Source organism: Aplidium turbinatum, chromosome 2 (assembly GCF_918807975.1).
Source record: "Aplidium turbinatum chromosome 2, kaAplTurb1.1, whole genome shotgun sequence".
In the NCBI taxonomy this organism is placed as follows: domain Eukaryota; kingdom Metazoa; phylum Chordata; class Ascidiacea; order Aplousobranchia; family Polyclinidae; genus Aplidium; species Aplidium turbinatum.
The window spans coordinates 17,957,033-18,029,121 of NC_137473.1; the positions used below are offsets into that span (position 1 = coordinate 17,957,033).

Below are 72,089 nucleotides of genomic sequence, written 5' to 3' on the forward strand. Positions count from 1 at the left end.
TTTAGTTGTAAGATAAAACATATAAATCCTAACTATAATCTATCAAACGTTTGGTATAAAAATCGGTTAGTAACTGAGCAAAAACGCTCGTAGGCTAATCTTTTCGTCTTTTTTAAATATAGATTATTTCCTTTCTTACGTGGTAAATGGATAGACTTTCGGCCCAAAGGCTCAAACCGAGACCACGTCGAAAACGACAGCGAATAAATTATTATTTATTTTCTTTTACAATATTATCCAGCAGAAGCAATACTGAAGTCATCATTCGAATATTATTGCGTTCAAGCTACTACAAGTCAAATGCCTCTGCTGCCATGTTACAGGGAACAGGCAAATGGGTTACGTCAATTAAGGTAGCATGCACCTGCCTGCGGGCTTATTACCCAACGAGCATTCGTTGACTATTTTACATCGTTTTGATCTGGCTAAACGTTAAAGTAATGTTATACGAAAAATTTAATTAGCTGTAAAGCGTGTGAACTAATCATTCAGGCAAAGATTGGCTCCATTCTCTCATCAATGACGTTGCGGAAGTCCGGTATGCAGACGTTCACATGTCAAAGACTTTCACACGCTACGTAGGCCTACAACAGGACGTGCTCAATCTACGAAAACTAGGAGGTTTTAATATAACATTTCAGACAAAATTTCAAGCTTAAAAATGTAAAATAACCCTTTTTTAACTCGGAAGGATGCTGAAAGCAATCCAACAATGACGTAACAATGTGCCAAGCATGTCTTGTAACTAATTCAAAGATTGATAAGGGCAAAATGAATGAAAAGGCTTGAAAAATGATTTTATGCATAAGAATAAAAAGAGTTGCCAAATACAGAACAAGACTGCTAGTGCTCGATAAGTGTGCGAAATGATGACGGCATAAAGCCAACAAGGTAATAGACTATTTGTGGTAAAAACACTTTCATTTTGAAAGCAAACCTTCATTAACAACTAGAGTAGGTTAATAACATCATTACCTCTTTTTGAACTTGATAAGAAAGTGGTATAAAAATAGTTTTAAGTGCTTCAATGATTTCATCTCAGTGATGTACTTTACAGCGTGAGAAATTTATGGAGCATGCGTAGGAAGCATCACGCTGAGTGTTTGATTTAGCTTGATAATAACAAACTTAGTTTAATAAAAACTTGCATAAAGAAAGGAAACTGGCAGACGCAATCCAAACTTCAGTAACTTAGGCTACACTTACAGTTAGAGAAAACCTGACACATACAAACGGGACTACTAATGTCACTTTTGGATTTATTGCAATATTCATATGTTCCGACGCCCTCTTAATGAAGGATGAGCAATCTTTTTTAGACTGAGATAATTTTGATATTTCTGTGAGACAATGAGGCGTTCGGTAGCCACACAAAGTGGTGACTGCAGAAAGCGACAAAGAACTCAAAGAATTGTCCTAGCGACAAGCTCCTCATAATTTATGAAATAAACTCTTTCAGGGTTTCCGATTTTTAACTTGTTGAGTGCATCGACATTTTGTAAAAAAAAATATGTGCTACGAAAAAAGCAATTACAGCAAAAACAAGAAAGGAAATTTTCTCGGATACATTTGAATGAAAATTTAGAGACTAAATTTAAATAAACTAATTTTTGAAAAGTTGAAATAATTCGAGTTTAACACTTTTTAAAACCAAATACCGGTAGGCCTACCCAAAATTCTTAACTTGCTATTCTACTGTGTAAAGTCATAAAAAGCTGTAAGTAGGCTATAAAGGACTATGGAGTTGGAGTGGTGGAGTCGAAAGGGTTTTGGCATGTTCGGAGTCGGAGTCGTTAAACAAAAAGACCGACTCCGACTGGATACAAAACGATAAACAATAAAATATTGTCGGCAATGCTTTTTCAAAATATTATTTCTTGTTTTGCGTATTGAGTTCTACAACTTTACCGAAAAATAGAAGTGTTTGTTTTTGGTCGTTATTACAAAAATCACCGTTTCAATTTCGATGACAGCTTAAAGTGAAATTAAATTTTAAAAAATGAAAAAGCAACAATTAAAAAAACTGGCAACAATTAAAAAGAAACTGGCAACACTGAAGCCGAAGTTGACGTCGGCCAGTTGTAAAACGAGGAGTTGTACCCGTACATTTTTGCCACATTCCACAGCCCTGTATTAATACACTGTAACACCCCCATGCTCCTCAATTCTCGAGAAAGTCTATCAACTGTTTTTGATTTCCATTGTTACGTCACACGAAGGTGTGCCTGCAATTTACAATAGATCTCTGCAAGCATTTTGATGACAGTGACTCATTTTTAAAATAAACTTATTTTATGGGTAATGCTCAGGACAATACCACTCAAATACCTATTTTTGAACATTTTAACTCTCCAAGGTTTTGCCTCATTTTTCTATACATCCGTAGATCATTTTTTGCAACTAGTTAAATGGTTTATTTTTTTGTCGTGGACACCTTACTGTCAAATAGTAAATCATTGAACTACCATGAAAAACATAAATATCCCATAGGTCAGCTCGTTGCCGTAGAAAGATTGTGAACATCAAAATCTCTTTTTGAGACGTGTGTGACTCCATGAAAATTGTACCAATAGCAATACTACTTCATTTATTATTTTTTGATTCAAGCTTCGTGACGTCACACAGCCCTAAAAAGGGATAGAGTTTACTCCCTTTCTGACTACGCTACCGCAAAGGATCCAGTTGCAACATTTAACCTGTTACTAGGTATTTTTCGATCCCTGTCAATTACTTCCTTAAATGCTTTCATAATTAAACTTATTTTGTTTGACCTTATGACCTACCACAAAGTTTGTTTATTCCATACATTGGAACTGACAGCTAAATTAAAAAAAATTAACTTACGTAACTTCGATCAATCACTTGCTATTGCATGTTTTCTTTTTCGAACAGGAAAAACATTTTTATGTTATTAAGACGTCTTGCCAACTCTTACGCGTTGTATTTAATACAGGTATTTAGAGATAATAGGCTACACTATTCACAATCAATTTTTAACCAAGCTCTAACCTTGATACAAGTTCTTCTCAGTGACGTGTCTAATTACGCAATGTTTGACGAGTGACACAAATACTTGTACCTTATTATAGACGTTCAGTTTATATTTAAACCGGATTAAACCTACATTAGGCCTCAAACTGGTGTTTGTCTTCAGCTGCAGATACTCTGCAAAGGAAAAAACTCCTCATGCAAAACGTCTCATATTGTTATTGCAGAACTTGTGCAAAGCGATTTCTGTTGTTTCATTCTGTGCTTGGCACGTTGTAAAATCATCTTATCTCCACCGGTACCGCGTCTACAACCAGAGGAGCCGCCCAATCATACAACAGCAGGCTATTTACTTTAAAAACTCTTTAACCTATCCTTAAATCGGTCTCAATTTCCTCGATGCTACGATTTTGAGGTTTATGCTGCGCCAGGACACTATTTAAATTGATTAATGGTTTGGTTTGGAAAGTTTTATGTAAACTATTCATACGTAGTATAACTTTTTCAAAAGGAAAATTATTACTTAGGTGAAGTACCACAGCTTAACAGATATCAATTCAAAGTGGTTTACAACATACTGCGTACAATAACTACCAAAACAGTTAATTTACACTTTGCCACGAGTGAAATAAGAAATTATAAACTAATTAGTCGACTTCTTGCTACTTCTTCGACTGTTCCTTTACCCATTAATAAATTACAGTAGGCTAATTCAATTACTCGGTAATCTGTTATCGAGTTTAAAACCATCTAATTAATGTTTACAATGAAGATAACAAAGTTTGTACTATTTTATATAAATAATAACAAATGATTTGCTTTTAAAGTTTAACCAATTTTATTCCTTTTAACTTTCTTTCGTTTTGGGAAGTCTTTTGCCTCATTTCTTTTCATCATATGAGGCTAAATCCCTAATGGTGCAACATTGCAACATTTGGTTGATTTGAAAAAATCAAAACATATAACCCAACCTGTGTCTTTCATTTGTTTCTTTTGTAAAGTATTTGGAAAGCTGCATCCATAACATATTTGCATTGAATATGCATTAACAAACATGGTGCTTGTTGGCTTATTATTAGAAGGCTCAAAGGGCAGTGTTCAACATATTGGTTATTGGCCTTGGGTTTGGTTTGTTTTTCCGCTTTGATTTACAGCGTGTGATGATAACATATAGGCTAGTTATGTTGTTTGAAGTCTCTAAAGTCTAAGTGATCAAACTTGCTGAAGTTAGTTGTTAGTCTCTAAAGTTGAAGTCTCTAAAGTCTAAGTGATCAAACTATGCAGAAGTTATGGAGAATACAAGGCAGGCAGAACTAATGCTGTTGCAGTGCTGCAATGCTCATTTTCCCATAACCTGCAGACCACTCGTGTCAAAACATCCCAACAAATCTAAGAGTCTTGTAGCCTTTTAAGTTGGCTATGTGCTTTGAAGTAAAGGACTTAGATAATAACATCTGATTAGAATTAGCTGAGTCAAATAAACACTTGAAACTTTCAAAACACCTTTCCCACGTTGGCATCTTTTGCACAGTTGCACTTGCATGGAAAGCTACAACACTGGTTCTAGTAGTCGACTTGGCTGGTAGGTTACTTGAGCCGTAAATTAGCTTGTTTGTCTCAAACTAAATGCATAACCTCCGCTATTTAATAGCTTACTTTCGTTTCTCTTTTTTTTTTAAATATCTGCGGCGGAGAACCTTTCTTTAAATTTTGCCCGCTGGAGAGAGCAGTTTACATTTTTGTTTCTTTCGTAGATATTTTTTCCTCCGAGCTCTATATTAGACAGAAGACAAGCATAAATTATTATCAAGGTTAAAAATCATATGTCCCAGAAAAAAACAAAAAAACAGTTTCATGAAATTTAAACCTGTGATAAGGAAAACTTAATTTTTCTCACTAGCTCACCTCACTGAAAAACGAACATTCAAATTTTCTTATGAATATTTTTTAAGCTGACCTGAGCAGTGAGCACTACCTATCGTATTCTAATTTACAAATATTCCTGTAGGTTACTCCATAAAATTACCTGATAGGCTACTTGAAAAAATGCAATAAAATGACTTCAGCGACAGCATTCTGCTCAGAAAGCAGGAAAATATTTACTTAGTGTTTATTCAGAAAATTATCTATCTCAAAGGTGGGAAAACTACGGCCCGCGGGCCGCATGCTGCCCTAGACAATTTTCTGTGCGGTCCGCGAAAGCCTGAATCAATTATAAAAAAAATAATGAAATTGCTTGAAAGTTTTAATTACTACAATGACTTTATTAAACTTTTTATTCATATATTTCATCTTGATAAAGATCAACTAGTATTTTTATCGCATTGTAATGGCTTGTTCCCCCAGCCACATTGTGTTCTTTAATAATGTGCAGTTTTAGCAATATATAGGATGTTTTAAAAAATTTGACATCATTGTACAGTCTTGTAACTTTGCCCATTATCGTTCATAGCCTACTATCTCAGATTTTCACAGCATGTACAGACGCAACATAAAATTTTATCTTTTCATTTTCAGGCGTTTTTCTTTTTAGATATAGAAATGCCATACGATAGCGTAGAACAGCATTTTGTGCACTTAAGTACGCTAGAACACAGTCGAATAAGAATGTGCAGCGTGCATTTGCGCAACAATGTGAAAAAAAGGGCCGGATAGAAAGCAGATTTGGACAATGGACAATTATGGCATAAAAAGTTCGAACAAGAAGGTTGCTATTGTAAAGTAAAAGGATCTGGCCCCTTTTCTTATTGAAATTAAAAATATTATGTAAAAAAATATTATATTGTATTGCATTATAGGCAGAGATGGGCGTGATCTTGATCTTGAAGATCACAAGTGATCTTGAAGATCAAGATCGTGATCTTGATCTTGATCTTCAAGATCACTTTTTTTTGGTGATCTTGATCTTGATCTAAGATCACTTTTTTTGTGTGATCTTGATCTTGAAGAACAATAAGATCAAGATCACTTTAAAATTGAATTTTACTTCCTAAATAAAGGCATTTTTTTAGAACTCGTACTGTACAAAGCAGTTAGTGGCAACTACTAACATTAAGCCACTGTTAATATAATATGTGTCCAACAAAAGACGATAGTCTCCGTCTAATCTGGTCAGTGTTGCCATTTCAAAATTGAAAAAGTTTTCTGTGTTGGTCATAATAAAGAAGTCAACTTCCGTGTACTTTATGTTGACGCATAATAAAAAATGATTTAATTTTGTTCACAATTTCCATGTGTGAATTTTAAAGAAATGTTTTCTTTCTTTGACTCAATTTTAGATGTTTCAAAACTCTAGAATGGCGGCATTAAAAAATCTGGACTCTAGGACGCCGACTTTGGTCATATAAAGTGGTGTATTGCAGCAAATCAACCAGACCAAGACTTGTTTAAGGTCTGAGTATAGAGCGGTTTGTCTGACCTCAGGCCTCTGAACTTTTTTGATAGCAGACAACAGCATCAAGGTTGCCAGATAGGTAAATGGTGCAATAAACATTGACATAACACAGTAAAAGTTAAAACTGCTTAGTAACACGAATAAAAACTCCCACGAACCAGACAAAAATTTGGTAAAAAATGATGCAGTTCAAAGTTTATTTTTATTTATTTATTATAAATAAAACGTATAAAACTAATTGCAAATTTTGCGACTTTTTCAGAACAACTGTAAGTAACCTCGGCCTTGGGTGTGACGTTGCGATTCTACGCAAGCTACATCAACAATTGATAGGCCTAATAGCAACAGTCACTAACTTATCACAATTCTTAGGCCAGCGATCGAGTAGTTAAAAGTAAAAGTTAGCAATACCAACTATATACCTTTACCCAGGTTGCTTATAGTAATTATTTTTTGCAACATCACTGATCAAAAACTTCATTTTTTTTTCAAGTACACAAAAAGTGATCTTGAAAGTGAACTTGATCTTCAAGATCACGATCTTGATCTTGATCTTCAAAATCACATAGTTTGGTGATCTTGATCTTGATCTTCAAGATCACCTATTCTTGGTGATCTTGATCTTGATCTTCAAGATCACCAATACTGGTGATCTTGCCCATCTCTGATTATAGGCTATATATTGCCATTCATTTTGAAAACACAGCAAGTCTCATTCGTACCATATTATGATGGTCTCTGAAAGATTTTCTCTTAGGCTAATATTTTGATGGTTATAGTCATAAATTGAAGGTAAGATAGCCTTAAAAATGCTGAAAAAGTACTATACGTTATATAGACTACTAGAAGATAGGTTTTAGAATTGTTTGGAAGTTGGATTTTCTCACTAACCTACCTCACTTAAAAAGAATAATTTTACTGTAATTTTCCTCAATGGACAAGCGGCTGATACAGTAAGTTATCCTAGTGTAGTTTTCTTGTTAATAGCCTCCTTGTTGTTGACTTGTTGTACGTCACGGTATTAACTGATGCTTGAAGTGATGCAAGGAAATGACCTCAGAATTACGTTCAGGATGAGAAAAAATGTTACATAACAATTTTCATGCATAGGTTTGCTCAGAAAACTGTAGATCTGATAATTAAAAGATAAAAAAAAATCATAATTTTTATTTTTAAAATACATTATAATGTGAACTTCATTTAGGCTGCACAAAATAAGTAGATCGAGTCAGGGAGGAACGAGTAAACGTTCAGACCTTGAAGTTGAATGTCTGTTTCTCGTTTTGCGTATAACCTCAAGAGTCAAGACTGATGACTAAAATGCCCCACACAAGTTGTAGTCTAACTACAATGATAAATCAAACTAGCATGATCCATGGCCACCTAACGATACGGCCTGATTTGTCACATTTTGCATAAATTTCCTGGTTTTTCTCACTTTGGGCAAACGTTTAAATAAATTTTTCTAAAAATTAGATTTTTACGCTTTCTTTATTCTTTTCCCCAGATGACACAATAGGTTTTAACATTCTCACATGTTGAAAAACAAAGAAAATTTGATTTCGAAGATTTTAGTCAGACTGTTAATTTTCAATAACAGTCTGATTTTGCGCTTTTCAACTTACTTTTTCTCATATGCTACTGCTTTCCCAAGGCAACAAAAAAGTTTTATGTCATTAGGAAACCGCAAAAAGTAAAAACATCTCAAAAAATGTCTGTCAAGCACTAGTAGTAGCTGTAATCAAAATCTGCAAAATGTGACAAATCAGGCCGCATCTCCAGGTGGCCATGCATGATCCCAAGCAAGGTCTGCCGTAATGTTTCTACGGCTATAGTAAAATTATCTAAGCCCTTGATACTTATAAAAATCGGATGCACGCTGACATCTCGACAGACAAATGACATAGCCTACTACTCTCAAGGCAGTACCGGTAGCCTATGTGAGTACTTTGAATAAACAAATATGCAATGTGGGTTTATTGTTGACTCGTGCGATGGTGGTACCGCGGGTCGTAAAATATTTTATTGTCTTGCAAATGGTTTGCACAAGGTATAGCCATATATAGCCTACGTACTGCAAAATATTTATTGAAGATAACAGGCTGTGCTTCTCTAACTTTATTGTCTTTTCTAAGTTTTATGTCTTTATCCAGAGGCGTACGCAGGAGGAGAAGAGAGGTGGAGCACCGGGTTTTGCCTGATCCCATTTTAAAAAATTTAAGAAATTTAACGAAGTAGAGCACGAGATTTGATATGTTTTAGATACCACTGTCGAAGCAAATAACAACGTTGTTATAAACTAAGTAAATACTAAATTTGTTGCTCAATGTTGTTTGGTTTGTTTTTAATCTTTATCCTCGGGCTGACAAAGCCTTAATAGGTTATTCCTGGTAGTTTCGCATATTTGTGGAGGCATAGCCGTAGGAGAGTAAAACATTTTGGGGAGGCGAACAAAAGTTGCCCAAATTTTGTCTTTGCAATTGCATTTTCAAAAACACAACATTACTCACAATCTCTGAGGTAGCCTATAATGTAGGCGTATAGTCTAATGCAGGGTCGGGAACCTTTTTAGGTAAGAGAGCCATAAAAGCTACATTTTTGGAAATGTAACTTATTTCCGTGAAAGCCATGGGCCTATAGGCTAATGATTTAACACTAAATACAACTAGCCCAGTGGTTCTCAACCTTTTTCTTTCGTGGCCTATTTTTGTTTGCATAAAAGTTCTGTGGCCCATTCAGTTTTTATGTAAGAAAAAATTCTGTTATAGTCGTCATTTTATTTACGTTGATTTTATGTGAACTTGTGACCTGCCTCACTACATAATCACATTCAGCGTTTTCTGGTACAGACGTTGAAATTGATTACCACCGCACTGCGCGTGTAATCAATTGAGCGTTTTGTACCACGTTCCTTAGTTGATTGTTTTGCGTTTCTTTCTTGATATATATTGAGTTGTTTTTGTGCACATAAGTCAGTACGTACAAGAGGTAAATGGTTTTCTCACTTGGTTGGTTATCGCTACAATTATTATTGTTTATTTTATATTAAACATCTGGAAATACAACAGACATTTAACTGGCGTCGTCGGCAGGATCTTTACAGAATTTCTACAGGATTTTAGAAACATGGAGAAACTGATCGAAGTCACGCAACAACAAATTGCCAACCAAGAACGCCAGACGAAGGAGCAAATTGCCAGACAAGAACAACGTCACCAGGAACATCAAGAAGAACAAGAAAGGCGCCACCAAGAACAACTACGAGAAATACGAGCCCAAACTGCGAGATCACAGCCAACAACAATACAACAACAGGTATCTTTACCTAAGTTCGTAGCGTTCGATGCCACCACTGAACTGTAGACAGACTATTGGAAGAGGTTTAACACCTTTGTAGCAGCACATTCAGTCGCACAAGACAAAATGCCGCAGGTTTTTCTCACCAATCAATCACCTACAATCTACAAAGTGTTAACAAATTTGGCTGCGCAGGAAACAAACCCAAAGGAAGTTGACGATCTCACCATGACGGAAATTACAAATTACATGGCTCAACAATTCGACCCAAAACGCTTCATCGTGAGGGAGCGATTCCGTTTCTGGAGCGAAATGAAGCGCAAGCCCGGTGAAACAGCTCAAGAACTAGCCATCCGCATACGACAGGCAGCTGCCACCTGTGACTTCTCGTCCATTTCAAATCCATTGGACGAAGTTTTACGTACTTGTTTTATTTGTTCAATAGGTAACGAGGCGATGCTTAAGGCGTTATTCAAAATCAGAGCTGATGAACTTACTTTCAAACGTGCGGTAGAGGTTGCATCAGAAACCGAAGAGGAAGCCAAGGTGACCAAAGAAACTGTTTACGGCACTCCACCAGCACCAGTTGTGAAAGTAAGGACCATCAGCAAACCTCCAAAAACTAGGCAACTTACAGGTACTTTCTTTTCTTCTAAAAATAAAGAATGCTATCGCTGTGGTAATTCCAACCACAACGCCAATGACTGTAGGTTTAAGAAAGCCACTTGCCATTTCTGCAATATCACGGGACACTTACAGAGTGTTTGTCGAAAGAAAGCTAGACAGTTCAAACCTTCTAAGGTAAATTGTATCGAGGAAATTAACATGCTTTCTAGTTCTTGCAGAAAACCTCGAAATTCAAAGTTGGAAGTACCGATCTCCATTAATTCGGTAACCACACACATAGAAATGGACACTGGACACAAATGGAAATTTCCTTTCCAACGACGTCTGGACTCGGGTAGGCGCACCTCAATTGCAAGCACCAGTGTCGCAGTTCCAATCTGCTACCAAGCATCTAGTACCAACCACGGGTTCTTTCACGGCCCAGGTAACTTATCCTTCCACGGGAAGGTCAGATAATATTCCTTTTGTAGTCACGACAGTCAAAGGACTAAACTTGCTAGGTCGTGATGCAATCTCGTCTTTAGGAATTTCTATCGATAAATTTCTTCTGTCTAACTATTCTACTGTACAGAGTATCCAGTCATACGACAAGCCTGATAAGAGTCTGGAGAAAGCATGCTCCCTCTTATGTGACGAGTTCAAAGATGTTTTTAAGCCTGAACTCGGGTGCTTACGAGATTATGAACTAGACATAGATTTTAAGTCTGATGCTAAACCTGTTCTCAAACCTAGGCCTGTAGGTACCTTTTGCGCTAAAGGAGGACTTAGCACAAGCCTATGATTCGGGCATTGCACGTGGTGGTGTATGGACACCAGTTCAGTTTTGCGATTGGGGCACACCGGTTGTTCCAGTCCGTAAGCCGTCAAACTCTTCAGAAGCGAAGGCCAAGTTATGCATATGTGGCGATTATTCAGTCACGATGAACCCTTTCCTGGAGACCCATCGTCACCCGTTACCCTTACCAGAAGACTTAATGCAAAAGTTGGGTGGTGGGTATGGTTTCAGCAAGATAGACTTGGCTGCTGCCTACAATCAGATTCGACTTGGTCCTGACAGTCGAAAACGACTCGCATTAAGCACTCACCGTGGCGTATTTTTACAAAATGGGTTACCTTTTGGCATATCTTCTGCTCCAGGTTATTTTCAGAAGATCATAGACGACCTTACAGCCAACCTTCCAGGAGTCGCAGTCTACCTAGACGACATTCTTGTCAGTGGCACTACTGCTGAGGAGCATCTCCAGAATCTTAGACGGCTCCTCGATCGACTTCACTCAAAAGGCCTGAGGTGCAGGAAAGACAAGTGTAAGTTTGCACAACCTCAGGTAAAGTTTCTCGGACACATTTTGTCCAGGCAGGGCATCTCCAAAGGTCTTAAGGTAAATGCCATACTGGAGATGTCTGCCCCCACTGACGTATCTTCTCTTCGTTCATTTTTAGGTTCCTTACAATTTTATTCGAAGTTTTTACCGTTGAACGCTTCCACAGTAGCAGAACCACTATACCATCTCACGAAAAAGGACATTCCTTGGAGATGTGGAAAACAAGAGGAAAACTCTTTTGTTCAGCTGAAGCATTATCTTTCTACTGAAGAGGTTCTTACCCATTTCAATGCGTCACTTCCGGTAGGTATCGCATGTGATGCTTCTAGTGTGGGCATCGGTGCTACTTTGTTTCATCGTTACCCAAATGGCACAGAACGGCCTATAGCAAACGTTTCAAAGATATTAACAGCTTCGCAGAAAAACTATAGTCAAATCCAAAAAGAGGCTTTGTCGATAATTTTTGCGCTAAAGAAATTCTATCAATATCTTTTTGGTAGATCTGTAACAGAAGTGGTTAAGCTAACATTCTGTATACATAGATAGAGCACTACTGTTGTTTCTCAAAAGGGTTTTTTTATTGATTACCCAGCATACAAGTCGATGTCATCAGATAGCCGAGACAAAAACGTGTTATCCCAAGTTGTGTCAATTTGAAAAGGAACGAATATTGCCATGCTAGTGTATTTTATCACGAAAGTATTCATACGCCGGTGCTGCCAGGCGCATAGGAAATGAATTAATAAAACCTGAACGTTGGCTAAACAGTAGAATTATGGAATTATGAGAACGTTGGACTGCACTGCAGAATAATGGCTGGTGACGAACATAAGACAGCAGTCGGTACAGATCATTCATTTTGGTCACAGATCATAAACCATTGCTTAGTCTTTTTGGCCCGACAAAATCGACACCTTCTTTGGCAGCAAATCGTTTGGCTGGTTGGGCACTCTTTTTGTCGCAATTTACATACACTATTGAGTACAGGAAGACGAAGGATCATCAAAACGCTGATGCTTTGAGTCGCTTACCAGCAGGAGAGGATAAAGTCTTCGATGAGGAAAGTGCGGATGATATTGATATCGTCTGCGCTATCGATGCTTTGGATTTGCAGGTCCAGACCTTAAATGCCGCCTCACTGCGTAAAGAATCTTCTAAAGATCCCATCATTTCCACGGTAATGCGTTTTATTCATGAAGGATGGCCGGCCAAGTCTTCTCCAAGACCCGGTCGAGCCGTTTCGTAAGTACGCAGACTCTCTTTCTACTTGTTATGGATGTCTACTTTACGGTTCCAGAGTGGTCATCCCGTCCAAACTTCGTCCTTCCGTCCTTCAATTGCTTCATGAAGGACATTTTGGCATTGAGAGAATGAAACAGTTGGCAAGAACACCCGTCCACTGGCCAAACATTGACCGAGACATAGCGGAACTTTGTCACAAATGCAGTACCTGTGGCGAATATCAACAACCGCAATCTAAAACCCAGGTCCAATCATGGACGGTTCCAGAAGCACCGTGGAGTCGCTTACACATAGATCATGCGGTAGATTTCATGGGTTACCTAAATATCCGTGTATTCATGCTACTACTTCCTTATCGTCAACAACTACTATCAACCTGCTAGAAGAACATTTTGCTCATTTCGGCTATCCCCATACTATAGTTACCGATAATGCTACTACTTTTAAATCCACAGAAGAGGGGTATGGTACACATCATGGGTGCCCCTTACCATCCGGAAACCAATGGAGCGGCGGAGCGCCTCGTACGTACGTTCAAGCAAGCACTTCGCAAATCTTCCCTGCCTCCGAAACAGGCCGTCTTGGAGTTCCTACAGCAGTATCGACGCACGCCCACTCCGAGTGGCTACTCTCCATGCCAATTACTCAACAATCGTCAGATTCGAACCAAGTTCGACACGCTTCTCCCCACATCGTCTCAAGTGGTACCAAGACACAACGCGGACGCTTCCGAAAGTACAAAACGACATTTCAAACCGGGAGATCCCTGTTACGCGCTATCATTCACTCCACGACGGAACCAGGATCCTCGTTGGGTTCCAGCCGAGGTGATTAAGCGACAGGGTAGCCGAATCTTCCTGGTACGTCTGCTTCCACATGGTCCGACGTGGAGGCGCCATATGGACCAACTGCAACCTCGCTATGCATCATCGGAGGACCAGGAGCCGGGAGAAACTCCTGCACCAACAGTCGACTCCTCCTCTGTCCCCACCTCAGCTCGAACGGATTCGGACGACACACCGACTGTACCGGAATTCGGGCCACACAACCCACGAAGGTCGAGCCGTCGCCGCAGACCTCCGGCTCGTTTCCGACTTTGAGTTTTAAGTTATTGTTTAATTCGCTGTCTTATTCATATTTTTCTTTGTGTATAAAAATTATCGAGGGAGGTGTTATAGTCGTCATTTTATTTACGTTGATTTTATGTAAACTTGTGACCTGCCTCACTACATGATCACGTTCAGCGTTTTCTGGTACAGACGTTGGAATTGATTACCACCGCACTGCGCGTGTAATCAATTGAGCGTTCTGTACCACGTTCCTTAGTTGATTGTTTTGCGTTTCTTTCTTGATATATATTGAGTTGTTTTTGTGCACATAAGTCAGTAAGTACAAGAGGTAAATGGTTTTCTCACTTGGTTGGCTATCGCTACAATTATTATTGTTTATTTTATATTAAATGTCTGGAAACACAACAAATTCCAAAAAAGGTTTATAAACAAAAAAGCAACAGAACATTGCCTTTGGAATGTTTCTGGAATCCCCTTGTTGAATCCAGGCGCTGACGCTTCAAACTATCTTCTTTTCATCAAAAAAAGGTCACATCTTCATCCATGTAATTTGGATGAAATTTTTCCAGGTGAAGTCTCAGTTTTGATGGCCTCAATGAAAATTGACTAAGAACTTTACAACATAAATACACATTGTCCTTTTTCTTCTCTGTTATCAAAATTTGATGTACATACGCCTACTGTTCAAATGTAATTTTCATCAAACTTAGTTTCAAGTATTGTCAATTCCTTCCCAAAATACAATGCTGCAGCTGCACATACTAAAAAGCGGATCTGCAGAAGTTCAACAAGGCTACCGCTTATAAAGATGGCTTAATTGTAACCACAAACTAGTCTATTACATCATGAAGTGTTGTTAAAAACTGAGTTGATATAAAACTGTAGCCTATGTTGTAATAATTAGAATGATGATTGCCACTTTGTAGCTAAAAACAGCAGCATCATTCATTGTAACTAAACAAACACACAAGTGTAAAATTGATTATTAGTGACAAAAATGAAACCAAATGTTTCAATAACTCTTTCAATTTTTTAAATATGATCTGTGGCCCACCTCAAAATGCTTCTATGGCCCACCAGTGAGCCATGGCTCACTGGTTGAGAACCACTGAACTAGCCTAACATGTAGTCGCACGTGGTGAGTGGAACGTAATAGTGGGTTCATGTGTTTACTGAAGATGAGAAACACAGCCAGGGCCGGATTTAGCTGATGGGGGGCCCAGGGCACTTTTAGATCGGGTGGCCCCCGTGCAAAAACCACCTCTACCTCTACAGTGGCATTAATCCAGCACTGCACAGTACGGGGAAGTGGATTGGATCTTAGGATCCACTCTGGTTGGAAAATTAAAATTTTAAAGTTTCTAGCACTAGTTGCAACGTTCATCTGAGAAGCAATAAACCATCTTGTTTGTTGTTACTTTTACTTTCAATTCCATCAGATGAACGTTGCAACTAGTGCTAGAAACGATGATGTCCTGATGAACACCCAAACTTTTCAGTATTCATTTTAAAGTTTGTTACTTGGAAACATCTTTTTTTGACCAATCATCGAACGCGATTAATCTCTACCACTACCAGTTCCAGGTTCTTTCAGGCCAGCCAGCCAGGACTTCTGCTTAAGTGAGAAATCTGGCTTTCCAGTGAGGAATTTTGAATAAAATTAATTAAAGATTTGGAAGGTGATAATAATAAACTTTCATTATTATTATATTGCATTCTGGTCCAGTACTCATGGTACTACAGAGAAAAACATTAACATACTCGATTACTCCCAAATAATACTTTGAAAGAATTACCGTAAGTGCTAAAAAACACCAGCGTTAACATATCTTGGCAATTTTTGGTATAAGTCTCCCCCTCTTACTAACATGAATCTCAACCCATTCTCTCTGCAAGAATAATTCCAAAACTACATCTTGCATACAAAAATCTGCTTTTTGTGTTGTAGCCTATTGAGGCATTGGCTAGGGACAATCTCTATCACAGGGACTAAGTTACGGTACTCATGTGCCAGTATTATTTTGTGTTTATTCTTCACCAAATTCGAATTTGCAGGTTGCAATTTTTGTGTCAGTAACATAAAGAAAAGTTCTACGAAGTCTATATGTTATCAAGCAGTTGATATGTCTGACTTGTTGGATGATGACGACTTGCTGTCAGAAGATTACAGAAAGGTATATAATATTTTATTTATAAATTTTGGACAGTTTAAATTTGAGTTACAATCCTTCTTTTGATAGTTCAATGAGATTTATTTGTTTATCAGATAGTTCTGAAAGTCAATTCAATCGGACTAGCCTATTTAAAGAAAGAAGCCAATTTAAGAAATCTTTATACAAGACAATTTGTTGGTTGCAATGCTTAATAAACTATCACAGTAATTAGAACATGAGTTTATTATGATGTAGCGGTACGGGTGCAACCTAACTCGTACCCTGAAAAGATCGAGAGGAAAAATTAAAAAAGCTGAAGTCGCTGATCGGAGTTTCCGCTTTTCCGCAGTTTTTGCAAACATTTTAAAATTTTCGGTAATGATCCTTCACTTTTTCTCTCGATCTTTTCAGGGTACGAATTGTTTAGGGTACGAATTTGGGTGCATTCTAGCGGTACTAGTATATATAGTGTACCAAAGCTGTTTGAATCTCTTTTCCAATTTTGGTCCGATTTGCATAATTTGTGATATGTATATTAGGGTGGCTCTTATTTGGCAAAAAATGAAAAAAATTTGAATTTTATGTGGGACACCCTTTTAAAAGGTGAGGTTGTCAGAAAAAATAACTCCTGCAAAAAATTTTTGAATTTGAAATTGATTTAGAGGTGGCCCTCCCCCCCTAAAGTTTTGCGCCCTCCTCCAAAATACCAAATCTGCATATCTCAAAAACTGCTTGAGCTAAAGATACGGTTTTTGTGTCAAAAGATGCAGAAAGCATGATTTCCTATCTGCTTTCTGAACAGTGATTGCGTCTATCTTGAGTAGAAAAGCAGTTATTTAGAAAAAACATGTTTTCGGTATTCTAGCACAAAACAGTGCTAAACAAGTATTGTGGCCCAAGCTATTCAATAAACAAAGTTCAGCTATTCAAAAGTAAAACTGGTAAAGCAATAAACGAAATAAGTATTCCTAAACTTTTATGCATTCATGCATAGCTAAAATGCCCGTTTTTTATCATATTCTTGGAGAAACTCCTGAGCATGGAATCCGCTTTCAAGCTTCAGGTGCTATGCATCGCACTTGTTGGATGGCGACGCGAAGGCGATTTATGCAAAAAGCTTGGTCTGCATTTATGGTATCTGTCCGAAGAGATGGTTGGACTAGCCTTGTTTGACTCTCGATTGTCTGTGGAAAATAAAAAGCTAATGGTGGCAACCATGTTAGATGAAACAGGAGAACGTCCACCAAGGAGACCAAGCATCAAAGTAGATGCGTTTCTTAGCAATAAGGGTCTAGAACAGTATTGCACCTCTAATTCAAAATGGCTTCTTCAGCTGTTGGGTGAAGATGAAGCAATAATTATACTTTCAAAGGATCCTGCTCATTGGACAGAAGATGGTGCATTTATTCAAGCTTTACACATGGCGAAGGGACTTTCAGTAGTGAATGACAGACCAGAGAGAGGAGTTGCTCTAAGTCTAATCCAGGATTTTAACAAAATCTTAACTGAAGATGAGTACCAACCAGTTTCTTTTGCAAGTTGTTACTGAACACAGGAAACTGTTTCCAAATTCCAACAAGAACAATATTATCGATTCTTCTCCGTTTAAACCTTCTTTGTTACTCCAGGGGTCAAGGGCTCTGTCTTTTACCACTCTTGGGCAGTGGCGATGTGGTTTAGATGCTTGAGCAGGTGTCGAGCAGCAATCCTTTGATTCGTCCATTGATTCGTCATCCAGTTCAAGCAGACCACGCACACCATTTGGCGCAGTTACAGATGGTGTGGTCTGTGGTTTGTTCCTCTTTGCCACACTCACAGATTGCGGATGGAGCCATCCCCCATTTGTGCATGTTGGAGCGGAATAGTCTGACTCCAGTAGGCTAGCCCGGTACGCAGGCGGTTGAGCCGCACCCAGGCCTTCCTTGGCAAATTATGCATTCCGGTTGGATGGGGGCTGGTGTCGGAGATACAACTTTAGAGTCTTGAGGAGTTCTTCTTCCACTCTGAGCTCCATTTTTTGTCCTCCCAGGTAGCCGCGCTGATGGATTGGTCTTCAGCGGTTTTCATCAGGAGTTGTGTGTCACATACAAATGGGTGTCTCGATTTCAGTTGCCGAGGATGCTCGATTGCTCACTCACAGACTCGTAGAGACTTGAGTGGAGCAAGTGGTTGGGGTTCGTAGTGCGGCGAGAAAGAGACAGGATGGCTTCTTTGCGACGAAACTCAGCTGGTTGATTGCCTGCAAGGACAGGGAAATTGTCCGATGGTGTAGGTCGCAGACATCCTGTCACGATACGCAAGGCAATATGTAAAGTATTGTCGATAATATCGCTTCTTCCAGTACTGACCAGAATTATATTTTGAAATGAATATCGTTACCAGTGTTCCCTCTAAGGTGCAAAAATTAAGACAAAAAAACGAAATTTTGTAGACGGTTTTGTGGTCACAAAAAAGGTTGTAAAATCAAGGTTTGGTCAAGTGCGTTTTTTCTAAATAACTGCTTTTCTACTCAAGATAGATGCATTCAATGTTCAGAAAGCAGATAGAAAACCATGTTTTCTGCATCTTTTAACACAAAAACTGTATCTCCAGCTCAAGTGGTTTTTGAGATACGCAGATTTGGTATTTCGAGGGAGGGCACAGAACTTTAGGGGGGGAGGGCCACCTCTAAATCAACTTCAAATTTAAAAAAAATTTGCAAGAGTTATTTTTTCTGACAACCTCACCATTTGAAAGGGTGTCCCAAGCAAAATTCAAAAACTCAATTTTAAGAGCCACCCTAATGTATATAGGGTCCAACCGGTCCATGTGCCTATTTGAGGTCATTGATGTAATTAAAGCAGCAATCATACAATGCACTTAGAATATACGGTAATTTGAATATGTATCATACTGGTTACTGGTTAACCTTAGTAGGCTCAAAGCAACATACAGGAACTAGGTGAAATATATGTAGGGATAGTCCCTAAAAATATTGAATGCTTTTCTATTGTTAAAGCCTTTGCATCGTCTGAAAGCCTAAACAATAGCGTTGAGGAATGGTCAACTGTGAAAAAAAACATTTTTTTTTTTTTTGGCAAAAAATAATTAAAAACAATATCCTGAATTTTCAGGTTCATTTCAATTTCTCGCCATCCCCCCCGAATAATGGCTTGCAACCCCCAGGTTGAAAATTCTTGATTTAATTGTTGCTGAAAAACAATCTAAACAAGTTTAAATACATTGTTCATCAATCTCAGACCTTAGCTGTCATGCTACTAACAACAGAAACTTTTTTTATATGATAAGATTGTATACTATTTTCACAGAAAGATGATGACTTTGATGATGATTTTGATGAGGAAAATTTGCTTTACGGAAGTGATGATGAACATGAGCTACTTAATACCACTCCACCTACAAACATAAATCCTGATCCCAGTCCCACATATACTTCTCAACAACCAATCACCTTTGATGCAAGCAATACTGAATTCGCTGAGCAAGTATGCCATCTGTGATATTTTTGATATCTTTAACTCTTGCAACATGTTACATTTGTCTCACTGTTCAGAAGACAGAAAGTATGCACTTTAATCGCAAGAAAGTGCTGCTTTGACAGCTGCTAGATACCTATAGGTGTTAATATGCTATTGTTGCATTAGAAATGTGTTATCAGAGTAAAGATTCATAAAGGATGTGGTTGTCGTGTGAGAAAAATATAAAAGATATATATATCATACAGTTTAATTGCATCAGGGCGGGTCAGATTTACTAGTCTCAACTTTGGCTTTCTGTTTCTAGTGATGTTTATTTACCATCAAAAATCTTGATCCCCACTCTCACATCAATGATTTGTAATGTTTTATTATTTTCATCAGACATCTTTAAAACGAACTATTTCATCAACTTTGATTGACTCTGACTCTGATGGAACTGATACCCGAGATGAGACTGATTATGTGCCTGCTGATGATGATTCTTCGAGAAAAGAAATCAAAATTTACAGAACTATTTCCAGTGTTAGCAACCAGAAGCTTTCAATGGACACATCAGTAGGTTTAATTTTGTTTATTGATTTGTCATGTTGTTGCTGCTTAATCTTAATGCCAACCTTAGACTTTACCACAACACCTTTGCAAAGTAGATTTTTCAGAAAATCAGATATGAGCTGAGGCGCTGCTTAAATGCTAATTTTCAGTCCTTAGTTTTTATGTTTCTTTTTGACTTTTTCTTTGTTGAATGAGTGTCCTATAACGTTGAATTAAACAGACTATTGTGATTATCCAAACTTTTAAAAGTAAGTACCGTAATTTAGAAAATAGATCTGTATATGGGAACTTGATTTCTTTCAAAAACAACTCATTGGTCGTTTAGGATGAGAATTTGTTGCTTGGAGAGGATGGCGATACTTGTAACATTGATAATCAAGGTAAGTATTGCTTTAATGTTTCTCAGTAAATTTATGTTAAATGACATGTTTATGAAAACAGTAAAACACTCAAAGTTTGATACAGATTATGCTGTGTATGTTAAAACAAAACTATTTTGCATGAGCTAGAAAGGTTAGTGGATGGTTCATGTTTGAGATAGGTATGTCCTGAGACCAACCAAACCTAACAAAACCGTGCTAAAATTTTTCTGCTTTAATTGGGCAAAAAATACACACCTAGCTTATACCCAAAAAAACAGTTCAATGAGCAGAAAGGCTTCTTAGATAAATACAGTAAATTGGCACATAATAAGATTGAGTTAATACAGAAAAGTCTGTTATGTAACAAGTTGAGGTTCAGGTGGGTTGCTTTTTATTCCACTGCTTCCTTGATCAATCGGTTTTATTACAAGCTTTGAGTTAAAATCCTGATTTCTAGAAAATACCGAGTGTGTATTGTAGAGACTCATACCGAGTCCACTATATATATATATATATCATGAATAGCCTAATCAATTTTATCATTGTTGTATTTTTACTAGACTTGTATAAATTAACAGATGACAGAATAAGGCAAACCCAGGCAAAATAAGTCGAAGTGAAATATTGTAGATTGCATTACAGGAGTAGACTCGCATAAACTAAAGTGATGTTAAACGATATTAAAAACATACTTCTATGTAACTGGGGTTTTTTTTTTCAGTCATTTATCGGTCATTGACCGATTTTTTAGCAAAATATCTGAAAAAAAAATATATAGTCAATTTGGTCAAAATGTCCGAAAAAATATATAGTCAATTGGTCATTCTTACTTGTTTTTATTCCTTTCCGTTGTAAAATGACCGAATTTTTTCAAGTCATTTCGGACAAATGACCGAAAAGTCTCAGTGAAAAAAAAAACCCAGCATAGGTTAGCACTAACCATTTCGACACTACGTAGGTTTTTTATATACGGTATATATCTTTTTTTATCAGAAGATAAACTTCTAGATGAAGACGAAGAAAGTGACGATGATGAACCAGATAAAAGGGATCGATTCAAATCGGAAAGGGGCGATAAACAGATATCTGTTAGTTCCAAAAGGTAGGCCCGTTTTTCAAACTTGTTTTATTTTCAATATATACTGTACATTATGCGGTTGCAATTTACATGAAATGCTGGTGATGTTCGAATAATTAGTAGTTAAAAATCAAAAATGAATTCACAGAAACTACATGAATGCGTGCAACAATCGCTAAATTAAAGAATTTGTACAAAGATCAAACTCATTCCAAGAACACATTTAAGATAAATGAAAACCCGATGTTGTTATTTTAGGATGCTTGCTTCAGTGATATATCTGGAAAGAAAATTGATGGGGGGAAAGCAACTGTTGGAGGGGCAAACGTCATTCAACATGAATTACAATGGCATTAAAACGTTGTAATAGTATTAAAACATTTTTTTCTGTTGGCAAAATAAAGTTTTGAGGAGGGTGGGCGATTGCTCCCCAAGCTCCCCCCATTTCTATGTCCCTGGCTTGCTTGACGCTTGTGAGCCAATGTCTTCTGCTCTGATTTTTATATTTCAGCAGATGAATATTGAATAAGCAATTTTTAAATTAATAGAATGGAAGAATGAAGTCAGTTTGATACCCAATTAGTTTAAAAAAGTTTAAAATGCATGGGAATCAAAATACAGAACAACACTCCTCAATATAAAAAAACATATGGAAAAGGCTATAAACTGTTCACTGTTCAACAAAACTTGCAAACAACACTACCTCAGTAAACAAGAGTTGTAGAAGCGACAGCCACTAGGCTACCGTACTTGATTTTCTTCAATATTATATCATTATTTTTTTTTGGCATTTCTTGCGTCCGCATTCGTTTCTTTTTTCTTTTCTCTATTGTTTTATTTTACAGTATAGTTATTACTATTTGAATAGCATAACATTTGTTTTTGTAGGCCTTTATACCTGTTCGAATGAGAGAGTGTAGACTCGACGTCCTCTTACGCCTACAGTTTTTTGCTCTCTCTCATTGGATGCACATTGCACACTGTATTATGTTTTGTTTTGCTGCCGAACAAAAATATATAACTGTCTGATAGATGTGGTTGTTTTGTGTCACGCAAACCACAATTCACTATTTAGAGCAGTCTGTTGGTAAACTTCAAATTGTTCTATCATACTATCTATTCATTTTCTATCTATTCTATCTATCATTTCTATCTATTTCTATTGTTCTAGTTCTATCTATCATCGGCCACCCCCACTAGTGGGGAACAAACCGACGATGGATTATGATGATGATTGTAAAAGCATTAACAATTTTAATTTTCAATTTTATTTAACAGATCCAACACAGAAACCAGGGCCATTCCTGACACGCTGGAAATATCTGAGGAAGCACGCCAGAAAATAGAAGATTTCAACAAGCAACAAAATGAGAAGAGAAACAAAAAATTTGGTGGGAAAAATCGCAGAAACAGAAGAGGAAATCCCATGCAGGGCCGATTTCCATTAAGAGGTTCGTAACTGTATCAATGCTCCTAAAGCAGAAGGGCATATCTTCATCGATTTTAACAAGCTTGACTATAAGCATCACTCACTAAAGAGCTGTAAGAATCATATTTTCGTGGAATGTTTCCAAAACGACTTATCTGCCTATGCGATGGCAATTAGCAAAAGTTTACTGAAGTTTATAAATATATTACAAAAACATTTATATACTTCGGTTGGATTCGATTGGATTCGATTGCAAGCCGTTGATCTTCCACCATGTTCAGAGATTTGTTAGCTTTAAACCAACAATAAAACTTAACTCAAACTTTTTAGGTGTTTTGTTATAAGTTCCTCAACATTTTAAAATGAAATTGTTTGTCGACAAGATATTGCATAAAGTTAAAGACCATCTCAACCGGATTAATTAAAGCTTATTTCGTTGGCATTGAAAATGTGCCCTGATATGTCTATGACTTTATCATAACATGTCAAGTTTACCATTCAGAGTTTTTCTTTTACTCTAACTCAGCGTTTCTTAACTGGGGGTGCTGGAATGGACTGTAGGAGGTGCTAAATGCATGCAGTATAATGCCAAAAAATGCCATTTTATTTTCCTGCATTTTTTTATCTTTCTGTCAGAATCAGCAGTTGTCATATCAATGATTGCTGTTTCGAAGTAGCCAACATGATTTGCTGTTATTGTAGTCATCTCCCAGTCAAGTACGCAAATTGATCCTGAGTAGATTGTGCGAACTCACCTGGTGGTTGCTTTGTTGTAATATTATTGCTCACCTCTCGCTTCTAGAAACCACCATGGCAAAATACATTCCCACAAATCACTTGTATCCAGAGTGGATACAGCAGCCCTTCTTGGCAGACATGAGTGATAATAATAGACTAAAGGAGGAGCTGATTGACATGCAGGTGAATAAGAGTTGTTGGACAAAATTTTGTCCTTCCGCTTGCTGATTTCTGGTGTGATCAGTTGACAGCATATCCTGCATTGGAACGAGCAACAGTGGAACTGATCTTTCCATTTCCGACTACCTACCTGTGTGAAAAGGCGTTTTCCACCATGCTCCAAATAAAAACAAAGGAATCGCCTTCAACATGGGTTGCTCCACGATATGAGAGTGGCTTTGACTAGCACGAAGCCTCGAATAGAGAAACCGGAATTGGTCACACATAAGCAACAACAGAAATCCCATTGATTCATGTGTAACTAGTTACCCAGCTGGGTAACTTAAGTATGCTTAAGTTTGTTCATGTTCTTTCACTATTCTCGGGTTTTCCTATTTCTTTTATCACTAGTGACGACAGTAGTTTTGAAGAATAAGCAAAATGATCAATTTGTACATCGCTTTCCTTTCAATAGTGCCGGCCAAAGTTTAATGGCGGCGCCGAAATTTTGACATGCTTTTTGATCGCTAGCAGTATAGTTTGTATTTTTTTGTCCCCTAACAAACTGTAGTGTTGTTTTAAGAGAGTTGATTCAATTACATATGATTATAATTGAATTTCTGTTGGTGAATGAAAGTCAAATACCAAATCCCGAATCAACTTCGTTAAAACAACTGCACAGTTTGTTAAACAACAAGAGACTTCATTACAAAATATGTCGCCAGCGATCTGAAGGCATGTAAAAATTTCGGCCTCTACTAAACTTTTGGTCGGCACTGTAGTAGTCGTATGTCAACAATAGTTAGGGGGTGCTAGACTGGTCAGGCCTGTTTACCGGGGTGCTAGAGTCAGAAAAGGTTAAGAAACGCTGCAGTCTAACTGTTCATTAAATGCACTTCCCTAAATGCAAAGAGAAGCCCCAGTGTTTTCTGCCACGGTTGTAATTCAGCAAGAACTGTAATTTTTGCATACATTCCCCCCTCTCAAACAAGACGGATGCGGAGTACTCATCTAACCTTACATCGTGTTTCATTAAACGCCAACCAACATCTGTTACAATATTTCCAGCCTGCGCATTGTAGGAAAGATTATATAATATATATACCTATAGCAGAATGTTTGAAATAGGTGCATTAGGATTTCATTGTTAAGTGGTAAAATGCATGACTTGCATGTTCGAGTATAGGTGTGTAAAATATAAAAAAATAAGAAACATCAATCCAACATGTTTTTGCTTTGACTTTTAGTACTACCAACAATGCTCTTATCTGGTCTCGACGCTAGTGTGACAAGCCATGAATGAATGAAAGCAGTGACATATTGACGTTAAATTACATAAAAGTTGTATTTTTAGGAGGACAACGCATGAATCAAAGACAAAAACCTTTGTTGAATTTCCCTCCTTTTCGAGCCATGCCCAGGATGGGGATCAATGTTTCCCAACCTCCTCACTTGTTTAATCGGCCTCCTCCCATCATGAGACAAGCAAATAATTTTCCACGAACATCAATTCCTCCTCCTCCAATGAACATCCGGATGTTGCGTCCTCCTCCGCCTCCCCATTGGAACCCTTTGCTCATTTCTTCACAACCTCCGGTCCAACGTCCCACTTTGGCTGGACTGAATGCTAATCCTTTGCTTCAGCAGCCTCCGCCTCCTATGATACAGCATCCTCTTCCAGTGACCATCTCTAGACTCCCTCCTCCTCCAATCACAGCTTCTATTCCGGTTCTTTCTGTAACAAATCGTACATCAGAAGCTCCTGTCCAAAATGTTGGAAATCCGATTCCTACTCTCATGTCTGCTTCTCAAAGAGAGGAAACTACTGGCCAGCCCATAAAAACTATCGATTTGAAGCAAGATAGAGAAGTTCTGTTCGACAAAGAGCCAAAAAGAGTTGATTCTCCAAAACTTTCAGTAAAAATCACAAGGTAAATAAAAATATTGTTGTGCTCATTATTCTTTTCTTGTGTTTTATTTTTGAATCTGTGACTGTTCTTACTGTTTAAAATTTTGTTATACAGGTTTAATAGAGGTCTTGCTTTTTTAAACCACGACCACATAAAACTAAACAGCTCCGAATAACTTCATATGTTTATTCAACACAAAAAACAAGTCATTGACATTAAGCAATCTGACTGTGCGATTTTCAATGAGAACAGAATACGATTAATAGCAACAACACTGAAAATGGATTCTGAATAAAAATCGTAGCTTGTAGTTGGAAACTTCAATTTTCTCCGATATACTGTAATTTCAAATGGATTTATTGAAGCGTTTTGAAACGCTGCATACGAAATAGTGTAATCATTGAGTACACTTTTAATGGTGACACCCGAGTAACAAATGCTATCATGTGAACATAATGCCTGTAGTACATTGTAAAAGTATATAATACGAACTGCACTGAGATTTATCATACCACAGCAACCACAATGCACATTGCACTTCAGATGCTATTGCAGCCTACACATACAAAAGTTAAGTGTACAAGATAATCTGGTCAGCCAACGTACATTTTAGTCACGAACTTCGACCGTTTCTTTCCTGTTTCTCAAAACTTTGTTGTGTTTGATCTCTGCCTATTTTGTTTCAACAGCAATAATTGAAAAAAGAATCTTGAGTGTCATGTTTCTTCATGTATTATGAAATTATTTCACTATGAGAGAAATAAAATGTGCTTCTAGATTTTTATCATAAGCACTGAGAGCTGAAGAACACCTGATTTGAAATGAATGTAGAAGTGTCAATGCCATATTTGAATGCTTTATTAGAATATATTTCATGTCATGTTTGTTTGCTTTATTTCAGATCTCGATCTAGGTCCCGATCTAGATCTTCATCTCCAATGTATTACAACAGCAAACGCAAAGTCCTCCGTCCCCGCAGGTCCAGGAGTCGATCACGATCTCGATCCAGGTCTAGGACACCACCCAGACACCGGTAACTAGTCGTAACTTCTTTTGAAGTGTTGTAATTGATGTTTGTCTGGCGTGCTTGATTTTTTTCATGTACTTGATTTTTTTCACTCTGCTTGCGAGTTTTCAGTTCTCTCCTTTTTTTATTTATCCTCACATAGTTTGGTGGAATAGTGTAAGTGTTGTAAATGTAAAGTTCTTGCAATATAATGTAGAGCGCATAACAATATTTTTTTAATCAATAGGTGCAGAAGCAAAGCAATTATTATATCTTATTATTGTTAGTGATATGATTTGAATTTTTCTGAATATAAACCAAGTTTTGGATGAATCGTTAATTCATTATCCATTTTATTCAAAAAAGTAACCTCTCTAGTCTCTACTCAAGTTATACTTTTTCCTTTGGAGAAAAAGTCTTTCAGATATTTTACACTGAGTCAAATGTGCTAATCAAATATTTATTCACTGCGTCGTGTAACTTTGAATAATTATTTTATCGTAATTCTTGATGTAGCTTTTCTTACTAAAAGAATAAATAAATTGTTAAAATCGGAAGCAAAAAAAATGACAAAACATGACAGTTCAATTACTTTTTTATCCTTATTGTACCCCAGCTATGTCCAATTTTCCATACAAAAGACTAGAGATTGTGATCTTTGTGGTGGGCGACAATCAAAGACGCAATCTCTTAATTGTAAGGTTTAAGTTTTCATATGTCTCTATTCCATCTGCGTATTTGTAATCTGTAGGTCGCTGCAGCAGATGGGGTGTTTTGACCGGTAGACTCTTTAACGGAGGACAGTTTTCTCTATTAACCACCTGACTGCGGTCATTGTGACTCTTCTAGAACTCAGCCTGAGAGTTGAAGTTGATTCTTGCTTTGAACTTTCTTTGGTAATTGCAAAAGAAAAAAGAGTAATGGCAGGGGTAAGAATCGAAATGACTATTCCCTAGCCATAACCCTCCACGCCATGCTGGCGACAGCGAAACGTTCAATTAATCTACTTTCTAACGTGCGTGAGTCGCACGACTGCAATCAGCTGATTGAAATCTTGCCTTCTGATTGGCTAATAAACCTCATCTGCTGCAGCGAGACTTGCAGATTACAAATTCGCATCCCGTCTACTGATACACAATTGTGACTTTGTTAAAATGACAACTTCAATATCTTTTATCATCCTTGTACGAATGTACGTAGGCGGCACGCGAAGTCCCATAAGAAGCGATCCCGTCGTCGTTCTCGATCGTACTCTCCTAGAAGAAGATCGCCACGACGGATTCCCGCATCGGAAAGTGAGTGTTAGATGCCGACAATGTTTTTGTTTTCATTGCCAATCATTATTGCTTTTTGTTTTTTTTAACGTGACGTTTAAATTATACAGTTCATAAATGATGTAAACAACCCATGTTTGGTTTTAACGTTACGATAATACGATATCGATACTGGGTTGGTTGGGTAGCGTGAATCTGCTGTTTCTACTTACTGAGTAAAATATATATCTAGACGGTGAGCTTAAATTTATACAAGTATCGAAAAAACAACTTTAGTTGTCGTGTATCCACTTTTTAATTAGTTTTGAAAAGTAGTTTTTCGCTACGCATCACTTCAAACTAATATCAACTTTTCTTCAATACAACCAATATCAATCATTCATCGTAGCATATGACTAGGGAACTGTGTTCCGAAAGTTAGTGCAAACCGCTACTACCACAGCGAACCCGAATTGAAATTTAGCAGCTGTTGTCATTCTTTCGTTTTTTAGGTTCCAGTCAAAAGCCCATTGGAAAAATACTGATAAATCCGAATTTCAAAGGAGCAAGGAATCTCATCGCATCAGCTAATCCTCCTGCATCATTGGAGAGCAAACCAACGCCGGGAAGTACTCCCTTCAGTGGCGTATCTCCTGCTCTGTTCTCTATTCCTCCTCCTCCAATACTCACCCAAGCTGCCATTGCTCCTCATGGTCCTCCTCCAAACGTTTCAGTTCCTCTAGAGACACAACAAAATAAAACGTTTCCTCCACCAGGTTTGCCTCCCACTGCAAGCTTTCGTCCCCCAATCACAATTCCTCCCCCTGGTGCTATAAACAGGCCCCCACCTCCAAACATATCTGTTCCTCCTCCTAATTTCGGAAATCCTCCTGGACAAGTTAATCATCTGAGGCCACCTACGCTTATCACACTTTCAAATTCTCCACCTGTGCATCCTCACTTGCCGCAAATGATGTCTGGACCTCCTCCAAGAGTTGAAAACATTCAGCGACCCCCTCAGCTTGGCGATGTGAGACCCCCGTTTTCTGCATCACAAAACGTTAATAACTCACGACCACTTCTACAACCTTCAAGCGGCTTGCCACTGCGACCACACATGGCAAGTGGACGTCATCCCATGCAACGGACGAAGCCTGCCGTACACATTCGTCCAGTCTTGAATGAAAGGCAATCTGCAAATTTAAAAGCAAGGTTGGGAATAGATGGCAGGCAGCTTGCATCTGGGTAAGTCGAATACCTTTAAAAACAAGATTCATTTAATACTCATCACTCCAATGGCATAGCCAGATGAGAGCATTGTCGAAAACGATTTATTTCTAGTCAGCTTTTTGTTTATTGGGATTGCGCGGCTTTGCTCGTAAACCTGCCTTCACATTTCCAGTTCTTTTGTGCTTGTAGTCTGAATAAAATACTGTTTTCCTTGTCCCTGGACAAGCTAAACATACCAATACTACCTAAGTCTCCACTTAACATCAAACGTATCATGTTTTCTGTGGTTGAAAGATTTCATGTTTCCATTTTATACAAAGAACCATTAGCTGTGCCGCCACAACTCCTTTTCCGCGCTAATGTTGTATGTCAATCAGTTAATCTGTGGATTTATTTTGTTTGCTATGCTGTTGCTCGCGTATCACTTTTGTTGTTACTTCTAGAACCATCACCAGAACAATCAATGCGCAAAAGTTTCCCAAACCATCCTCTCGTTTGAAGCCTCCTCCTAATGCAGGGAGTAAAATCAACCAGCAGGTTTGTCGCTCTTACATGATATTAGCTTTGCTCCCTCCTGGTTTCGAACTTCATTTTTGTAACTTTTTAGTTTATAGCAGAGAGCAAGACTTAGTGAAGAAAAATATCCATATGCTACATTTTTTCTTTTAATGTCAAAATGGTATATTGTTATTAAGCTGTATTTTTTGTAATTATAATACCGGTCTGCCACTATTTGGAGAATCCGATTCGGAGAAGGGATTCAGAGAAATCCCAGTTCGGAGAAAGCCTTTTTCGGAAAATTCTAACTAAAGAAAGTAAAGAAAAAAAAGTTATCAAAGGGCGTTTCATTATTAACAATAGAGGTTAATTTAATAAACTCTCAGCCACAAACACAGTGGTCAAATAGGAAGTAATTAAGTAAAGTGTCAGCGAAAGACTCAACTTAAGTCTCGGCAAAAAAATGTACAGTTATCAAACGTGAAACGGCCTTCGAAACTACCGTGCCGGTAGACCATGTTAGACCGACTTCCACTAGCCAACATTTCTCTTTGCCGTTGGTATTCGAATGTTTTTCTCTTCACTCGCATTTGCAATATTTTTTCACCAACTAAACAAAGTATAGGCGTCGCTGTCAACCTATGAAAACTCGAAAACTAGCTCTACACCGACGTGGGAAGCAGTGCATTTAGATACAACTGCAAATATGTTTCCGGTCCTTGTTTGCGGTGTTCTTTGAGTGAACGCAAAAAAAACACGATATCAATTAGCGGATTTTTTTATTTTGGTTGCCGGGCCCGAGAATTTGGCCGCCGGGAAGCATCTCTGGTAGGCTATGCTTGGTCTCAGGAAAAATAAACGAGCTTGGAGGCCTGCTAGAGTAGCCTAGTTAGGCCTACATCGAATCTGATTCTATATATTTCTGCCATAGGAAATAAAGAAAACGCAAAATAAAGTCAAAGTTTTGTTTGCGACAACAGATTATAGCTTTCCCAATTCCCATTAAAATGTACGCTTTTTGCAGTTGTACACTGTGTGTATTTATTTTCTTTGTCTGAATTCAAAAGAAACGATATTGTGTTGTGGGAATAAAATACAGTGACATAACCAACAAAAGAAAAAGTTACCAAGCGTAATGTTTTAAGACATGCATGCAAAGATCCAATTCTAAATTGCCCATCCATACTTGTTACGCATGAATCGTTACCACGGTCGACATATCAGTGGCGAATCTGGCAATTGCTTCCTTAAAATGTAATAAATTAACTTTATTAGCCCAAGCAAGCTTGTGGCTGGTGAACAGCTTTGCAGAATCAAAAGGTAAATGTGTACCTACTCTCCACATATTAAGCAAAAATTTGTATCGATGCTCAATCAACCTCGTCTTGAGCTACTTGGCCTAGCACTCATACTTGTTGCAGTCGCTCTTGCCAGCTATGCTAATAACAAAAATACAGCAATTTGAAAGCTACCTTACACAGTTTAACTTCTGAAAACAATACCAATTTTGACCAAGCATAACACTGAGTGCGTATTAGTATTGAATTACTTACTTACTTGGAAATGATTGTTAGTTTGTCTTGTAAAAATTACTTGTTGACCAGTGTTATAGGCAAGTGCTTCCCAACCTTTTTCATTTCGCGACCCACTTTTAATGCAAGTTTTATTGTGCGACCCACAATGAGATATGACATCTTTACTACTGACGTACATACTGTTAATGCGACACAACACATCTAATTGTTACATTGTTGCATAATTGTTACGTAATGATAACGCAATAATTTCCCGATCGAATAGAAAACAGGGTGCACAATTGATGAAAATGGTAAGTCAACAAATGAAGTGAAGGGTAAGAGTAGCGATGGCGAAGGCGCAGTACTGTTCAAGACCAAACTGTGGCTTGTGAGATCCATAGTAACGTCGGTATTTTTAGAAAATTTTAACATTAAGTAACATTTAGAAATGCTTTGCGACCCACCTGAAATAGCTTTGCGACCCATCAATGGGTCGCGACCCACCGGTTGGGAAGCACTGTTATAGGCTTAGTTAATTGCCTGACTTTTTGCATGGGTGAATGTGGAAAAGTAAACAGAAAGCCGCTTATCTAAATAATCCCTACAAATTCTCGAAAATGTTCAAATCGATTTTTTCCGAAATGGGATTTCTCCGAATCGACTTCTCCGAATCGACTTCTCCGAATTGGATTCGACGCAATGGGTCATTCCGTTATAATACTGAGTGTGGAATAAAGTTGAAGATTTGCTATTTTATTCTGAGAGATACGATTTTGTTCTTTGTTTCCTTCTAATGCGTAGCACTGGAACAATGAGACGTCCGCGACTGTTGATGATGATTATCACATTCGTTTACGGAAGCAGGAGCAAAAACGGAAGGAATTTTTGGCGCAAAAAGCCCGTAGAAGAGGCAAGTTGATTTATCTTTGCCTTTATTGTGGATTCAATGCCTGTATGAAAAGTCGAAAAGATCTCTCTATGATTCTTACTCGTTTCAGCCATTTTTCAGTATACAGCCATTTTTAGCTTTATATCTGGAGTTGAATAAAGTGATTAAACTAAGAAGTAATCTTTATTTTGTTGATTATCATCCAAAGAGCAAGAAAGTACAAGCTGCAGTAAGTTCCGTACAAACACGCCCATGATTAGGAGATAAGTGAAACTACTTGTGTATAAGAGAAGACTGTAGTTATTTACAGGATTCATTTAATACCTGTAGTTCTGCACCAAATCTCAACATAATATGATGAGACTTCTGTTTTAACAGGTGGAGAAATGACGTCACGAGAACTGGCAAAGGTTGGTGGCAACTTTGTGGAGGTTTTGTATTTCGATGACGTGATAAGTTGAATCTTTCACTTTTTAGGAATACGATTGTGACTGACTGAGTTATAGATTTTTTCATTCTGTCTTCTTATCGACTCTTTACGTGTATGAGCCAATAGCTTGCATTCTTTCGTTCGCTGTTGCAGCTTAATGTCATAGAGCTGGTATGCCCTCGCCCCTCATTGTGCACACGAGCAGTAAGTAATACTGGTCTTAATTTGCAGTGTTTCATTGTAAGAAAAATAAATCTTTCTCTGTTGTCAAATTAAAGAACACGTTTATATATTTTTCGTATGAAACGTGGTTTTCACTGCTAGCTTTTGTAGGCCATTAATTAAAAAGCAAACAAAAATATTTTGTTGAAATGAAGCCAGCTATTTTTCGTACGAAACTAGAAATATGTTATTTTTCTGGGTGTGTGGCCTCATGGTGGCAGCATCTTTCCTAACCTCAAAACGACATTGGTTCAATCCTCAACGTGAATACGAGTTTACATTTACTTCCTGCCACACTTGAAAGTGGACACCATGTCCCGTCCAATCAACCTAGGTCTCTAATCAACGAGAATATATAAAATCTACGTGCACATAGAAACCCTTTCAGCTTCATTGTAACAAACTAGAAGGGATAAATCTAATATAAAAATCCAGGCCGCGATAAAGCAAGCCACCACCCCGAAACAAGGTCCAAAGTCGGTGAAGATCAGTAACCTAGCATCGGCCACGAAAGTTCAGTCTATAGAACGTATGATGCAAGCCGTGGGACCGGTTGAAGTAAGTGCTTTCAAGGCTAACCTGCATTTTCATGATTATTTATCGTCAGGTCTCGTGGTCTGAACACAAAAGTCAACATTTTCACACACAATTAACAGCGTGTTAGAAACAGTTTCATACAAATGTCAACTTTTTAATATTGCTTAACGCATCAGAGATGTGAAAAAGAAGAACGTCCAAAGGAGACATCATTGAGTGTGAATTAACTTACATTGATCGCATCGAACCTCAACTGAATCTTTCTGGAAATGATCGGTTTATTGATGGATGTGTGGTTACGTCCGGTTTATGGCGAAACGATATAGATTAGAACAATGTCATTCGAGTGGCTGTCATCAAAGTAATAATAGCAACCACTGCTTACAGACAGTGAGCTACAACGAGAAGGATGGAACAATCTCGGGAGCATTCAAATCACCACAGCACGCCAAGGAGTTTACTGAGAAATACAACAGGTATGTTGCTTGTCATTACTTTTTTCACATTACGATTTCAGCAGCGGTGAAGTTTCGAGCCTTCCCAGCCATTCGGGCTTTAAACTATATTATACATTTTTACATTGATTTAACGTCTACAGACCTTAAATCAAGGTAAAAACGACTGAGTTTCTGATTGGATTTCTTGACTGAATTACGCTCTGAATCGCAAGGTCTAGCGGTCGATTCTCTGTTTGGTCGACTGCTCACCCTGTCTGTTCGACAACGTATAATTTTGTTGTTGAGTGTTTAGGTTTGAGGGTCTATCCGTTTACTAGCTCGCAGATTCACGATGTTCTCTGTCATTATGTTATATGTTTTGTTTTGTGTGTAATACTTTATGTTAAGCTCGCTAAGGTTACTTTGTTTTGCTTTCTGTTGATTTTTAGAACAAGGCTCCTGCTTGCTTCTGAGGAAAAGCAGTTGATTTCCGCATATGGTTGTTATATGTTTCAACCAGAGAGGGCAGTTACCGCACCACTAGTTCTTGCCACATAGTTTATGTTTTATTGAGTCTCATTGTTGCCAAATGTCAAGCTTACTTAAAATTTTTTCTTTATTTTTGTTAGGTCAGCGTATGTTGGCATTTTTAATGTATGACTGTATGAGACTCATCGCATAGAATTGACTTTGAATCCTCATTATCTCAGCGAGTATTCTTTTTCTACTTTCAGGTTCATGGTTGATCTATCATACATAGCAGTGAACTTGGTCGGTTGAAGATGCATGTCAACACAACTGTGGATGTGTACTTGGATTAGGCAAAGTCGAGACTATGTGGTTATCTTTATACAATGTGGACTTATTGTTAGAGGCCAACACGGCGAATTTGTCATATTTACGTTACTTTAACGTCTAAACAACGCCAAAGTATCGTAAAAGTAACTGAGGTTTTGTAAAAAGCGAAAGTCTGTCTTAGACTTTGTGTCGTATTTTAATGTTTCATCTTTGTGTGCTGGTGTTCAACAAGAAACACATTCGCTATTACGTCATTAGTTCTTTCTTTGTGGATTCGTTTACAAGATTGTCTATAACTACATTGGTTTAATGCCATTTAAACTCCCAACACCAATCGACGTTATTTTGATGTTTTTAAATTGTGTAACTCCTTAAAAAGGTTTCGTTCAATTCAAACCACTTAATAAGAAAAAGCCTGGTTTCAATTTAATTAGCAAAAAGTTTTGTTACGATCGTTTTACATTTCGAGGAAGTGGATTGCATTCTCTTTCGAGGTGCGACTCTGCCAATATGGCCGCCATTTTTGTCGGTCATAAAATATACAAATGACACACTGACTAAATTGAGATTACCCCTCACTATTATGATATTGCAGATACGCAATTTTATCTGTTCAATTTGTTTCTCACCACCCCAGAGCGAGAAATCATCATGCAATGTTCATTTAAAGTTATTGATCGTTTAACTTGTTTAAGAAGGAAATGCCATTTCAATTCAGTTTTGTATCGTTGTCTTTTATTCAGTCAAATAGGTGGGTGGTCACATGAGGCACGTACAAAAATCGTCAAAAGAAAAATGCACTACATTGATAAGGATTGATTTAAATGTTTTATCTCCTGGTAATTTTACAGTAAAATCCGTCATTTTTGCTTTGATTCAACGTGTGCAATCGTTGAACCAATGTAAAAATGACAGGTTTTGTTGCCTGGCTATTTACAATCTCTTACTTGCTCAGCTGGAAGCAATGTCGGTGCACCGTCTCGTTATGTTCAGACAATGTAAAATAAGCTGGCGACTAAAGAAGTTGCTTGCTGTCATTGCTGAACTTGTACACTGCTATTTAGCAACGTCCACGCTTGAGTCTGTTTCAACCTGTTTTATGCTTTTCTCACATAGTGCTGTAAGCCAACCTGCAAAAGTTGCCGATATGTGACGGTTTAAAAACGACAAGCTTTGCTTGCTATACAAAAAAAAAGAAGACCCATTTTTGTGTAATGCCATTATTATTTTGCTTTGTACCCGGCAGTTTTTAGATTGTGGTTGTGAATGTAACACGTGGCCCGTATTGCTCAGCGGATGCTATGTTCTGTACGAACGCTTGTTACTTCCACACGCCAGCTGTAGAAAATGTGTTGTACAGTATGATCAAATTAAAATTGTGCCGGATGGGTTGAGATTGAAGGTTGACTACAGAATAAATAAATGGTGAAATTGAAACCGTAGAAACGAAAGAATGCTCTGGCGCTGAATATCAGATATTACCGTTTCGATCAACAGTAAAGTTTCAAAAATGCATTTTTTTTTCAATCCCTGTGTAGTGTGTATCCATACTTTTCATTGTGGCTCAATCACGGACTTAAAAAAATGAACATCCTAGTTTCAAAATTTCTAATTTCAACAGTGAACGCAACCTATTAATGAGTGATAGCTTTATCCCGCCTTTACACAAACTAGACAAGTAACGAACGTATGAATAACTCAATTTCCTTTTTTTCTTGTAGTTTTATTCAAATTGTGCCGTTCAGTTTCGTTCCTATTAAATCATTTGCTTACCATTCTTGAAAATCAAGGACATTCGCTTTAACTTCTTGACTGGTTGCGTTTGGAAATTTGTAACCGGGTTAGTGATCTCGCTTTGCTGGATTGATTTGATCAGTATGAATAGCGAGTGAATTGGGAAAGTATTGCCACTTGTCAATTAGAACAGCACCACGACTGTGTGTTGAGCATCCCTGTTTGTGAGGGTGTACATTTTTGCCGCTGTTGCCTGTACAGTGTACTACCTTGCTTCCCAGTGAGCAAATCAGTTCTGTTTTTTTTTTACATTGATTCAACGAGTAAATGTAAAAGAGGACTGATTTGCTGGTTGGGTTATTGCTTATACATAGAGGTGTTGTACCGTGATATTTTCATTAAATTTGGCAAAAAAAACGATTGTTAAGTTTTGTGTTGTTGAGAATGTTTGAATCTACATATCCGGTGTTTGAACATTCATTCAACGCCCTTACGCTAAATGAATCTAAAAGCAAGAGATTGAATAACAATTAAACCACTTGCGCAAAAGCAAGCATCAGTTTTGCAAAAGTGTAAACATTTTGTCATTCGTAAGAATCACAAAATGATGTTTTGTTTTTGTTGAAAAAATGTCGTTTTCACTGAGGATTTTTGGATGAACATGTCAGTGCCTATAGCACGATTTGTTGGATATAATAAACTCAAAACATGTAAGTATCTTATTTTTTATATTTTCATTATGATTTCAATGTATTTAGCACAAACGTTTGTGTAATTTTTGTCGAAAACAAGCTGAAACTTCACTGTATATGATCACATGTTTCAATATATTGCGTATATTCGTTGTGTATATGATATAATGTAAAACTGTATAAGTTATTTTTTTTTTTCTCTTAAACTTATTTATAACAATAATCCAAGGTGAGTCCTCGCTGTTTTGTGTGACTTAATTTTGTTATGTATTTTCATATGTAGCCTATTTAACTTTTGTGCAAGTTTAACCATTTTTGAATTCTTTATAAGAATAATGTGACATACCCCGCGTTCTAAACGTGACTTGTTCTAGACAACCAATAAGTTCTTTACCGTAACCTATTTTTTGTGCAATTACCGATAAAGGGAATATAATGAATGTCGTTTTACCAGACAACGGTAAGTGGAAATTAACACGTTTCCCCTGGTGTCCTTTCGTACTGCTTCATCGATTTTGTTGGTTTTACATTCATATCACGTACTGTTTGTAGACTGTTTGTTTTTTATTGTGCAGAAGCAACAGGGCGCTGTTTTGCATCAATTTTATATGGGAAGCTGGGTTTTCAATACAAAACAAACTTTAATAAGCCGCCATTTAACATAGTTTTATTTCTAAGTGACAACTATTATCATCATAATGTCACATCACTTTGTGCCAACTTTCTTTAACTTTCTTGCACATTGGTGGCATCAGTTTGCATAGTTTTAAGTTGTTTCAACATTGTTCTCACATGACGTTATTAACCCCTGACTGGTCAAAGCGAAATCGATTTGTTATTGAATGAAGTTCTTTTTCTTGAGTATTTTCTACCAGTTACTACAACTGTGTGGGAGCGATTGCATGTTTTCATAGCTCAGGGTTTTTCAAGAAAATTATTACATTGGTGAAAGTCTCGCCACCTTTTAGACATTGTTTTTTTCATATATCTTTGTTAAAATGTAGTTCGGTTTTCTACCTGTGAAGAAGGCTGCTTCTAGGTGTATGGACGTAATCCTCTGCTAACTGCAAAGCCGATGAAGGATATGGGGCGAGACTCTATTCCAAGGTTCGGTAAACCAGTTCTTTCGAATGGAGACAAGAACTATGTCTTGAAGGATCAATTACCAATTGACGATTGACTCCTCAACCTCTGCGCATGTGTCCTTGATGCTGCAATGAACAGATTATGTTCCTATCCCAGTATCGTTTTCAGAAGATCTGGTTTGCTGAACTTTGGAATTCAGTATACTCTTGTCTTTTTCAAACAAATAACGAAAATAAACAACGTCTAGGGGTGGCGATACGCTCAAACCACCGTGCACAATAATAGTAAAGACGTAAAATTAACCAGTGTCATGTTTCAAAATCTCTTTGTTTTTTATATAGTGGTCGTTTGGCAATTTTTGTTGATAACATGCAATTGTTCTCACGTTGCTGCAGTAAATGGTTTTTCAATCATATATTACGTTTTTGCAATGTTTGTTTTAACATTTACGACGCATTCTACTTTTCAGGTTACGGAGAGCATCGTATGTTTGTTTGTTTTTGATATTTTGTTGACCGTATTACTTGACTTTTATGCTTAAATATTTCTTTCTTTTAGGAACAGGTTTGCGTAATATTTACGCGCTCGGTGAAGCGTGTCGTCGTCTTCGTGATCATGTGGCGTTTCCTTTTTGTCCAATCAGAAACACGCAGATTAGTAAAATCTGTCAACCGTCAGTCACTGTGTGACGCCATACAATGAAGAATAAAAGAATTTCAACTTGTTTCTGTTTGATGAAGTTCATCTTGAGACGTGCAGTGATTTCATTTTGTCATATTTTGGCTGCGTTACCAGACAGTTTCAGTGCAATGGCAGAAAGCACGCTTACTGTGATAATTTATCAAATGACAGGGTTTTCGGGAGATTTTTTTTTATCATGGAAAATATTCCGCTAAATCCCAATCCACAAAAAGCTTTCTCTCCAATCTTCATATCGTTTCGATGAATGATCGTTTGATCAGCAATCGACTGCTTGACCCACGCTCCCACAGCCTGGTATCTGCGTCATGAGCCTTTTAGGAACTTCTTTTCACAACGGCTAGGAGAGGTTGTTTGCGAAGTTCAGTTGTTTTTATTTTTGTCCATTACAGCAAAAACAATACACGTCAACACAGCAAAGGTCGAGAAAAAGGTAGAAGCGACAAAACGCGAACGTCGAAAGTAGTATGCTGAGTGTAGGTATGAAAAATACCGAGGATGGAAGATTTAATTGATAGGATGAGTTGGCTACATTTTTCAATCTCATCGTAACTCTTATCACTGCGTAATTTTATTGATTTGTTTCTTAGTAACCGAAAAACAACATTGTTGTTTTTTTTCTAAACTTAACTGCTGCATTCTTGATCTGAACTACCGAAGATTTTACTATGTTTACTTATAAAGTTGTGCTGAAGAGAATTTAATATTCGAAATCGCAATACACAGCAAGATAACTTGATAGAACTTGGACTAGTACATTTTTCTTGAGTACATAATTATCAGGCAGTGCATCCTAGTATGGATACGTGATTGGGCCTCTCTCTAGCACCGGCTTGCTGGGTGTGCAGTTGTTCTCTTGAGTTATATCGCCCTTTTCATTATTTTTACGTAAACATTGGTTTGGGTATAAGCACGTGCGTATTTGTGACGGCTTTGTTCTCGATGGGCGATACTGACCTTAATTGTGGAAAATCACATTAAAATCGATGCAACAAAAATTCTAATGAAAGAATGATAAGACGAGTGAAGACATATAAATCCCCAAAGAAGCAAAAAATGATTTTATAGCCACAAATGACTAGTTCCGCCACTGTAGGATACGTACGTAGTAGCGTTAGCCCATAACTGGTAGGATATGCCGACTGAGTAGCCTAGTACCGTACACTTTTGTAGCGGGTTGAAACGACTGGAAAATTCACTGTGCGTTAGTCCTTGTTCCGGCATCAGGCGATTAGAGTTGAGGGGCTATTCGAACAATTGTGGTAGTTTTCCTGTGACTCGTAAAAGTTAGTATATTTTGCTGTTGCTGAATTTTAAACAAGAATAAGTTTCATTGTCTTTTAAAGTTTAGACATCATCATATGTAGGCTAGCTCTTGTGATGGGATGTCAAACGCACGGCTTCGTCCACTCTGACAGTTGAATAATAAGAATCAAATAGCAATGATAAACAAGGAAAATCACAGGGAACATAAAAGCAAAAATAAAATGTTGATCTGAAAAATCATCGTGAGGTCGAACTTTTAGGCTTTTCTGATGCAGAACTTTCACCACGATTGATGCAGGGAGTGATGGATGAGGATGCTGTCTGCACAAGGTACGGATGAAAACGACGCAATGCTTGGTATTGGGACAATGCCGCTTCAGCAGAAAAAGGAAGCCCTTCTGGCCGATGCAGTGACATCAGTCCAAGAGCAGTTCTTCTGAAGAAACAACAAATATGCAACTGAATATTCGAACAAAGCATCAAACACTATATTCAAATAACAGATGTTTGAGCTCACTTGCTTAATGGGATACTGTTGTGTTTTTAAACTCATACAACGAGTCATACTGGAGTTCTTTTTTTTTTTTATTATAAAGTTGTACAACCAAGATAGATAGTGTGAAACCTCCAAAGTAGGCTAAGCTCAAAACGAAAAGTGCTGATTAACAAAAGCTTGCGGATGAATACAAAGCAAGAGAAAACCTGCGGGAAACGAAAAAAAAAGTAGCTTAGCCTACATAATTTTAATCTAAATAAGTCAAAAGGCATAACAGATACAGAGTTTTATCATCACCCAACAACTAGGCTACTTGTTCATGTTGGAACTGTCGAGCTCTGAAAACTCTGAAGAAAAGTACATCTCCCTCATCTCAGGATAAAATGTTGTTTTACTTGATATGTGAATAGAAAGGGCAGACCAATATCCTACTAGGTGACTACAGTCGGCTTATCGCTTTAGATAGAAATTATTATCATTATTTATCCGCATCAGACAAGGCTGTTTATATCTAAAGTAACGAAATAAAACGCTAGTGCAATAGGCCTATCAGCTATTATTGTGTGAGTGTCGCCAGCTAGCCGTACTTGCATTGCGCTCATTCATTTAACAAATGACGATTCGACTGCGTAAACTATACAGTTTGCAATAGCCCCATAAAGGGTATGAATAGATCTACCACAAAAGAGTGCTCAACTGCTCAATGCAAAGCGCAATGCTAAGCAGAGCTAATTCAAGTAGCCTAAATTAAATCATTATTATCAAATAAACCTGTTTCACACTTTGCGGGATTGTCAGAAGATGCTTCTTCAACTTCAACTTTTCACCTGACTCGATGACTAATATAATCTTTCGCTGCTTCCTGTCTGTTGTTGAATATATTTGCACCGGTTTATATTTGTACCCTTTAGGTCCTACCATTTTTCGCAACAGACAAAATAAAAGGTTTCTCTCTCTCTGTAATACATTTCTGGTTTATACCTTAGCTGAATCGGTATGTTGTAATTAAAACTCTTTGAAACAAACATGGCCACCTAAAGATACGGCTGGATTGTCACATTTTGCAGAAATTTCCAGGTTTGCCTAACTTTGGGCGAACGTATAAATTTTTCTAAAAATTAGATTTTTACGCTTTCTTTATTCTTTTCCCCAGATGACACAATAGGTTTTAACATTCTCACATGTTAAAAAAAAAATGATTTCGAAGATTTTAGTCAGACTGTTAATTTTCAATAACAGTCTGATTTTGTGTTTTTCAACTTACTTTTTCTCATTTGCTACTGCTTCCCCAAGGCAACAAAAAGTTTTATGTCATTAGGAAACCGCAAAAAGTAAAAAAATCTCAAAAAATGTCAGTCAAACACTAGCAGTAGCTGTAATCAAAATCTGCAAAATGTGACAAATCAGGCCGCATCTCTAGGTGGCCATGAAACAAATTTAATTTTTTTTTGCTTGACAAAAAGTCCTTCACTAGAAATTTAGTTCATAACGAAAAAAGCCGACTATGATTTTTTCATAAAAAAAAATGCAATATTGCAAAATATTTGTAGGCTATTGCGAACACTCGAAAGGCCAAATAATTGCCAAGTTGTTTTGTATAAAATTTGCAACAGTTTAAAAAAAAAAAAAACAATTAAAAAATTTTGCGCCCTAAGGAATCCTGCGATCATTGTGAATATTTTTGTTTAGAATAACGTATCCCTAGTCGCAAGACACCTAACGTATAACAAAATACCTACAGTAGTTTATTTGGATGATAGTTTAGTCTTAGTATGTGGCATTAAGCGCCATGCGGACAGGCTCATCTTCAGTAGGCCTAATGCATGGCCCGATTGTTTGCTTAAATTAGGAAGATTTAACTCAAATGTTGGCGTACCCAATGTGATGAAAATTTGGACGAAAAGGTGTGAAGACTGGATGAGAAGAAGTTGATTCCAATCTACTCATGGCTAAGTTTCTCATCAATCTCTGAAAGTCTTGGTTGTTGTGAAGGTGAGAACGATCCACGTTCCTTTGAGCAGCTGGAAAACAAAAGCAGCGTTTTGCAAATCAATCACTTCTTGGTCTTCTTCTTCTTCTTCTTGGTGTAAGGTTTATACTCAGGAGTTTACCAAACAAGAGACGGTCGTATTGGAAATATTATTATTTTCAACTTAATTTGTATGATTTGTTGAAGTGGAAGCTTTCATTACGAACACGTAGCTTCATCAAGGAAAATGTTCAGTTAGACCAATTTTTGTTCATCTCAAGTGATTGCAACATAAACAAAGCACTGTACTTTATCGAAAGATAAAAGCTTTACAGTAATAGCGAGGTCGACAAATTTGGCTTCACTATAGTAAAATATCAAAAAAAAATAAGGTCGTTTTATCCAAAAAAAAAAACTTTCATCCACCGAGGCTTTAAAATAAATGCTCTTAATATGGCTAAGCCAGATAAATGCTAAACTGATTCATATAAAAAGCATTTACGTAGAAGACTAATTACTATTATGAAATTACCTAAGAGCAGTTTTCATTTATTGAAATTGTTTCTCAAGTAGCCTAAGCCTATAATTTTTACCACCTTCAGATCTCTCTTGCAGAATGAGCCGCATAGCGGTAGTAGTGGGCTGCACCAGTCGAGTATCGCAAAGCATTCCATCCACTGAGTCCCTGCAAGCAAATTGTTGGTGATTGTGCATTTTTTCAACGTTTTGTTTATAGTAGCCTACTGTTTGGTGATGTGGTGGCATCTGAACAACATTTGCCATTGCAAAGCGTAAATTCAAATGTAGCCCACATTCATTCCTTCATTGACATATTCATACTTATGAAAGAAAGCTCATGAGGATCTCAAGAGGAGCATTTAACGGAGGTGAGTTAATTTAATGACAAATAATTTCGTTATCTAGCTCACATTTTTCACAAGCATGAAACCTGGCTAAGAACCATACATCAGACATTTTGAATCAGCGAGTAAAACTCCACCGATGTGCTGGAATTAAAGTTTGAGTTCAGTATTAATTATGATTGCTATTTCAACATCGTTTTATATCATAAATTGTAGCCAGTTAGGAGTGGTTAGGCGCCTCATTCAAGATCACGCAGCGTTGGTCCGGCTCTCGGAGTGTGCGCTTAAACAACGTATTTCAGGACTGCTCTCCATTCAGCGGCAACTAGTGGATGGGAATGAGATGATTCCCCGGCAACAACATTTTTTCAACAATCGGAAAACTTCGCTCTGTCAATCTCGGTAACAGGCCTTGAGTCAAGAGCCTCTACAAGTATGCGAAACTACCAGGAATAACCCAACAAGGCTTTATCAGTGCGAGGATACAGATTCAAAACCAAACCAAACCGACCAAGCCAATAAGTTTGAAACTAAAATCAATTTATTTAGAGTCAGCCTACTGTAAGTTGTTTTGACATAAATAAATAACATGAAACACAGCTTTGACCCTTTTTCTTGCTCTTTCCTGAAATGCCATTTAATACCAAATTTACCATTAATGCCATGTTTACCGTGCGGTAATCTTATGAAATCGAAAACGCTCTTCGAATTTTTTTGTGCGTGTGTCACCCATGAAATCAATCGATCAAGCTTATTTTTCAGCTCAAACGTTGTAAGAAAGTGAACAGTTTAGCAGGAGCTTGTTAACATGATGCAAGAGGAAGCAAATAGAAAATTATTGGATTATATTGACCGAAAACACAGCAAATTAGATTTCCAATAATTACGATCATGTCAGATCAGGATTTTGCTTGTTCAAGATAAGAAGCAACAAGCGACAATGCAAGGTTTGTGGACCCAAAGTTTTTTGGCCCACAGAAATAACAACATAAGTTAGATTTTCTAAAAGTGTAGGCCTGCCTGACTCACAACAAGTTTAATGTAAAAATGAACATTATTGCAACAAATTTAGCAACACTATTGGAACTATTAAAAAAGCAATGAAAGAACATTCGATATAAGGACCTATCAGATTTATTGTATAAGCTATTTAGAGTGAATTTAGGTTTTCACGTAACAATACAGTAATTTGACAACACGAATAGATTGTCATAACTTTGGAATGACCTTTCACTTGAGGAAGGTCTTAGTTCATACAGTTTGATGAAGCATATAAACATATACAGTATTGTAGACAAGGTGAACAGAAAGTGCTTGGACCAACTTATCAACGATTAAATAAAATTTCATCAAAAAGATATCACAATATGAGCTTACAATACTAAAAAGAAATTTCTTCATTTATTTTCAATGCTGCCGCCCTTCACTTGGATAACTCTCTCAATTCTTTGTCGGAAGTTTTCGACCGAGACACGTAGCTCATCCTGAGGTATTTTAGCCCATTTCCGCAGGAGTGATTGCTTCAGAGCATCAACACTTGGGTGAGCAATGGAACAGGCTTTTGCCTCCAATAACGAGCACACACAGAAGTCCATGAGATTCAAATCAGGCGATGAGGAAGGCCACATTTCCTTGCTCTAGAATCTTGGAAGTTGAAGTGAGCAGCAGTCCTGAGTCTTTCTTGAGGTGTGGAATGGTGCACCACCTTCTTGGAATGTGAAAGGCTGATCTATGTAATGTTTCTATCTCTTCAAGGGCTGGAATGAAAATATTGTTGATGTAGCGATCTGAATTGATTTTAACTTATTGTTCCACGAAAATCAGAGAAGACTTCCAAGTTTTGGAGATGGCGGCCAACACCATGACAGAAGACGGTTTTCGACGGCGGTAAACTGTTCTCTCAGAATCTTTAGGCTAATATCTGCTGAAGACTTTGCACAAATTCTGTCATTATGATTACTGAAATGAGCTAAACTTGTAAAGAGTTTTTCATCTAAAAAAATGATCTCTTGCCATGCTATGCCTGCCTTCAGTTCTCTGAGAAGAATCTGTGCTCTTTCAAGTCGCTTTTGCTTTTGGAGAGGTGTAAGGAACTGCCGTTTTCTCATCTTTTGAGGAGACAACTGAAGATCATTTTCAACAATGGCTCTCATTGAAGTGTTGCTCACATTCACGTCTTTGGCCAGTTGACCGATTGATCTTTTTGGGTTTCTCCTCCTCGCGTAGCCTTAACTACTTCTTTGTTCGAGCAGTGCAAGGTTTTCCACTCCTATGACGATGCCAGATGTACCAAGATTCTTAAATCTATTCACAACATGATAAACGGTGGATTTGGCAACTTTTAAACGCCCAATGATCTCAAAGTTGGTTTTCCCCGCGCGATGGAGCTGAATGATGGCTTCTCTTTGGCTCATTTTAGACCTTACAATTAATGCTTATAATTAGACCTAAATTTTAGACAGTTTACCAAGATATTTAGCATATTAAAAGGTGACAATCAAACAATAAATACTATTTGATGTAAGTGGCATTAAATATGTTTAATCATAAAATGAACAAAAGTCCAAGAACTTTCTGTTCACAATGTGGACTTAAAAAAAAAAAAAAAACTTAACAAACTGTGACGCAAAATTACAACAAATAATTCGGGTTTTTATAATTTCAGATAATCACAAAAAGAATAAAGTTAAAATTTAGTCTTAAGGTGTTTGGTTGGACCAATCTGTTAATTGTCGATTTTAGTCTTAACGTGTTTGGTTTGCACAATCGGTTTATTGTAGAATCATGATTTGTTGCATTTAAGCCATATCGAAAAAAGGGAAATGTTACTAAAAGTGGAAAACAAAAGTTAGTGAAAAATCATTAGCAATGGGCAAAGCCTAAAACTTACTTAGAGAGGAACATACTGTACCGTAGAAAAAGTTATTATCAACTATTTTGCATGCTCGTTTGTGTCCCAAGCCGCGAGGAAGGCTCTCATGTCTTGAATAGCGAAACCAACCATTGGCTGCTTTCTAGCAGTTTTTCAGTGTTGTTTTATTTACGCTCTTGCTTAAGGGTTATAATAATAATATAATAACTGCAAGGGTAACTGCGAAATCACAAATTTGGTAACAATCTTTTCATTGTTTGACCCTATCTTACTGGCTACATCACCGGCTATCTTAGCCCCGTGCTAATTAATCGCTAATAACGGGAGCCATGAAAATCCCAGAGCCAAAATATTTTACAAGATGATAGCCATGTGTATTGGGCGTATAGAAATTAAATTTTTACCCAAAAATTTATTGTTAAGATGAAAAAAACGTCAGAAAGTTGGTTTATATTTTAATTTTCCAAAAATAGTTTCAAAATTGAAATTTTTGAATTATAGCATAGAGCAATGCTAAACCAAACAAAAAATACTTTTGCTCATAAATATAAGATATTTTTGGGCGTTTTTACAATTAAAATTAATTGCACTAACGTTTATATTGCAATAACATTAACATAATATGTATAACTATCATTGTACGAAAATGTCTAGCCAACTGAGACGAAATGCTTATTGTGAAGGGCAGGAAGGTAGAAAAATGACCAGTTTAGGTTTAGAAAATTCGCAAAGAATAAAAACTAAAAGTCAAGAAATTTCACATTTCTAGCATACCTCCTTCTGTGAAATATTTCACTACTGGAGTGGAGCGTCCTCATAAAACCCCGTGTCGCTACAGATAGGGTTAAGCATCAATATTCTTTCAAATATTATATTGTTTATTTTACTTAAAACACTTTTGCTTCGACTTGACTCTGGTGCCCCCAGTATTTTTTTTCTAGATCCGCTACTAGTTTGAACATTAAAATAAATTAATCTCTGTCAGCTACCGCTAAAACTTACAAAAGGTGTCATCGAATAATGCGCAAATAATCTGATCAAAAAGCGGCGGCTTTTATCGGTACCTTTCAAATCGTTTCTAATTCTATCAACTCATGCTAAAGGTTTCGGTCGACAGTAACGAAGTTAACGCCTTCTTTAAGACCCCGCCCTCCCGCTAAGCTCACTTCTTTGGCGTAGACAAGATATGGATTCATTAGCGTATGAACGAAAGTAGAGAATTAAGTGTTTTATTTTTTTATTGAAGTTTTTTCGTGTCGTTGTTTGGTCTTTAGGGAGCCATTGTAAGCAAAAAAGGCTGCTTCGAAACTTTTCTTTATCGAGCGTCGTTTTGTAACTTTTTAAAACATTGATCAAATGTTAAAGTGACAAAAGTTTTTCACTTTGGCAACCATGTAGTTGGCAAGTGCTTTGAAAAGGCGTGACGTGTCAATGCAGACTAAACTAATCGAGTAAAAATTGACTTTTTGATCGCTATCGGTTTGAAAAATTGATTAATTATTTATGGACTGGGCATCGTAATTATGTTTAATTTTGCAGCTTTTAGAAACTTGACCCTTTTAACTGCTCTGATTTAGCACTTAAGGAAATTGTTCGTTGTTTGTTTTGAAAATGTTTTTTCTTTGCTTTCACTTTAGCACTTCTGGAAGAGTGAGAAAGAAAAATAAGATTTTTTATTGATTTATACTGTAAATCAAAAGAAATACTCAATTACTTTAGTCGTCGTTAAAAATGTCAACTACGCTGGCAATATAAAAAAACTTTAGCGAAACCAACTTAGATAAGACTAATGAGACAAAAAGAAAATAAACTGACTGCATTTTCCCAAAAATAAGAATTTTTTTATTGATAAATGGAAATAAATTCAATACTTTGAAACATAATCTAGATAGAAAACTACCTACTTTAATCAAGTTCAACTTTTACTGATTAAAATTTCGAAATTGCATTTTTGTTTCCTTGTAACCTATTCTATGTTGTAAAGACGACTTTATCACTACGTATTCTTTCATACTTTAACATTGCAATAACGTTTTCATATTTTTTTGTTGGTTATATGATTTTTTAAAATAATGTTTATCATGGCCACCTGGAGATATGTTTATTAATAAACATTTTGAATTAAACGTGGTTTCATTTTCTCTGGGCATTAAGGCAACGTTTATTCAATTTATTTTGCTGACTTTTCTGGGTTTTGCAAATAAAGTTTGATCGAATTGTTTAGACTGTTTGCTTCAGCCTTCACAGAGCAAATGACAAGTCATGAGCAATTATGTGAAAATTTATGTCTCTAAATCAATGGTTTTCAACTTTTTTTTGGTCAAGCCTGCAAAGTTTTAAATCTCGAGAGCAAAATATTACCAATTTTTTCATTAACTTTTGTGGTGTAATTGTATTCTCATTATCATTTCTCAATGCCACTATTGTAGTTTTTAAATTTTTGTAATCTACTTTTCTTAAAATAAAACAATTTCCAAAAAATATCCTGGAGATACACCAGACACATACAGTAAGTCTGGAAATCAATGTTCTACACTGTAAAGAAAACTATTCTGAAAACAGATTTTTTATAAATTCTCGTTGCATATCAACACCAGTTAAATGCTTTCATAGATAAGCTCGTGGATAATTGCAATAAAAAAAACGCAACAAAAATTCTATATGCAGTAATATGAAATGAAAAATCTTAAATATAATAATTGATTAAATGTTGTAGGCTAACTTTCACAGTTTGCCATTTCCAAAATCATTCCGAACTGTTTAGGTCCATAATAGTCAATTGGGCTGTGTTGAGTTATTGTAATGAAATAATACATAGTAATTTACAAAACATGAAACATATCAAGCACACAACTTCAAAAAGCCTGTTCTATGTAGACTATAGCCCACCTTTCATACTCATTCAGCCTTGATGAGTCACGGAAACCTTTTGCAAAGGGATTGCTGTCAATCTTTAGTCGTGTGATCTGAAAGACAGAATTTATAATATTCCTTGTTATAGGACAATGCCGCTTTAGTAGATGTTATCTCGCAATGAAGTTAAAGAAAACCAATAAACAAATGCCGTCGAAAAATTATGCGTTTAATGATATTTGTTAAATTTTCTCGGATCAGAAACACTTCATTTCAAGGGAAATGCTATAATGCTTTTAACGTTTTGTTTGAACTAGGCCATACAATATGATATTAAGATAATAATTGACCGTTTCAATTTTTTTACAATTTTAGTTTACTACAATAGTGAACAATACTTATAGCTAACGATAACAATACTCAAGCCGGTGGTCTACTGCAGCCAAAATTACCAGCTGATTCTGATAAGCTGTGACTGCTGTAAACCGCGTTTCGGGAAAGATGAAGGTCTTGTATTCATCTTTCTGTAGATTTGAAAAATTTGTCAAATTGTCATCCTTCCTAACCACGTGGACACGTGGCTGGTACTTGTGCATAGAGTTCAAAATCACCTGGAAATGCAAAAACGAGACATATAGATTTCGACTCTCGAAAAACCTTTCTAAGACGTTGTTTTTATTATTGCTTTTTCATTGCAAACTACAGAATATATCTAATCAATTTTCAACTTATTTCTAAGTTATTCAAACTGAATTACTGTTTAATCGTCGTTCTTTCAATTTCTGGAGCTCAAGAACTATTATTTTTCTTCCCCATCATGGTGATCAACAATTTCTCTTATTATCCTGAGAGGCCAACAAAACAGTCAGTCTTTTAGTCTTGTCATCCAAGATGAGTAAATCCCGTGTTCAGTTTGGAAAATGAAAGATGTTTCACTCATTATATAGCCTACTTCCGTCTTAGCGCTTCACTTAGGGAAGGAAAAAGCTGCCACTCATTTTTGCATGGTTGAGCGGTCTGACACCGTATAAAAGCCATTATTTATAATGTTCTTGCTCAAAGTGTGTATATTAGGACATCTAACGAAGTTACACAAAAAGGGTGAACAGACGTGAGAAAATTACGAATCATGCGATTGCTGGTCAAGTCCTGATGGGTGTGGCACTGTTATGTTAAAAAAGTGGAGCTACGACTGAACCATGAGGCGTCGCCGTTTTTCAGGAGTTTTAGAGTTGTAAAAGTCAAGCTCCTGTTGCTGACTAGTTGCATGACCAATGACCATATAGATCAATCAGGTCCATATATGAGTTATTTTTAGAAAAAGGGTAGGCTACTAAAAGTCAAGAACTAAAAATTCTATAGCTATCTAATAGTTATTTTGTTAGTTTAATAAGTAATAGTTTTATCCAATACACTAGTTAATTTATCTAATACAGTAGGCTAGTTAGTTTATTTTGGCCGATAGTTATATTGTTATCTTAAAACTGTTTATAGCATACTGTAGCTAACTTTCACTTGGGGTTATTCTTAATTGGCCCACGTGTTTAAGGGTAATCAAGATAAATTTCAATGCAGTCGGTGACTACAAAATATTAAAAACCACTGATTTAAATCATGTGTTTGTCAACTTGCAAATTAGGTTGTTATGGCGTAAAGCATTGTAATCGCACGGTCTGGTAAGCAGCTGTCCTGTCATATCTAACAAAAAACAGTTCTATAGCTTTGTTTTCAGCTTTTAAGTAATCCTCTATGCCAGTCGAAGAGTGAGGTGATCTACAATGATCTTCTACACAGACACCAAGCGGTTTTCTTCGAAAGATGTAGGGCGCCACGGGCGAGTGATGTGCTGGACTAGATAATGAACTACTGCAGCCTATTCTCCATATTTTTGGCACATTTTGAGACGGCTCAAGAAAGAAATTTACGAAATTAGAACTTTAAGGAGAGGAAAACAGGGTGTAAAATTTGAGAAATAATCTTGTCTGAGGCAGAGGATCGGTGTGATAGCTTCATTTGGAGGAAGCCTTTGGAATACGTCTAACTTTAAACGGTAAGAGTAAATATTTTCTGAGTTGAATTAAGCACCACGTATTGTATTGAAGGCGCCAATCGGCTAAAAAATAAAAAAAAAAGTGCGTCAAAGCATTACAACAAAGGCTGGTCGAAACCAAACTTATGGAAACATTGTTGCAATTGTTGAAGCAGCCGTTTCCTTTGCTTCACAGCAACGAACTGTTGACATATTTTAATGGTAACAACCATTCATCACTCTTGGTGGAAGACATCTCATAATCTCTTGTGCTATTTCTTCCCTTCTTATCTACAATAGGTTGTTGATGTCATACACTTTCATCACTGCTTGTTGCGTCAATAATGATGTCATTGCTTGCAAACCAATAAAAGATAACATTTTCTTGTGAAAACCCTGGTAGAAATATTGTTGCTGCATATTCTTAATTAATGCAACATTTTAAAATAATGGCGTAATTCTTTCTTGACGTATATTGGAAACAGCCAAGAGTAAAACTCATTTTTTCTCCGTTAAATAGATGAATCATCATTCCATCAGTCAATATTGAAAAAGCAGCTTCACTAAAATAACCATATTTTCTGTATAAACACTGTTGGTTAGCATAACGAATCTAAGGGGAAAATCCAGATCCAAGTCAAAATTTCGCTGCTTTGAGCCTAACATTTGCATTGTCCATTATCTATTAATTTTTTTGCTTTATTAAAACTTTGGTGCCCCTCCAAAAAAAAAATGGTTTCTAGATCTGCGACGAAACACAATATAAATAACTCTATATTACAAATAAAAATTACTACTGCAATTTCTGCACGCAACACTACAACCAAGTTCCAGAAAACACTTTTCTACTTCAACAAGGCTATTATACCGTACTCCGAGTAGAATACTCTTCCGAAAATGAATCAATGAAAAGATTTGTGACACCAAAACATAACAAAATGTAATTCACACTAATCAGTGCATTGGTTATAAAATTTTGAAGGGGATGTGAGAATTTGTGAAGTCATTAAGGCCTCGACCAAACAAAAATAGAAGACGCCATACTCGAGTTTCACAATTGTTTGGGGTCATCAGTGGTGGATACTCATGTGTCTTGGTCGGGAATCGAACTTTCAGCTCAACTTCGGGATTTGTACCGCTTATGATGCCGCTGGTGAAACTCGAGTATGACGTCTTCCATGTTTGTTTGATTGGGGCTTTAATAACTTTATAAAACTTTAAGAATTGCTTTGAATGTTACACAAAATGAAGCGTTAAGTTCTGTTGACAGCTGTAGAGCTACCAGCCTGATATAATATGCCCAGAATGCAATTGACGTAGAAAATAGACATAGTTGATTGATGACCTTTGAAACGACACTTTAATCCCTGATACAGAGAAAAGTGTGAAAGCAATACATTGGTGACAGCCCAGCATTGATAAGAGTTAAGTAGACAATTAATCACTGAACTAATGTGTGGCCATAACAGACTCTTTCAGGAACGCGTTAAGCTGTTAACACACCCTTGCCAGATAACTAAGGCATCTCATATCTTTTCCAGGCCGTCCAATGTAAGTTTGTCCGATAAAGTGTTGACAATTCTTCGCATTCGTCCACCTTTTAGGAAGGTTAAAGCGACAGTTAAGCAATTTTGAAACGATTTCGAAACAGTTTAACTTTGTGGTAAGGGTGAAAAATCGAATCGTCAATGCATGCATTTGCTATAAACAGCAAGATTTAAATTCGATTACATGTGCAATTAGTTTCTCTACTTGGCTCTCAATGCTTTTATCTTGTAAGAAGAGTAAAAGGAAATGTATTTCAAATAGATTTTCTAACTTTTAACGATTTAACTGCTTTAAGAAGACCCAATTATAGAAAGAACGTGTAACATATAAATCAAAGACAGTAAGATTTTAGCACATAATTTGAAACAATCTTTGTCTCAAAATACAGCAAGCAAACTAAAATTTGGTGTCAGGAAATTCTTTGTCCAACAACAACTTTTTTTTTCACGCCACACTCAAAGTGGATACCATTACACTTTGCAGGTTTACATTTTTTCCGATATAAAATGGAAATGTTATCTGACTCATCATTAGTGCGTCCGCTCCGGGAGCCGTCCACACACCCAAGCACTCAACAGGCACAATATAACCTACTTACATGGATAATTCCTAGAAAATAAACCCAAAAGTTAGAAAATCTTCAAATTAAACAGAAATCCTGATTACCTTTTAAAGATAATTTATTTTTAGTTTCAATATGTAGGCTAACACTTTTTCAAATCCTCATGTTCAGGCACTCACATGACTATTTTGGTCCAATTCATTGTTTGTCAATTTCAGTTTCTCAAAAGAGCACATTTGCTTGCATACCTGAGTCCCTGTTAAAGGAGAATCGGGATGGATATAAAGCCTCGGGGAAATGGGAGCATCAGCCTTGCCTGTAAAGTATTATGTACCGTTATCTCCGCAGTCTTGATAAATATGAATGATAAATTCGTACGACGAAGGAGGACACTAAAAATGGCCAAAAAGCAGAAACAACTGTCCAGTGTCCATCCCTAAATTATCCGCACAGTGAATTGTCAATATGTCGCTATTTGTCAATATTGTCAATATGCAGGCTATGTCGCCATTTGTAATCAGATTTTAGAGATCTGTCGATGCAGAAACTTAAACAAAATAAATTTTTGCACTGAAAGGTTTTCTTTGAAACCAACCACGGTAAACCTTAATGTGATGAGGAGGCTAGTTCAGCCTAATTTTTACCTTCGCATAGGTTTACAAAGAACTTGGTAAAATTGACAAGGTATGAAACTGAGATCAACTGTTGTGTGAAAAACTTGTTGCTTTAGACCTCTACTTATTAACTTACTTGGTTTTCATTCCGTAATGGGTTAAAGTAAATTGCTTATAGTATATATAAGATAGAGGTTGGCAAATATTTAAAACGTTGATAGTCTACAATAGCTAGACCGTAGTTAGACTAAGGTGGTTTTTGATTGTTCAGTTTTTGGCCAAAAATTTCCTACTCAAGGACATTATGTTTAAACGTATTTATCAAACATTCACCCGCCACAAGCCAGCTTGATCGATGGTAAGCATATCGGTATCGTTTGTTATCAACCGGAACTATGTCCATTATAACGATGTACTTTTGACTAATGTCTGCTTTTGAGAAGGAAACTCTGACCGTGGGAAACATTCGTCTGTAAATAAATGTTTTTTTGTTTGTTTTAGTTTTCAACGCCGAAAATATTGAACTACTAAAACTTTTAATCAACTCTGAAAAAAAATTTCATTAGTAAATTAAAGATGTGCCAGATTTCTTGTCCGTCAGTTGCCGGTGTAGCATGTTTTACGTTATGTAACATACAAAGTATAGAGTTGAGGAGAAGGGCGAAAATGAGTGACTCCAGCTCTTCGATTTTTATTGAACTAACTTTGTTCGAAATCCGCCTCCAGAGCATATTTAATAATTGAACAAAACATTTCCGAAAAATTAAGCAGGACTCTAACGATGTTGCAAAAAGTATGAAGCTTTTTTATACTTCTCATTAATAGCCAATATCTGTTTTATAGAAAATCTTCAACCAGATCATTTTGTTTATATTTATATTATACAGAAATTGTCACCTTCCTGATTTCGTGATGATCATTTCTGTTCCTAACTCATTGAACTTGTGCCACAAGTCTTTAGTTTCAAGAATGCAATTCAGTTCTGCCAAAGCGGGATGTTTTGGCTCAAACGACGCAGGCCATTCTTCGGGGGCGGTGACGGTTTCCACGGGGATTTCGCCTTGACGTGTCTCGTCGTAAAAGTTATCGCTGTCGATGTTGGCGAGTGCATTCTTTTTCAAATCAGGCTTGACAACTAATTCCAAGTTATGAAAAATATTATCTTTGATTAAACCAACAGCTGCTATTGATTTGATGAATGATTAAACAACAAACAACCTACTGTACCTTCCAGGTAACGACGACAAAGTTTCCAAAACTGTTATAATCTGATTGCTGTTACTCTAAAAAGTTGTTGGTGTCGTTTTAGCTTTTGAATACGAGGGTTTATCAGACTCTATCTTGTTATCACCCAATAATTAGTTGTCACTTTTGAGACTACAACCTGAAACCAGTAGATAGCAGCTTGTCGTTGGTCTTTCAGTTCAAAACTCCCTGCTTCATTTAGAGAAAAAGTAAACACCGGTCACAAAATGGCCACTTCATACACTAGATAATAAATAAAATATAATTTGTAGATTTAGCATTATACCATTTATGGGTATAAAGAAGATGAAGTCACTTTTACAATCCGATAAGTTATTGGAAGAATGTGTTTTAAACTGTAGTTGACAGACAATCGTATTGCGCTGATGTAACATTGGCTATCATCATGCAATTGTCAACAATCTGGTTCAAACCTTCGCTCCTGATAAATATACAACTTTTACGGATGTGGGCACCCGAAGCAATAAAAAAAAACAATTATCGCGTTTAGCGGAACAACAATGTTGTCTGGTATTAACAAAAGCCTTTGATGGGATAGTTTTATTGTTTGTTTTAAAAAAATAATAATAATGGTTTAGATTTATTAAAATGGAAAGTTATTGTACAATCAATAGAAACAAACAAACTTTAATACTTACTTTTTGTGCTTTCCACACATTTTGCTTCAAGCAATGTTGAATCACTGGACTTAGAAATAGCGCTTTTTTTGCTGTCACGTGACATGAGGGCTTCGATAGAAAATGCATTAGCTCTTGATGACATAACTGGAGTAATTGTCTTCACTATTTCTGAGTCTTTTTCTGCCATTTTTAGTATTTTATTTCAAGTTCAAAAATTGACATCGCAAATCAAACATAAAAGTTAAAATAACTCAAATCTAGCAAGCTGCTCAAAAAAAAATAATAAGTTTTCAAGAAACAGCTATAAGAAGCTATCTTTTTGTTGTTTAGTCTGAGACATAGATATATTTATGACTGGATTCATAACAAAATGTTTGATAAAGAGTCTGGTTGTTTTACATGCGTGTGATCATGCAAAGATATTGAAGCATTCGGGAAGGGAATGTCGATAATGATCACAGTCTGAAGCACCTGTTGGTTGGAGTGAGATGACAAACAACCTTAGTTCAATGAAGTGATTTCATTGCTGGAGCTCACCAAAGTGAGTGCCAAATTTAGGATATCGAACTTGCAAAACACTTTTAAGCAAGTATCAAATCTAAGTTGACACAAAGCTATATAGTATAATATTAAAGTGTTGCGTCCGTGCCATATTTTAAACTGACTGTTCTGCTTTGGTATCATTCACGTTATAACGTCCGCGTTTTGTCGCTTCTACCTTTTTCTAGACCTCTGCTATGTCTGTCATATATTGTTTTTTCGTTGTGATGGTCAGAAATAAAACAAACTGAACTGAACTGTAATAAACCAACGGCCTTAAAGTGGGTTAAAAGTTCTGATAACTTCCAATAGATATGTGGTAGTCTCTTTCTGCACGATTCATATAAAGATTAAAAAAAAACACTTATAAAAAGCATTAATTAAAGTGATAAAGATGTAGTAGGCTATAAGAAATTTAATGTGAGGTATTAAATTAGGTTATAATAGAAGAAACAGGCTCAGTGGCTCATTCCAATAGGCCTACAAACTAAAATCAACTAAACTGGATTCGGACCTGTCTTCTACAATCTTTTGTCGTTTACTTTTTCCTACCCCAAATACAGTAATAAAAACCACAAAATCAGCAAACCAATGTCCTGATTGAAACTAACTGCTTAATGACATTACAGTGAAGACGCATGCTTTGTTATTCTACTCTCCACTACAAACTGCTTTTAATATGCGCTGTTAAATAATAAAAAACATTGTGGATTCACCAGTTTTTAATTCTAAACCCTAGCTGATAACAGTAAAGTTAAAAAAAGAAGAATAAACAAGTTATAGAACGCTGCACAAACTTTGGCTGACTTTCTCGTTATTGACGTGTTATTGAAAAAAAAACAAAGAAAAAACAGCGCGAGTGTTGCCGCTAAAACCAACTTTAATTCAATTATTGCATTTAGCAAATTTTTCAACATTTTGATTTTGGCAACCACTAACAGTACAGCTTTTTTCTTTCCACTATTAATCTATTTGTAATAATTTTTAACAAATTTTTGAAATTATAGCTGTCTAATTTCATGAATGTAATAGCCTTTAATCCCGTACCTGGAGCTCATTCTAACATCTTTGAAACGAAGAAAGTTCTTTGCAACAAACTGTTCAACAATTTGCTAAAAAACGTAGGAAATCAAAAACATTAAATTTTTGTGAAGTGCAAGCTGTTACAATGTTATTAAGTCAGGATTATATTTTACTAAATGCTTCAACCAATCATCAATGACGTCTAACAGCTGAATAAAACTTTTATATTTTTACTGCAAAAAGCTTTGTCACCCTTCTCACGCTACAACTTACTGCTGCTAATGTGTGATGTCAACATTTTAGGTGGTCCTGTTCTATTACATCAGCATAGCGAACGCCATTTTGAAAAGTAATCTGATTACGACGCAAGGCGGTGCGTTTCAAGTGACTAAAGTTGTCAGCTGAGAAAAAAGTAGCTTCAATAAATTTTGATCGAAAAATGATTTAAACTGTTGAATATTGATGGAATATACGTCAACCATTACCAGATGAAAGATGACTTTTGCAAAGGTGCTAAATCAATGATGTGACAATTCTTCTAGAATTCTTCTAGAATCTAAATGTTCTGATTCTAATATCACTATCAAGGCTGACATTGTTAACAAAGTGAAATTAAACTTTCTGATGCAGATTCTTTCATTGTTTGAAACAATGAGACGTAAAATCTTCGTAGCTAAAAAACCAAAACAAAATCGAGAAAAATTTGAATTGATGCGGCTCAAATACGCCCTTGCTAATTTTCCTAGGAATTAATTGCATTTGGACATACCAACGTTTGTTGTAGAAGATGTTGAGAAATTTGTTTGCATATAAAGGCAATAGCGTTGACAGGGGTAATGTTTCCCTGAAACATGTTTACGATCCGTTTTTAGGTCGCTGTTCAGTTTAAGCCGATCCTCCAAATGTAATTTATCTGAACCTGATTGCTATAAAAGTCAAAACAAAACTTCGCTAATCTCTTTACAACTTTTTATGTAGATGTCAATCTTCACAAAATTGTTAATGAATGCTCTCTGCAATTCTGACACTCTTGTCAAATCGTCGTAGTTTGATGGTGCCATTCGCGGTTTACGTATTGACAATTCTCCACTACAGCATTGTCCATGAACTGCGCTTTTGTGCTTATCATATTTTTTAAATGTATCGTTTTTTGTTTTGCATGTTCAGTGGTAAATATGGACCTATTGGTCTGATGCAAATAAACTTTATTAATATATTACTTTTCCTTTTGGCACAATACTTCGAGAAAGTGTCATTTCAAAAAGCAAAATCTTGCAAAACCTTTCGCTACTGTGTAATTAGGCCTACATCATATTGAAGAAAAAACTGCAAGAACAGTTTGAAGAATGAATTCTTAAGATTTTCTGCATTTTGAGATTCTTGTGCGTTTCGATTCGTTTCGAATGAATAACGAAACGAAATGATTTGAAACATTATTGTGTCACCGAGATATCTATGAACCTAAGCAAATTTGGCATTGTGAAATGATTGAAGTACGAACTATTCAAATAGCTCAATTTTGTTGGATGAATCCACATTTTATCCATTCAAATAACAAATACAAATATAATAATATTCAAGTTCTAATTTTTTTTTTACTTTCAACTAATGCTATGGTGCAAACCTAATTTCAAAAAAAACTGAATAGCTTTGATTTAAAGTAAATCAAAGAAATCTGAAAACAATAATTATGCAATACAATATAGGTGTCTGAGGTAAGCCACGTTGAATCGAAATATGCTTAAAAAAAAAGGTACAAAATTAACTTGCAACTATGATGAGCTGAAAATATTCTTTTCACAACATTTTGTTTGTTAATACAAATTACAATTTATTAGATTTTAAACAAACCAAAAAAAATAGTTACATTTTCTACTTCAAGAAGACACGGTTTGTGGTTATCGAGCCATTACCTTATGTCGTTAACAATAAACGTATTTGGTTGTTTTTGTACAGGGCAGATCTTTCTTAACCTCCAGGGTTAATAAATGATTCAACTTTAATGCGCCTTAACAAGGAGTTCCACAGGGGGCAGTTTATCGTCTCACTGCTTAAAAACGTGTTTAAATTCACTTTTTTGCACTGCTTATATTTTCATGCATGCCTGTCCGGATAGCGTCGCTAGGTGCACGACCAAGTAAACGAAGAAGCAGCAAGATCAGGCAGCTCTGGTTCGTCTCTTTGGGCTGTGCGAATGTGCGTGTGAGCAATACATTTCAAGAACAGCTCTCCATTCAGTGGCAACTATAGTAGATGAAATGATTCACAGACAGCAACACTTGAACTTCGTACGGAAAGTTTACTCTGTCAATCTCGGTGAACGGCCTTCGTCAGTGGTTCAAAGCTTTTACAAGTCTGCAAAACTGTTAAAAGAGTTCTTTTCAGCCCAACGACATAGAATTATCCAACAATCAAACTTGATAAGTATTTGGAATATCTTTTTTTTTGCAAGCTTGTCATTTTTCAGATTCAAATCGTTGAAGAAATACTCTTAAAACTTGTTAGTGAAATAAAGAGTTCATATACTTGCAGATATTTTGTAAACATGAAAAACAATCGATTGAGTTCGCGGTTCTGTTTGAAGAAGTTTATTGACAGTTGCATGACAGACATAGGTAATTTCAAAGTTGCCGACAATACGTGCTGAAGTGAAAACTTCCTCAAATAAAAAAAATGTGGCAGATTTAAGCCACTTGGTCATCAAATGGTTATACAATGCAGCCTAAGTGATATCATACATATATTTTACTACTTTTTCAATGACAGGCAATTAACTGACTTCTTGATGGAGTTAAATCATGCTATAAGCAGTGTCCATTTAAGGAAGTGCATTCTGTCACTGGAACGGCCTTGACCAGGAGTGAGAGTTAGGGGGGAGACCGGGGCAATTTGAGCCACCGGGGTAAGTTGATCCACCCTCATTACAAGAAAACAAAGTAGATTGTTAACTCAATAGCGCCACCAATACATTCGCACGTTTATTACCACGTGTTTGAAACTTGGTTTTCTCGTTCATTTTCGATTTAACAGCTAGTGAAGGCTGTTTTTATGAAAATGAGGTCGTCTTGAAAAATTTTTGAAAATATTTTTGCCATGTTTTTAAGATGTATATAAGTACTTGGTCAATGTACTTCCATCGAATAGTTAGGTGATACTTATAATAGTAATTTTCCGTGGTAGCAGCAGAACAGCTTAGTGCTTTCATAGTAAATTATACCAAATACAAAAAAATGGCGGTAGCGGGGCAAGTTCAACCACCTTGACCACTTGTGAATCAACTTGCCCCGGTAAAACAGTGTGGGCTTTACAAGCATATATTAGAATAGGAAAAAAGAGGAAAGAACGAATAAAACAAAAAAAGCCTTGAACAAACGAAAACGTCCAACAGAGTTCGATAAAGCCGATGTAACCAGTGATGATGAAAAAGCTTATTCTGTCCACGATTCTAAATAATTTAGCTCTGGTTCGGATCTTCATAATATTAGTAGAGAAAGTATAGAATACAATGTTGTTAACTTTGTTCTCTTCCGCTTTAAGGGCACCTCTAAAACCAGGGGCGCAGGGGGGCGGATGCCCCCCTGCCCTCAATTTTTCTGCAAATGGAGGGGCAGGGGGGCAATGGTGCCCTTTTAAAGTCATGTAAGCTATTGCACATTTTGCAATATAACAATTTCTGCTATTCGCTCTTAGCCTGATTATAATCTTTCAGTTTTGCCTCAAAATAATATTTACGGCACAAAATTTTGCAACACAGTAGCCTACAGGCCTTAAAGCTCGTTTTTTTTTTTCGGCAGCCATCGTGGCCTACCGGGAGCTCCTTCTCGGCGGCCAAATCTGCGTGCTTGGAAGCCAAAAGACAAAATAAAAATAACGATAGCACAAGTAAATAGAATTAAACTTGCAACAAGGCTAAAATGATCACTTAGCGTTGTTGAAATCTGGGCCTGGGCGACGTCCTACAATAGATTCGTTGCACCACGCAATAACTGCTTTATCGGGATAGGAATCCAGTACTGATGCGGGACCATCTAACTCTAACGACACTCGCACGAGTGTCTCCAATGTGGCTGATTTAAAAAAAATTCGCCACTTCCCTGGAATTCTGTTTAGCAACGATAAACAACGTTCGACATGTGTTGACGATGACGGCAAGGTAATAAAATAAGTATTTCAATGATGTGAAGAACATTACTAAAAGAAGTATAATTTTTGCAAAATATGATCAAAAAATGTTTTCCCCTCGGACGTCAACTAACCTAGTTCTCCTTTTTAACAACGATTCAATGTCCGACAACATCGAATCGACATAAAAACGACAATATTGCCAGTCGACATAAATTAGCACTTCGGATTAAGACTTTGTTAAAATAAACGTCAGGAATGACAAACAAGACTTACATCGCTGGTGATCGCAGATGGATATATTCCATCAATAACAAATATTCCCGCACAATGCAACAGTGGCGATTATGACGCGCTGACCTAATTTTGCGTCACTCTTTGATACTACATATTTTCGTCAGTCAATCCACGATCATTCTATTGCGAAATTAAATAATTGGCTAGAAGAGACCGGCGGCCAAACTTGGCCGATTGAGGAGGTAGCACCGGCAGTCATTCAAGCACTACTTAGCAGCCATGGCCGCAGGCTGCTTTAAGGCTTGACGGTAGGTTACATCATTATAATATAGCATGATGCCCTTCTTTGTATACCGGACACTTGTAGGCTATCATTACTCAATACATAGTGAGCTGATAGATTAGCATTATCGCTATATCTTATATTAAAACTTGAAAAAAATTGGCCTTTTAGTAAACAAAAGTGCCCTTTTTTCGTAATCTTGCCCCCCCCACTCAAAAATCGTTCCGGCGCCCCTGTCTAAAACTCACCAATACATAGGTCTAATTGAAGACTTTTAAGATGATGGTATTGCTGCTAAGTTTTTACGGAAATATTTTTGTAGTGCCTTTGATGAAAGGGTTGCTTTTGTTTTCAAAACCGACGATGAATGTGAAACCCGGAGTCGGGGTAAGTTGAGCCAAAGTTACAAAACAATTTAAGTGAATTTTTAAGTATATATTTGTTAGTAAATACAGAAAGGCTTTGGCTAAAATTAAAGCGAATAGAGTTAGCATTATGTTGATCTAAGTTTAAACATTCTACAGATAAAACTTTTTGCAGTGCGTGAGTATATATCCTAAGTGGCTCAAACTGCCCAGGTCTTCCCCTACTACTTTGTTGAATAAACCACCTTGTGATCGACAGCTGCTGTTGGTCTTGCCGTTAAACGCCGCAAGAGAGCTGTTGATCGTGTGTTTGCGCAGAAAATGCAACAAATTACCATTCTACCAACAATAAACCAACCTGTTTATTGTTGCTTTTACTTTCACTTTCATCAGATGAACGTTGCAACTAGTGCTAGAAACGATTCTACCATCAGTTAGATATTATTTTTTTTGGTAATTGACGGTCTTTAAGTAGAGTTGTTATTAGTGTTATTTCTTTTACCAGCACTGCAATATCTTTAGTATCGACAATAAACAAGCAGCATGGCTTCAAAGCGCTTTATTATTAAGCGTTTATTTCAGACCTTGAGATCCATATGAAAGAAGCAAAGAGAACAATTCAACAAATTCATTTGCATGTAACATGCACTATAAGACATATGCAAGCAAAAACAAGTGCACAATGCACATATTAGGCGTGTACGTTCAGAATAACAATATTTCAACACCAAAATTAATCTGCATTTTTCTTGCGTCATACCCTGCAGTAGATAGCAAATACCGTCTTTGTTATATTGTTTCAACGTTTGCAGACGGTAAATCAACATGAAAACCGTTGTTTGTTGGTTGGTTTCACTTTGTTTGAATAACTGTATTACTAGTGTATATATCAATGAGAGCAAAATAAAATCTTGTCAGTGGATGTCACGCTGTTTATCGCATGGGTATTGGAACAGCGACTGAATTGCGAGAGTCTCCACATTATTAGTTTCCACTGCAGAGTCAACCACCATCAAATTGAGACAACGTTAGCAGGAAAAGGTTTGGAAAGTTATGAACATTGAACATCGCACAGCATTTATTTCAATGGGCATACTTTGTGTTCCAAACAATACTTTGACTTTACTTGACGTTTGAATCATTTTCTTTGACAAAAATAATCCTAATTATTACAGAATAGAAACAATTCTAGAATAGATTCGAATTCAATACTATTTAAAACAACCCATGTCTAAGTGTTGATGTCACTCTTCTTGGCATCAGCGTGGCTTGATGTTTCCCGGAATAGTTGAAATTTCTGCTTTGTGTTTTTCACGCAATGTTTCCATAAAAAATCTCCTAAAATGATTTTTTTTTACTTTAAATTGAAAAGTAAATGGTAGCGAGAGTATGATTGAAAGAAATGATGCGCGCTACCGCTACCGTTGCATTGAAAAACAACTAGCGCCGCTACTGAAGCCGTTACTCCAACAAAAAAGTAGTAAAACCGTAGCATAAAGTAGCAAAAAAGTTGCGCGCTACTGCCCATTTCTGGCTCCATCTTATTTTATCATCGAAAAAAAAGCATCTAACAACATCATCTCACAATCGACATCATCTCACAACATACAACATCATCACCTCACAAACATCATCTCAGTGCTAAGCAATGATGTGTAATTTTTCTATGTCTTTTTAATTTATACACATAAATCGTTTTTCGGCGCGTTGATAATATGAAAGGGAGAAAAGTTGGCGGTTTGAGCCTAAAAAATTTAAGCTATGCTGGTGATACTGTTCTGTTAGTCAAATCGCAAGAAGATCTACAAGAAATTTGGGACAATGTTAATTCAATGAAAATTAATGCGAAAAGACTATATCAATGATGATCCCAAAATTATCTGATACTCCAGCATCGTACTCCAATTTATAATAATTGAGAATGAAAATTAACAAAAAGTAAAGATTTTTTTCTATCTTGGACATTCAATAACTAAATATAGAAAGTGTGGCCATAAAATTCCGAGGCGAATAGAAATTGCAAGAACTGCATTTGGGAAAATGAACAATGTTTTAATCAAGAAAATTTTTAATTTAGCAATATTGTGCACACTTCCAGCATAACGAATGTTGACTGAAGAGTTTTGTTTTCTTGTCGCATCCAGGCTTACGCTTTGTTGGCCTACCGCTGAAGGTTTGAAAAGTAAACAAAAAGGCAAGGGGGATAATCTCCTTGCTTCTTAAATTTAAAGCGTTTGTGGAATTTTGCATTTTTCTCGATTAGTTTAGTCGTATCCAGGCTTGCCCTCAGTAGCTAAAGATTTAAATTAAGTGGACGGGAAGGCAAGGAAGCCAATTTTCTCGATATTGACAGATGACTGATGACATCTTCTTGGGTGATATGCAAAAAGTGTGCAACTGACATAAAATCATTCTACCACTTCCTTCTCAGAGCATGAACTTCTGGGAAGTTCTCTAACCTGGCGTCGGCTTGTAAAAACTGAAAGGACTAAACTATTTTAGCACGCCTAACTACTCATGGCCACCTAAAGATACGGCCTGATTTGTCACATTTTGCAGAAATTTCCAGGTGTTTCTAACTTTAGGCGAACGTTTAAATAAATTTTTCTAAAAATTAGATTTTTACGCTTTCTTTATTCTTTTCCCCAGATGACATAATAGATTTTAACATCCTCACATGTTGAAAAACAAAGAAAATTTGATTTTGTAAATTTTAGTCAGACTGTTAATTTTCAATAACAGTCTGATTTTGTGTTTTTCAACTTACTTTTTTTCATTTGCTATTGCTTCCCCAAGGCAACAAAAAAGTTTTTTGTCATTAGGAAACCGCAAAAAGTAAAAACATCTCAAAAAATGTCAGTCAAGCACTAGCAGTAGCTGTAATCAAAATCTGCAAAATGTGACAAATCAGGCCGCATCTCCAGGTGGCCATGAACTACTTTACACAAGCAATGTCGAAACAGTCGAGATTGAGAAAGTAGCTTTTATTATATAAGATGTAGCCTACGATAACACTGGCCGACACAATTTTTGGTGCCTGCGGTTTTTGAACTGATTTAGACTAACTTTGGAGCGCTGATTGAGAAAATGCAAAAGAACAGCATTGGAAAAGGAAACATTGGCCTATGAGAAGTAAAATGATTCCTGGCGAGAAAAATGTTCAAGCTCATTCTCTGATGGTGGAACGATCAAAAATTGTGTTACCTTTTCTTCACATTAATATAATAATAATGATGGTGTTGCAAGCACAGTAATGCTTTTTCAACTTCATGATAACTTACGTAGCAAAGGTGGGTATAATGAAGCAATTTGTGAAAGCACTCGATAAAGATGGAAATTGTTTCAGATATATTTTTGCAAAAAATTTCCAGGATTAACAATTGAAAAGTTAAAAGCCGGCATATTTGATGGGCCTCAAATCAGAATATTAATCAAAGACCCAAACTTCCCACCTTCTATGAATGAAAAAGAACTGAGTGCCTGGGATGCTTTTGTGAAAGTTGTTAAGGATTTTTTGGGAAATAAAAAGGCATCCAATTACAAAGAGCTCGTGTCTAACTTACTCAGAAGACTCTAAGATATTGATAATATGAGAATCGAAGTTCATTTTCTGCAAAGTCATCTAGACCTAGACTGCTTTCCTGATAATCTTGGCGGTTCGAGTGACAAGCAAGGAGAGCGATTTCATCAAGACATTAGTGAGATGGAAGTCAAATATCAAGGGAGATGGGATGCTACCATGCTAGCTGACTATTGCTGGTCTATTAAACGCGATGATGCTTTTGCAGTTCACTCTCGTAGATCTCATAAGCGCAAGTTTATGGCAGACACTTAAGCAAGGTGAGGAATAAAAAGCTACCATACCTATTAACCCTATGTTTGTGTGTACGTTTTTAAGTTCTTTGTTGGCTCGCTGAAATCGATTTATGCCTTTTGACAATATATTTGACTCGTGAATAGATTTTATATGAGCAATTATGCATAAGTGCACGTATGCAGTGGAATCACCGTAACTGGAAAACTAGACCTGATGGACAAAAACTGACTGCATTTTCGAAATCAGCGACCACAAATTAACTAAAAACAGTTGAAATATCTTTGGCACCAAAAAATTTTTTTTTTTGTCGGCTAGTGTAATTTTAAAATTGAGTGAAACAAGCGACAAGAGAAAATAATCAACAGACGACAGCAAGGAAATAACAAACACTTCGCCATGCACTCAGAAACGAAAAAAGAGCGATAAATGAGCATCGAGAAAGGGCAGTGAAGAAGTATTTTTTGTAGTCTGACATGCAGCCAAAAAGATGATATGATAGAGACAAAAGTAAAATCTGCACAGTGAGTAGCGGGGCCGTGTGAGCATCATCTTGCTGGCAACCTTCTGAAATCCACTTTGGACCCTAGGTTTAGTGATGGCGCTTAAAGAATAAAAATAAAATAGGATAAGAAAGCGTTAAGTTAGGGCCGCAAACTCTGTCAATGTGGGGAAAATTTACATTCAACATTTTAGCAAAGCGTAAACAATTCTTATGATTTTCTAGAAAAAAAAGTTAATAATGCGACAATGCAGTGGCGGATTACAAAAAATTGAGGGAGGACCAGCAGCCTTTAACAAAGCAAAATTTTCAAAAAAAAATGGACAATGCAAAGCTTAATCTCCAAAAAAGGAAAGTTAGAAAGGGGGTGTGGTGTGTTTTTTTTTTCATTCATGCAACTACTGTAAACTTATGTTTCATTTTTATCAACTTTGTACAACATAGAATCTGTCCGTTTTCTTCTTGCCTGGTCGCGCAGTGAACGCGAGAACACTTTATAATCATGCTTCTTCCTTGATTGTTCAATGTGCTACTTTTTTTATTAACATAACCGAAGGTGGCTACTTGACTCAAAAACCTTCCAGGTCACTTCGTAGCCCCCCGTTGCGGCATCCACGCATTCTACAGGACAGTTCGTTTTATTTAATATTTTTTTGTGAGTGTGATTTTTTTAATACGTATTTTTGTGTTTTTTTCTGATCTCTGTGTTATTATAGGCTACTCACAACAATACAAACAATACAAACCTATTAATCAATGTTGGGGGGTTTGCCCTCAGAAAATTTGACAAATATAATATAGTTTTTGTCACTTTTGGGTATTTTTAGTAGCAATAGGCTTACTGATTTTTTTTTTCGTTAAGATGCACGTTTTGTATATGTAACCAAATTTATCAAATTAAAGTTAGATTTGGGTAGAAGTTTTGGTTAAAAATATAAGTTATAGCCTATAAGCATACCATTTAAAAAAAAATTCATTTGCGACCACAGAAGGCTTTTAATGGTTTATTTTTGAAAAGTTTGTATAGCCTTAAGCCTAAGTGTGGTGTAGCCTTTCAGCAGGCTAGAAATTGAAAATCTATTAGGTGTTCTCACCTTTACCGATAACACTTTTACGGCACATTTGAGTTTACGATCTATCTCGATTAACACAAAAATTAATCAATTTGTTTATTAACCAGGCTATTTGAGAGAGCAGTGTTTACTTTGGATTATTACATCTCTTCGATAAGTTTTTTTGGGACACAAAAAATTTTTACTCCCTTAATCCCCTGCTAAAACCACGCATGCTCAACATTGCTGGTTAGGTAAATGAAATGTGATTGAGCGAGCGGAGCGAGCGGAGCAAGCAATAAAAATTTGCAAAAATCGAAAAAAACCTTACATATTAAATGTTACACGTAAAATGCTAGATGAAATAAATATGCGTGAGCCCAAACACGGAGGTGGGCCCCAGCTGTGGGTTGGGAAGCAGCAAATACGGCCTTGCATGATTTAAGCTATTGAATATCGAGTGTCTGTAGCAGCTTTTTTATTTATTTAAACAGCTAAAAAACATAAAACTGAATCAATTAAATGAGTGGGCTCCTAATAAACCGTGCCCTCCCCGGCCATGGGTACGGGAGCGGTTAACACGGCCCTGGTGAGTAGCAAGGAATCAACTTTTTGTAATTCGTTATGTAGCCAAGAAGTTAAAAAACAATTTAACAAAAAAATAATGAAAATCGATTGTTAAAGTTATGGATGTTTACCATCTCATTTTTATTTAATTTTGATGCTCAAATTTGCAATGTTATTGTCTATCAATAAAGCGTCTGAACAATTATAGCCTACTCTACTTTGTTGTGTTGAGAAAAATTTGATATGAACACATTGACTTCAAAACGATCTTCCTTCTAGCTGGAAGCGTTTGTAGGGATATTATGCTGACATGAGGAAGCGATAGTTATAAAAGAAAAAAGTAGCCTATCGCATCGCAAGTTGTAGTCAACATTTTTAGTGTTAGGCTACTGTGTTACTGTGGCATGAGATGTACGGCTTTATTATCTTTGTCCCATTGAAAATAAAACATGTTACAATTTTTTACAAACCTTAACCAAAATATTTTATCACTAAGTCAAGCACATTTATTTGCTGCCATTTTATGTGAACAGGTTAAAAGTTTGTATGGGAGGGTCGGGCAGCATACGGCAGTAGACTTCAGGTTATAGTAGCAGAGTAGAGCACCTATTTTACATTATAACAAGCTGAAAGTATTGTAGCATTATGTATTGCAGTCAACGATTCCAAAAGAGCGAAAGTGTGGTTTCTTTATGAAATGCCAAAAATCAAAGTAATCACTAACGTAGCTAAATGTGTTTTTTTATATTCTACCGAACATGTGTCTTTAATTGTGATGACAGCAGCTAACAAGCAACAACTGAGCAACAATTTGAATGTTTTTACACTTTTACTGATTGTCGTGGTATGCATTTCTACTGTTATATTGAAGCGCAACCATGCTAAGCACAAATTGACACAAATTAGCAAAGCTGGGACCAGTAAGAAAACTATCACAGAAAAATTAAAAAAATTTCCTTAACGAATTTTACGTAACCAACAGGTCTAAAGAATTCCTTAATTAAATGTTTTCTCATGCCGTGTAGGGGAAGGCGGGGCAAGTTATGCAACGGAGCAAGTTATGCAACGGGGCAAGTTGTACAAGTCCCCGTTTGAAAGGAAATAAAGAGTGTAATGAATCTTTAACGCCATTATTATATTCTACCCATAATGCCTTTAAAGTACGTGAATCGCAGTTATCAGTTTTTTAGGCAGATTAGGCATGATCAACAATATAAGGTGTTTAGGTCTTAGAATCTAAAATCGGATGCAAACGAAATTTTGATTTTTTGGATGTATAGTAGAACTAGTCAAACTTTAGCAGTAGGGGTCAGTAGACATAGGATGTGGTTGTATTTTCGCAGTTAAAATTTTTTCGTACACTTGTTAGTTTTCTTGAAATTTTATGTTTTTTGAAAAAATTGTAAATGGGGCAAGTTGTGCAATTGATGACGTGTAGCAGACGATTGTGCAGTTGCACAACTTGCCCCGTCAACTGCACAACATTATTTGTTTTTTATTGAACTCATGTTGACGAATGGTTTAAGATCAGATTTGGCCTAAATCTAATTTTTAACTTTCCGGAAACTTCAACCAGGGGCTACGATCTAGGGTGATGGGGTTTCACTCCCTCCCCCCACACACACATTTAAATGGAGGGCGATTAATACAAAATTACCCTCCCCACTCATTTGGCTTTTGGCACATCGCTTGACTGAAAATCACCCTCTTCTAATTCAGAAAGTGATTCTAGGCCCTGGCTTCAACAACAGCGTATTTACTTTTACCTTTTTTTTTTAAAGAGAATTGAATTAGAATAATAGCAAAATAGTTCGTACCGGTACGTAAGTTATAAACGGAAGACAGATCAGCACCAAAAGCAGTTGGTGGAACAATACGTTGTGAAAAGCGGCTGGTTCTTCCATTGCCAATTCAGTGAATGGAACATTGACTATCTGTAGCTATTAAACTCTTACTTGGATGATTTGAAAAACTTGTCTCAACAACATCCGAAAAATTTTTGAAGCCCCAAGCAGAGCCTAATATATATGGATGTAAAGTAGATGGAAATGTTTGGTTGAGCTCAGGGGGAAACAGCTCAGCTGCATATTTTTCCTTCTCCATACCTATTTGGGACTATGCTAAAAGTGCCTCAAATTGTTTTTTGATTTTGCTGAAAGTTCATGTTTAACCGTCTGTGTTAATTTACAAATGCTGTGGCCTATTAGCCATTTTTACATAGTTTCAAAGTCTGAAAAAGTTTAATCAATGTAAAAATAGCTGATTTGTTACAATTGTCTGTGTTTTTGCTGGCCGTAATATGTTGCTCAACTTGCCCCTAGTGTTGCTCAACTTGCCCCATGGTGCTTGTTACTTAAACTGGAATACAGTGCAAAATAATAAATAAAACCAACCAGTTTTTGTCTTAAAATTTGGCTTATTAGCATGTGTCTGAAATGCAATACTTGAGTCTTCGAAAAAGTTAGTGAAATAAAAAAAAAAAGATTTTGAAAAAAAAACTGGACAACTTGCCCCGCCTTCCCCTACATGGAGTTAAGGTTATTTAGTGCAGATATTCTCTTCTCTCATGTTTTAAACTTCTTGCAAAGGATCATGATTGTTATTATTTGATTCGTAACGGGTTGAAACCTGATTTTATTTGGTACATTTTATGTTTTTTGATCAGCTCACATTCAAAGCAATTAATTTATCGATTCAAAGAGCTCTCTGTTGGATAAATGTTAATCAATAGGTCAGTTGTAAGAACTTTTAACCATTGTGCCTAGGATTAGCTCTTGAAGGCATTTGAAACAGATTTGAAAAAAATCCAAACAAATGTTTTATAAAGGAGAAGATAGCTTTGTCGTACACAAGACATTTGATCGACAAAAGTCTTGAACGGCACCATCAAGAAAAAAATTATGAGAAAGCTAGTATATGAATAAATCATTGCCGATAGAAATTACAGCGCACTTGGCAAGATAACACACATTGAAGCGATACTTTACGAAGGACAAATGACAAAAATTAGCAAGTCTGTAAGAAAAACTATCATAAAAAAATAAAAAGTAAATATTTACCAGACAGATTTTACGTAATCAATGGATCTAAAGGATTTTCTAGTTGAATATTTTATCATACCATGGATTTGAGCTTACTTGGTGATTTCTCTTGCTTGCGCGAAAGCGCAACATAAATGCAAACAGTTTGTGTGAAGCTGGTTATACTTTTAATTGGCCGTAAATTGACCAAAACTTTTCTCTAAAAATACTTTTCAAAAAATAAAGTCGCTTTAAGCTTGTTTTGTTAAAGCTCTCACTATGAGTTTCTTGGTTAATTCAATTTTCATTTAGCTGTCGATTTTATCTTTTGGTTTCAGTTTAATCACGTATATTTACTTGCCTTTGGTATGCTTCTGCTGCAATAACCACTTGAAAACTTCAGGCTTACAACTGCTGCTGAAGATGCTTCTCAACAGCAAGTTGTTGTAATGGATAGTTGTTAGATTCGAAGTGGTTGTTGAGAAAGCTCTATCAAAAAAACATTAGACAATACGCCAATGCAGTCAAATGAATTTTCAGATGGTCTTTCCCTAAATACCCTCACAATGTAGAGCATTGCACTCCAGGCAAGAAAAAGCTACATTAATGAATAAAGTATTTTTTCCATATTCCCAGCCACGGTTTGTGGTTAATCTGTATACCGGAGGAAGACCAGCCAGCCTGACCCAAAATCCACAGCTCAGCCAGCTACAGATATTAACCTGCAGGATTTGCCCTATAACTTATATATAGATGCACATTTCAGTTTGAAATACTT

At 36.6% G+C, this 72,089-nt stretch overlaps 2 protein-coding genes across 2 annotated transcripts; one reads left to right on the forward strand and one right to left on the reverse strand.

Moving 5' to 3' along the window:
* The first annotated feature begins 16,002 nt into the window (after positions 1-16,002).
* Positions 16,003-38,840, forward strand: LOC145765308 (uncharacterized). The gene is made up of 16 exons (XM_082577110.1): positions 16,003-16,114; positions 19,402-19,578; positions 19,954-20,127; positions 20,450-20,504; positions 21,480-21,588; positions 22,843-23,015; positions 25,245-25,821; positions 26,702-26,833; positions 28,007-28,101; positions 28,572-29,304; positions 29,733-29,826; positions 32,106-32,214; positions 32,572-32,603; positions 33,281-33,403; positions 33,770-33,858; positions 34,554-38,840. Exons 1-16 carry the CDS (start codon positions 16,064-16,066, stop codon positions 34,597-34,599), a joined length of 2,769 nt encoding a protein of 922 aa, XP_082433236.1. The 5' UTR covers positions 16,003-16,063; the 3' UTR covers positions 34,600-38,840.
* A 1,491-nt stretch (positions 38,841-40,331) lies between these two features.
* LOC145788390 (T-box transcription factor TBX20-like) lies at positions 40,332-55,973 on the reverse strand. Its single transcript, XM_082600159.1, has 9 exons — positions 55,805-55,973; positions 54,798-55,035; positions 54,234-54,370; positions 53,466-53,602; positions 49,600-49,758; positions 49,184-49,260; positions 43,156-43,244; positions 42,467-42,611; positions 40,332-40,530 (listed from the first exon to the last, which is right to left on the reverse strand). The coding sequence occupies exons 1-9, from the start codon at positions 55,971-55,973 to the stop codon at positions 40,332-40,334; spliced, it is 1,350 nt and encodes a 449-aa protein (XP_082456285.1).
* Positions 55,974-72,089: the final 16,116 nt, after the last annotated feature.

Excerpts from the sequence above, each read along its gene's own strand:
- LOC145765308 (XM_082577110.1), top strand. The coding sequence starts at position 16,064 with ATGTCTGACTTGTTGGATGATGACGACTTGCTGTCAGAAGATTACAGA. Across the intron at positions 20,128-20,449 it reads AGCTTTCAATGGACACATCA|GATGAGAATTTGTTGCTTGG; the intron begins GTAGGTTTAATT and ends TTGGTCGTTTAG. Across the intron at positions 20,505-21,479 it reads TTGTAACATTGATAATCAAG|AAGATAAACTTCTAGATGAA; the intron begins GTAAGTATTGCT and ends TTTTTTTATCAG.
- LOC145788390 (XM_082600159.1), bottom strand. The coding sequence starts at position 55,973 with ATGGCAGAAAAAGACTCAGAAATAGTGAAGACAATTACTCCAGTTATG. Across the intron at positions 49,261-49,599 it reads CAGCTTATCAGAATCAGCTG|ATCACACGACTAAAGATTGA; the intron begins GTAATTTTGGCT and ends TCTGTCTTTCAG. Across the intron at positions 43,245-49,183 it reads AGGCTGAATGAGTATGAAAG|GGACTCAGTGGATGGAATGC; the intron begins GTGGGCTATAGT and ends ATTTGCTTGCAG.